We start from the raw sequence: 72,089 nt of genomic DNA, 5'->3' as shown, positions 1-72,089 counted from the left end.
CTTTCCTGGTTGCGGCGATGAACCTGGTTTTCTCTGCTCATCTTTTCAGAACAACGCTGCTGCTTGTTGCTGGCACTCTCAGTTCATGATCACTGACAAAACTATCCCATAATGACTAGGCCTGTGTTGAAAAAATCAATTTTTCTGATTCTAAATCGATTCTCATATTAATTCCTAAAAATCGATGCATATGTCCAAGGATCGATTTTTCTTCATCATTACATTACAACTATTTTTTTATTTATGCCCAAAAAAGGAATGATTTGTTGGACACAAGAATAACTGGCGCCATGTTTTTGCCTTTAAATATTTTTAAAAGTATGAAAACATTAAAGTTTTCAGTTATAATTGCATAAATTGTCTATATTTCATTACTTTATATACTGTCTTGGGGTTACATTTGCATAAAATGCTAAAAACCAAATTCTCAAAAATTAAAAACCGAAAGCAGTTATAGCAGCATTCTGGGAGGTTATTGGTCCTTACAGCATCATTAGCTGCCCATACTTGCTGTTGAATCTCAACATAATACTAGTATTAATATGTTGCATAACTACAGTCATATAATTAATGCAACAGCTCAAAAAAATTTTTTTAATAACACTAACCCAAATCAATATCGCAATCAAATCGAATCGAATCAAATCTTGATAATCGATTCTGAATCTTAAGAATCGGAATCAAATCGATTCTTGACATTTGAATCGATCCCCAGCCCTAATAATGACAGCTCGTGGCAAAGGGAAGGAAAAAAAAAACTTTCTCTGCTTTATTAGTTTATACTCTTTCTCCATACCGCACATTAATTCAGTCTAAGCCTTAAGATTTAGTATTATAGCCTTAGAGCCGAGTCGTTGCAAAGACCCGTCTTATTAAAGCAGTGTAGATCAAACAGAAGTGGAGGAGCGCTTCCACACACAGCAGTCATCTGGGTGACAGCAGTGTCGTTAGGAAGAGGGGCATGTTGCACCATATTGGCTCACAGTTGCTCATCTCCCCTCTATTTCCACATCTGTCATTACCGTCTTAAGTGGAAAAGAGGTGTAAGAAGTGTACAAAACGCTGCTTAACTCTCGCTTTTTTTTGTTTGTTTGTTTGTCTCTGCGCTGCTGAAAAGTCAGCTGGGAGCCGCGAGCTAGTCGTTCCTTATCGCCCGTCTAGATCCCTTTTTACCGTATTGGCCCGAATATAAGACAGGGTTTTTTGCATTGAAATAAGACTTTATAAGTGGGGGTCGTCTTACATTCGGGGTCTAGACGTTATACCCATTCACACCGCTAGATGGCGCCAGATATCTTTAAAGCGAATGCTGAATTTAACTCCCCAGGCCAAAGCCAGCCCCTGTCACGAAGAAGAAAAATAAAAATAGCAGTAGCATGAAGAAGAAAAATGAAAAATAGCGGTAAGAAAGAAAAGAGAAGAAAATAAAAGAAGAGATAACAGAAAATGGAGAAACTTAGCGACAATCTGGAGTAAAGTGGGTCGAAGAAGTTATGATGCAAACTTCAAGATCATGATTTGAATGAGGCAAAATAACATGCTTTTTCTCTCAAATATATTTTTATAATAATTTCTTTCAGATGTACTGTAATTATTTTCTGTATAAAAATTTAATTTGGTGTTAAAAAAAAAAGTCTTTTTTCAAATTTGAGTCTTGAAAAAGAGGGGGTCGTCTTACAATCAGGGTCGTCTTATATTCGGGTCAATACGGTAATTCTCTCCTCAGCCACCAGGTTTATGAACATCTGCACCTCAGAGTTGGATCACCAAACAGACTTCTGTGTTGCCATTGCAGGTCGAATAAAATGAACAAGCAGCCGCCGTCAGAGTCGCTCTTTTGCTAATGTCCTGACTCAGACGTCTGACTCCAACCCCCCGACCAATCGGTGGCCTGTAGTGTGATGACATCACAGCCCGACTCAGCCGCTTAGAAGCTCGGCAGAGTAGTTACAGAAAAAGTATCTACTCTGCACGTTAGACCCCTAGTGGAAAAGCACCAAACCGAGGCGAGTCGAGTCGGGCTGAGTAGGTACTAGTGGAAAAGCGTCATTTGACACATGAGGAGACTAAGGAGTGACAATTAAATGGCACTTTCTATGAGCCTTTATTTTGTACTTTAAGTCCTAAATAAAGTCATTCCCATTAATGTTTGATGTTTCTCTCTGTTGCAGGAAGAGTGCATATTATCTGACCCTCAGGGAGAGAGCGACGCAGACGCAGATATAGAGGACACAGACTGCAGGTTTGATGAACACAATGTCAGGAGGCAGGTTTTCATTAGCGCTCTCGGGGTGATTCTATAGGGCCTGGAGTGTCTCCATCACCAGGAAAACCCCACAATAAGATGATTTTTCCCCCAGAACTTCAATGGGTTTGAAAAAACATACATTCAAGTTTGTTTTTTTAACTTCTTTGCTAAACTTGGCAACAATATAAGGGGTGCACTACTGCCTCCAAGTGGTATGGAGTAGTAGTTTGCTAAATCAGTGGATCCTACCTGGTCCGACACTGGAAGGAAGCACATCCAGTCTAGCCTTTCACCCCGGCTAAGCTGCAAACCTGCCTACGCACATACAGTATTCACATGCCCTGCGTTGCTTGTAGTCCGTTTCTTACTGTGTTCTGTTCTTCTATTTGATCGGTTCAGACTCCAAGAGCCTGGTTCTCTCCAGAGAATCAGCTCGCGGAGACGCAAACGTCCTCAGGTGGCGCGCCAAGACACAACAGAGAGTGAAGACGACGGCGGACGAAGCCACAGATCCCATCGCTGGAACCTCCGGATCAGTCCTGACCGGGCGCACAGCAGGACCATCCTGGAGGTAGAAGGGAAAACATTTGTCAGGCATCATTTTTCATTTACTTTTCATTTACTTTTCATTGATACTCTGATGTTAACAGATGAGATTATTGGGAGTAGGTCTGATTTGCAACATTAATTGTGAAGAAGTCAGTGTATTACAAAACCGTCCATGCATGCAAAAAGTCCCTCCCAGTGCACGGCGAGATTGATTGCAAACAAAAAAGAGCGTCATTTTCAGTAAGTTGTTCCTGACTTCTTGTCATTGGTTGCTAATTTAATTTTGCATCTAGAAAGACACATAGCAACAAATCCAGTGACATTTTGAACACATCATTGCAGTTTTTCTGTGGAAGAGAGAGATGCCAGAACAGTGAAATTACTTTCACTCCCACAGCTTCTCCGCTGGTTTGCTCAGTCAGTGGGAGCTGCACATTCAGCTGACCACACAGCAGCTGTGACCTTAGTTCTGACTGAATGTAACGATTTACACGTTTTATAAACTAAAAAAAGGCACAATTTTAATAATGAGGTCATTTTGAATGTCAGGAGAATATTATCGCACTCTTGTTTGATACAGGATATGAGATGCTCAAAAGTCCTCAATCGTCTTTGTCATAGTTTTCATTTCATGATGCGTCAAAGGTTTTCTGCTGGTGAAAGGACTGCATGAGACCAGTTCAGCACCCACACTCTAGTACTTTGAAGCCATGCTCTTATACCAGATATAGTATGCTGTTTGTCTTGCTGATGGATGCAAGGCTTTCACTGAGGAAGATGTTGGACGGGGCCATATGTTGCCCTAAATCCTGTTTGTCCTCTTCAGCTTTTGTATTTCCTTCCCAGATGTGCGTCTCTGCTTGGATGCATATCTGGAAAGGAAGTCTGCAGAGCGATGCAGACTTGAACCGAGTGCTGATAACAAGCCGGGCAGCCCCTCTTCTCTTTGTGTGGAGGATTTGACATCAGGGGTTTCCAAAAAAAGAAAATGTAATTTTGATTCATCTAAGCACGGGGCAGTTGTTTCCACTTTGCCTCTGTCTGTTTCAAATTAGCTCTGCAGTTCCGTCTGAGGGCCGGAGGATCGGGGACATCCAGTATCGATCTTTGGCCTTGTCGCCCGTGCAAAGAAATTTCTCTGGATTTTCATAATCTTTTGATGACATGATGTAGCTACCGAAGATGATTTAACCTGAGACATTATTCTAAAAGTGATGTTCAACTTGTAGATGCACTTTTTCCGAGACTCTGGCAGATGCTGTTTTTATAGCCGATCACGTAATTGATCTGCTGCCGTTTCACCCAATTAGTTGCGAGATCTTCCACCAGCTGGTTCTTTTTAGTGCCACCCCCTTTTCCAGCCTTTCGTTGCTTTTGTCCAAACATTTTTAGACATTCTGCTGCCTTCCAAATTCAATTTTTAAATTTTGAATGCATTTATAAATGTGCCTCTTTCAAAATTGTAAATGTTTTCCATGATCTCTGGTGCTAAAAGGATGGCTTTACAAGATTTACAAATCATTGAATTCTGTTCTTAATTCACATTTGACACAGCATCCCAAATTCTTTGGAAATGAGGTTGTACTAAAATCAGGGGAAGATGTTTAACACCTGGAAGGAGAGTATCAAACCATCATCTGCGGGAAGTAATACAGTCAACAAAAAAGTCTGAACTGATTGTGATCAGTGAAAGCCTAAACTGTTGGTAAAAGGAAATCAGAGGAGAACTCAGAGGAACTTTGAATTATTTAAAGTAAGAGCATTTCCACATGAACAATGTGAAGAAAGCTAATACAGTTTGGACCAAAGAGCTGTACAACCTTAAGAAAAACCCCTCATGAGTGACGATAGGCTTGAGTATTAACCTTATGTGGTGTGAGGACTCCAGATTTACACCGTTCTAGACTGATAGGGGCATCGCTGTAAGTAAAGCAGTACACGAAGTGATGCACCCATCATTTCTAGTGCCAACTGTGCAACTCTGCAAGTTTACGGGGGCAGTTTTATCCGCAGTAACTGCAGCGGATGCAGCTCAGCAACTATTGGTGCCCAGAACTGTTGCCAGCTCAATACCTGAATGTACTCATGGCCAAGTTTCCCCCATTAATACGTTCTTTTTCTTCCCTTAGACCGTAGAACATTTCTGGAACAATAATGGCAGGTTTCATCGGGCTTAAAGAGCAGTTCAGGGAGCATGAGACATCATTTATCATGGAAAATATTCAGGGTGTGCTGGAGAGACTTTACAGTCGTCCGACTCTCCCATTCTCAGGACAAGATCTTGGAAAAATCATATGCTTTGGAGATAAATAAAAGAAGGACCTTGCTGTAACCCAGGGGTCCGCAACCTTTATTATCAAAAGAGCCATTTTGTCCCCACTTCTACAAAAAATATTGTCAGGAGCCGCAAAAAATAACGGAGATTTTAAAAGTTTTCATATTTTATTTATTTTAGCTGTTACTTACAACCCCTAAATATAACAGAAGTGCAGTGTGCATTTGTAGGCGTACTTTGAAATAAATTACACTGTGAACTGTTGGCCTATTTCAGTCTATATTTGTGTAAAAGTACAATAAATAAATATAAATATAATATAAATAAAAAAAATTGCTGCAGCTTAGCAGCTTTTTAAAATAAATATAGAAATATAGAAATTAAAAATAGTTCTATTAAAATTAGAAGGCATCAACTCAAACTCCAAGATAACTGCCCAATAAAATAAACTAATAATATGACTAAAAATGAATTCAGAAATATCATTTATTTATTTTCGGGGTTTTTTTCAAGGCCAAAGGGAGCTGCTACAATGAGGATGAATGGAATAAATGAAATGAAATGAAAAAGGATGAAGAGCCGCAGGTTGCAGACCCCTGCTGTAACCAAAGCTTAAAGTGTTTACACTTTACACCATTTTGCCCCCACTTCTACAAAAAATATTGTCAGGAGCCGCAAAAAATAACAGAGATTTTAAAAGTTTTCATATTTTATTTATTTTAGCTGTTTCTTTTAGCCCCTAAATATAACAGAAGTGCAGTGTGCATTTGTAGGCGTACTTTGAAATAAATTACACTGTGAACTGTAGGCCTATTTCAGTCTATATTTGTGTAAAAGTACAATAAATAAATATAAATATAACATAAATAAAAAAAAATTGCTGCAGCTTAGCAGCTTTAAAAATAAATATAGAAATATAGAAATTAAAAATAGTTCTATTAAAATTAGATGGCATCAACTCAAACTCCAAGATAACTGCCCAATAAAATAAACAAATAATATGAATAAAAATGAATTCAGAAATGTAATTTATTTATTTTCGGGTTTTTTTTCAAGGCCAAATGAAGTTGGAAATTGGAAAAGTGTTCCAACTAAATATTAACATCAGGTATAATGGTATATCATGAATAAGAAACCTCATTCACAACTGTAAGATGACATTAGATGAATGGATTCTCAGTGTAAAGGAAGTTCCAGCTCCATTTTGCTATAGTAGTATAAATCTAAAGAAGGAGCTTTAGATGTCCTAAACTGCCTCATGCTGTTTGTCTTTCAGGAGAGCGTGTCACAGGTCAGGCCACTGGTCATCTCTCAGTCGAACGTCAAGAAGCAGAAGAGTCCAGCCGAACTGCCCGGAGGTTCCAGCCTGACGTCACTGTGGCCGTCCCTCTCTCGCCCCGTCGTCCTTTTACTCTTGCTGCCCGTCTCTCTCTCCCTCATCATTGTCATCGTGTCTTTCCTCCTGCCGTGGACCAGCGCATGACAGAATATTTCTGTCTCCCACAGATGAGAAAAGCATCACCTCAAAGAGCGTAGTGGATGGCGTAGTTATGGATTTTTATATTTGTAGGTCGGCTCAGTCTTCTATCATGAATGCGGGCAGTTATCTTCAGGAATGACATCACACTGCTTCCATACCTCGCTGTTCTTTCACATCTCCATCCAGGATCTGCTCGCCGTGACAACGCAAGTGATTGCTCATGTCTTATGAAATCTCACCTCATGTGTCACTTTTCTCACCCCCTCATTTGTAAAAATAGGCCTCTCATCTCGCTCCCGGTTCTAATGAGCCACAGCGACCGCGTGTTTGTGTGTGTGTGTGTGTGTGTGTGTGTGTGTGTGTGTGTGTGTGTGTGTGTGTGTGAGGGGGAGATTTCAGCGCTGCACAGGTATTTCCAAGTAAGGGAAAATTACAGGCTGAATAAGAAAACTATATTGGTCTTATAAAGAAACAGACGAGGACAGATGATGCTGCACTATGCAATCCCTCTGTTTCCACCGTGGCATCACGACTCCTCTCCAAGTCCGTCTCTCGTGTCCTTCTTGGCTCCTTCCCTTTATCCTCAGAGGAATATACGTTGTTAATGCAGGGACTTGTGGCTCTGAAACGGGGTGGGACCTATGGAGCCAAATCAAGGCCAAAGGTTTTGCTAATTTGAAAATAAAATTTGAACCTGAAAATTCTTTTTTACAGTTTCAATTTTATTTTTTTCAGTATCAGATCTTTTTTTCAGTTTCAAATCTTTTTTTTTCAGTTTCAAATCTTTTTATTTCAGTTTCAAATCTTTTTTTCAGTTTCAAATCTTTTTTTTTCAGTTTCACTTCTTTTTTTCAAGTTTCACTTCTTTTTTTTTCAGTTTCAAATTTTTTTTTCAGGTTCAGACTTTTGGCCCCGATCTGGCGTGGGGGGCGTGGCATCATGAGTGACAGCAGAATAGAGAAGGCGGGGGACGTTCCTCAGTCATGTTGCCTTCAGGAAACGTAGGTTGCAGAAGCTATCAGTAGAAGTATGATTCAACACTGTATATACACCATATTCACGTGATTGGCAGTGGAAAAAACTGATATTAGTGACACATTTCTGTTTAAAAAGCTGTTTTAGACCGTACTTGGTAGTATGTGGAAGTGGGAAATGTCAAACTTTAAAGTGTGGCTGTTGAACTGTACAGTCTGGCATAGTTTATTGCTTTTATACTGCGATTGGTGCCAAGTTCGGTCTAAAACAGCTTTTTAAACAGAAATGTGTCACTAATATCAGTTTTTTCCACTGCCAATCACGTGAATATGGTGTATATACAGTGTTGAATCATACTTCTACTGATAACTTCTGCAACCTACGTTTCCTGAAGGCAACATCACTGAGGAACGTCCCCCGCCTTCTCTGTTCTGCTGTCACTCATGATGCCACGCCCCTCACAGTTGATGCCACGCCCCCCACGCCAGATCCGGGCCAAAAGTCTGAAACTGAAAAAAAAATTTGAAACTGAAAAAAAAAGAAGTGAAACTTGAAAAAAAAGACGTGAAACTGAAAAAAAAAAGATTTGAAACTGAAAAAAAGATCTGATACTGAAAAAAATAACATTGAAACTGTAAAAAAGAATTTTCAGGTTCAAATTTTATTTTCAAATTAGCAAAACTTTTGGCCTTGATTTGGCTCCATAGGGACCCGATTTAAAATAAGCAATAGCAGCAGTCACCTGGTACGGCTCCAGTCAGGTTTAATCTACAAACATCTATGGTGTGATGATTAAAAACCGGCGCGCCCTCCTTCTTCTCCCCGGCTGCACTCGTGTTTGTTTATCTTAAAATGACCTGACCTCAACATATATTGAGCTTTAGCAGGATTTACTGTAACAATGTAAAAGTAATTTAAGGATGAATACAGTTTTACAGTTGAAACAGGAGGAATGTTTATCTTATTTATGTCTGTGATTGGAAGTTATTATTGTTTAAGAAACTAAGCTTGACAATCAGTCATGTTACCTATTTCAAGCTGAAATAACTAGTAAAAGCCATTTCGGGCCTCTATGTACCATATATTTGTGTTATGGTCTTTTTTCATTCATGTTTTTATGTTTTTGAACTTTGATTTTACTGCTTGCAGGGGAGCGTTCATTAGACATCCTGATATTGTTGTATTATATGAGCTAATTTGAGTTTCAGACATCTTTTATCCTCCAGCTGGCTGTGTTCCTTTTCTTAAATCTTGCATTATTTTTCCACAGTATGTATGTTATCACCTCTGTGTGTCATGAGGCAATAGAAGTTCAATAAAACTAGATTGTATTTTGGCAAGAAAAAAAAAACCCTGGTGACTGATTACATTTATGTAGAACTTTTCTTTCTTTTAACAACTCTGGCTCAGGTGAAATACTCTAGCAAGGGGTTTTCAAGTTTTTTTTGTTGGGGCACTGAAGTTTCTCCTGAAGGTGGGGTCATGTTTTCTTTTTTAGCTTGATGTAATCTGCATCTTTGACATTAGATGTCAGTAAAAGGTTGTAATGTTCATGAGTTTTTAGCACCGTTTCCCAACCTGACCCACAGTAGCTTGGATTCCATCTTTGTTATTCCTGCTTTTTTTCACTCTAGAAAAAAAAGAAGAAAAAAAGAAAACATAAATACTGCAAACATTCTCTTGAGATCTCACCTTTTGTGAGAAAACAAACCGAATTCACCAGTTTTAGTAGATTATCCACCTCTATACATTTTTCCAGCCATATTTGGGTTCTTTCTAAAGTTCTTATTGCACATTGCACATACAAGCATATACTAAAGCAGCCATCATTAATAATATGCTACTGTAAAGATGATTATGCTTCTAGTTGTCCCAAAGCACAACTTAATGTCGCAAGAGCCCAATAGCAGGATGGGTGGTGGATCAGAGGCCAATTTTATCCTTCCCCAAAAGCTGGAAACCTTAACTGAAAAGGCCCATTTTCAGGGTAAACAAAGACTCATCTGAAAAGTGGGGCTTGGATGTTTCCTCGGAGCTTCATGGAGGACGTTTGACTGGCTGGCGAGCAGCGGAGAGCAGACCTCAGATATAAACTGGCAGAGTAAAATAAAAACAACAACAACATTTTTGCAAAACCGGTACACGTTGGAAGTTCAGTGTGCGGTTTTAAAACTGCACATTCTTGATGGGAACAGGTCTGATGCTTAATTTTGTATGAAGTGACTTTTCAAAATGTGCTTCGGGCCACCAACAGAAACACATACGATTCTGTTGGTGGCCTGGAAACCGAGCACGACCAGAATGCACATGATTTAGCTACTTCAGGTACTTCAATGAAAAACACAAAAATACATAATTTATTGACCAGGAAACTTTGTGCCGGAGCCGGACGGTGGGTTGGTGGTGAGTAGCGCCGTGCCTGCGTGGCTTTTCTCTCACAGTTCAAAGTGGAGATTCCTGGCCCTAAGAGTGACTAGTGTTTTTGTCTGTGATACACCTGTCCAGGGTGTCCGGGTGAGGCTCCAGCAGACCCCCCCCTCCCCCCCCGGGACTCTGAACAGGAAGAAGTGGGTGTAGATCAGGGGTGTTAAACTCATTTTGCTTGGCAGACCGGATTTGACCAATTTTTTTCTCGCGGACCGCACGCTCAAAATAATAAAAACGGTGTGAAATTTTTTTTTCTAATTCTTTTTTTTTTACTATTGTTATCTAATCCAATATCAGTTTAGTTAATTTTAAAGGAAATATGCACTTTGTTTACACTCTAATTATGTAAAATATATTTCTACAGGATCTTTTCTTGAAATTTCTCGTTTTTTTTCAAATTATGTAAGATACTTTTAATATCATTTTACAAAGATAAACAGAAACAATTTTTTTTTTTTTATATTTCGCTTTTTATAGGAAATTTAATTAAAAGCAAAGTCTTTCTTATTACATCTGAGAGTGTTTCTTTGTGATTAAGAGATTTTTCCAGGACAATTAAGTGTATTTATTGTTAAAAATTGTCGCGGATATTTACGCCAGTGTGCCGAAAAAGTCAGCACTTCTCTTTTAACTGTTTTACTTTGTCACTATCCTCGTATTCAAAACTGAAATTCTCCGAATAAATATCTTCTATCATCTTTTTTAGCAGTGATATTTTTCCTGTGAAAATATATAATAGTAGTCAGTTAATAAAAATAAACGACCGTCTACAAAGAAATAAAATCGGCAAATGCATTCTAGAAAACAAAAAAAAAAATGTCGAAAACTGCTCTCTTTGTGGAATAACGATGGATTTGTAGAATAAATATATTATCTAATATGCTGCGATTCATGGCAATTATTTATGCCTTCCTTTTTAGTAAATTAACATTTTGTTTTTTTGCGTTGGAAACTTCTCGCGGGCCGCATGAAAATCTCTCTCGGGCCACACATTTGACACCCCTGGTGTAGATGAAGGAGGATGGGTGGATTTTGTGATGAAGGTATTAGCCCCAATCTGACAAGCTAACCTAATCGGATGCTGGCTTTAACTTCACATTGTGTTTAATCTTTTTCGTTCAGAAGATGTTTTGAGCAGTTTCGGACTTGTTCTATGAAGACAAAAGAGGAATGCAAGTCTCTAGTCCCAGCGCTGTTAGCACTCTTGAGGAAAAGGCCACAGAATGGTGGTGGAGGAGGAGGTGGGGTCCCATAATGAGGTTAGCGGCCTCCACTCTTCCTCTCTCTGCATCTGTTGTCATGGTAACAATCAGGGCTGAGGAAACAGTTTTGTTATCAGTACATTGTGAGTTGCTAACCCAGAACTTAGCGCCCAGTGTGGGCGATAACACACATCTGCACATCTTAAAACTCTGGACGCAAATATCTGGAAGCAAACCCTACTTCAATCCGACTTTTACACATAAGGATAAAAAATACAATCTCATCCTTAGCAGGTCTGAAAATTTGTTAAAGGAGCATGAGGCTCCTTTTAAGAAATGAGACTCTCTAGCGCCACCCTTCACCACGATGGCCGTTGGGGGTACTGCAGCCAACAGTGAAGCCGGCACGGGAGAACGGGGAGAACGTGCATGCAGCGTCATGTGACGTCAGATCCGCAGCCCAGCGCGGGAAATTCGGGACCGAATTGCAGCACATTTTGCAGCACACAGCCTGTTCAAGGCAACGGAGAGATACACTAGAGGGCTCATTCTTTTGGGTTTGGAACGCTTCATCTGACATTATTACTAGAAAACTTAAAATGTATACGGATTTTTTTCATAAATCTTGCCACAATCCGGCCTCAAGCTCCTTTAAAGTAATAATACTAAAAATAAACACACACGCACACGCACACACACACTTAGCAGCTAGGATTTAAGTAATTGTTTTTTGTATGACATTCTCAGTCTTATTGTGGTGGAGGAATTTTGGTCCGGTCTTATTAAAGTTGCTTCACTTCATTAAGGGATACAGGCATGAGTTCATACACATCTTACTTAAGATCCTGCATTTCTCATCAACAGGTCTGATGTTGGGGTCAACTTTTTCACTCTCTGACAGTGAAAGGTGTCTAAAGAAAAAAAACTTCCCAGATTGATCTTTGCTGATGTCTTTCTGTTGGAGAAATTTGTTTCTGCACTCCAACTATGCAGCGGCAAGAATGAGACACAAGACAGAGCGAGGTTCGATTCAACAATCTCATTACTTGTACAAGGAGTAGTCAGGCAGCTTAACATAAGTGTCAGCTTCCTCCTGGCTACTGAAGTTAATACAGACTTATGCCATATATATATATATATATATATATATATATATATATATATATATATATATATATATATATACAGTATATATATATATATATATACAGTATATATATGTATATATATATATATATATATATATATATATATATATATATATATATATATATATATATATATATATATATATATATATATACATATATACAGTATATATATACATATATATATATATATATATATATATACATATATACAGTATATATATATATATATATATATATATATATATATATATATATATATATATATATTTACACAGTATATATATATATATATATATATATATATATATATATATATATATATATATATATATATATATATATATATATATATATATATACACATGCTCCATAGTTGCAAATAAAATCAATCGCAGTCTTGTAGTTACATTCAATAGGGCAAAAGTGCCTTGCACTCATCTTGTCTCAGTATTTTCACAACACTTTCCTTCTTGGCACGGTGTTAATGCACACCGTAATGCTCCAGACTATTAGAACAACACGTCTGCATTCATAGTGATGATCACACCACTTGGTCACTTCTCTGTTTAGCAGCGTTTGGCGGCTACTTGACCTCTGAACTCTTTTAGCAACAGAGAAGTGACACCTTAGTTTTACACACTGCTTCTGCATCTTGACTCGGTTTTAGTTCGCTCTGCAGTGGTACAGTGTAATTTAATTTGTTGTTGTTCATTTGAGTATCTATTTATCTACTACCATGATTTTTATTAACTTTTGAAATATATTTATTTCTCAAATGGCTGCCATATTGGTAGGCTTGATGTTCCAGTGATCCCAAAGTGACTTGATGCTATGAATTATCTATAAATAAAGAAGCAACATTTCTGAACTTGCAAACAGCCAAGACATTTCTAAACTTTAACTGATGCATTTTATTTATTTGGTAAGACGAACCATGCGGTGACACAAAGAGACAGGGATTTTCTGGCGGTCAGTGAACAGCGGTGCCCGGCCTGTGATGGTAGTCTACAAATCAAGGATAGAGTCTGAGCCAGCTGTTTGCTCTCCGTCAACGCTGAGCCGGCGAGCCGATGAGGCGACAAACGGACAGGTGTTTTTGTCTTATCCTCTCAGCCTCCTTCTGTCCCTTGTGTCAGTTGATCCCTGACCCAAATTCCACTGTGTTTGGATGTGGAGGGGCAATGTGATCCAGCTGATGACTCTCTAGGAATTTATTACTGATCCCCAAGTCATAAGGCCTAGAATTAAAATACCTTCCAAGGCTCCTTGATATTTTGCGGCTCATAGACTTGACTGGGCGGCGACCCAGCTGCCTCCAGGTCTAGATCATTCCCTTATTTATTCCATGCACTTTTACACTATAAATGTAAGAACTGTAGTACATGATCACTGCAGTTACATGAAGTAATGTCCCAACAAGAGGGTATACAATCAAAGGGAGATAAGAGATGGAATAGGATTATTTTACAATATAGTCAAAGAAGAAATCTGACCACCCATTTGGCGCATCAACCCCTCACAAACCTTTAAGTTTTAATAAGTTTCAGCCTGACACTTCTATAATTTCAGCTACTGAGTGATACAGTTTCAAGTTGTTTGGTTTGGTTTCAACTTGTTTGATTCTCATTGGCACTTATGCAACTTGACGCGTTGCAGAGACAGAGACAGAGACAGGCAGGAGAAGAGGAAACACAGAGAAAACACAGCTGCTCAAAGTCTCAAAAGGATAAGAGGTTGACCTGCTCACAACAATACCAGCAAGACCCTAGAGTGGAGTACAACTGCATGATCTGCAACTGTCCAGGCACTTCTCCTCATAAACTGCGCAAAACGTAAGTGATCTGCAATCTTTTAGACTACAAAGTTGTAAAAGCTTTTAAGGATTTAAAATTAAGTGTAAATTTGAGGGACACCATGGCAGTAGCTACTCCATACCTTCAAGAAGAAGAGTGGATTGAATGTGGTCCTCTTGATTCTGAAACAAAATCGAAGAATGAAGCTGAACTCCAATATGTTGGGAATGAGTATGTAGATTCAGATGAACAAGAAAATGGGAACGAAAAGTCAAGGAGAAATGAAAATGGTGTCTCTGAAGCCTTGCCCACCCAGGACAGGTGTGAAGAAGATGGAAGTGAGAAGTTGGCTGATGGTGAAGAGACAGACACAGAACGTGGAGCACATCAGGTGGAGCTTCAAGAGTATCTTCAAGACGAAGACCTCACTGATAATGAGGCAGCTCAATGCTCAATGGATGAAGATGAGGATAATGATGATGAGGAGAAGATTTACTGCAAAGACGATTACCCCACCAACATATTCCTGACCTTAAATGCATTCAGGAGTTCCTCCCTTCTCACTGACGTTGTTCTGAACACAGAAGATGGGAAGAGCTTTGGCGTGCACTCTGTAGTCCTGGCTGTTGTCAGCTCGTACATCTGGAAAAATCTGGGCAGAAGCAGAGTAGAGAACAGTCAAACCCATGATGGATGTCCTGGGTGGTCAGTGTCGCTTAGTCCAGAGGTGAATCATGTTGGGTTGGAGGCGATTATAGAGTTTGCCTACACCGGTAACATCTTAGGCTTGAACAATAATAACGTGGAGCAAATAAGGGTTGCAGCTGAAACATTAGGTGCACCACGGGTTTTGGGACTTTGTGCCAAGTTAGAAGAGTCGCCCACAAAAACTGCTGGACTCAAGAACAAGGAAAGCATCTCCGCTGCACAACAAATGATGATCAGTCTTCAGTCCATCAAACAACTCTGGGTGGAGAGAGTGGGCTGTGATGTGATTCTGGAGGCTTTTGGTGGATCTCTTCATGGTATGTACTCCCCCAAAATGTCAATGAACTGATTTTGTATCATTCTACTGTAATTTTTCTACTACAGTCATTTAGCAGACGTTTTTATCCAAAGCGACTTACATCTGAGACACACACCATGGAGCAATTATGGTTAAGGCCTTGCTCAGGGGCCCAAGGTGGGTCATATTGGTTGCCATTCAGGGGCTTGAACCGATTTCCTCCTCATTAATAGGGAAAACTTCTACAAGTAATTCCCTTTGTTTGATATTGTGAAGAAGCAGCTAAGGGGTCCCCTCTCTAGAGGCCAAGAAAAGAGGTCAGATCATCAGCAATTGTTTTTAAATGCACAGTTTATTTTGTTTATGTGGGCATGATTGAACTCCTCTCTGTTTGAGATCTCTCCGTTTGAGCAGTGGCGGCTGGTGATAGAAAATTTTGGGGGGGCGCACTGGCGAGTGGGGATTACAACACAACTATAAACTCTACTTGAACATATATTTTTTATGTTATTTTTTATTACATATTACTACATATACATATACTACACCGTACATGTAGCATATTATACATAAACATATTTCAAATTTTTCAAGTAACAAAATAACATATTTGAACCATTTTTCAGATTTTTTAAGGTTATTATATAGAGATATTGACAGATATTGTCTGAAAAATGGTTCAAATATGTTGTTTTGTTATTTGTTTTGTTGATGAGAAAATATGTTTCTCTATTTTTCTTATTTTTGTGAGGGGGGATATATAGTTTTTCGGCACTACCTTGTTCTCTATAGCTGAAATAACATGAATTACTCCTATGTGGGATTAATAAAGTTCTTATTTTTGCCATCTAAGAAAATTAAATATATTATATTTGGTGCTTAACTGTTTCTCAAGTATATTAGTGCATGTGTGAATGAATAAATGAGACGTAAAACGTAAATTTCTTTGTAGAAAGGCGCTTTATGAAAATAAGTCCATCCATCCATCCATTATACCCGCTTTATCCTTTGCAGGGTCACGGGGGTCTGCTGGAGCCTATCCCAGCTATTTTCAGGCAAGACGCAGGGGTTACACCCTGGACAGGTCGCCAGTCTATCGCAGGGCCACATATACAAACAAACAACCAGACACACTCACAATCACACCTACGGGCAATTTAGAATCACCAATTAACCTAGCGTGCATGTTTTTGGACTGTGGGAAGAAACCGGAGTACCCGGAGGAAACCCACGCAAGCACGGGGAGAACATGCAAACTCCACACAGAAAGACCCTGCTGGGCCTGGGAGTCGAACCAGGGACCTTCTTGCTGTGAGGCAACAGTGCTAACCACTAAGTCCCCGTGCTGCCTACTTTAGAAAATAAGTCAATTTACTTGTATTAGTTTACAGCGCAGTCTTGCCACATCCAATATGGCGGCAACGTTGACGTATCGCAGCAGCTCGATGGGGCGGATACGGATAGATGTCTATGGTTGTGACTCCGTTTGTATGCGAGTGACAGATGCAGTCGCTACACTGTCAGGGGGGTGACTTTCATTGACAGCTCATGAATCAATCCTGCCAACCTGATTGACCACGGGCGCAGAGAGCTGCGCCCGGAGGAGAATCTTTGAGTAACCAATTAGAGACCAGCATGAAGTCACATGGAAGAAAAGTTTAAGAACGTACAATACACACTCATTTGGCCGGCGCCCCTCGCCATTGAAACCTATGTATTTCGGTCTGCACAAAATACAACTCTTTATAAACCCATTATGGGATGGGAAGGCTTGAAAAATTAAAAGTCAAACACATTTTATGAGTGCACAGATGTGATAATTACTTTTTATTAAGTAATTTATGTGTACTGTGTCTATATTTTATTTTTCATTTTATTTAATTTTTTTCCCCTGTAATTTTAATGGGGGCGGTGCCCTAACGCCCCCTATTGACAAGCCGCCACTGCGTTTGAGATCTCCTTCTGAGGGGGTGGTTCAGGGGTGCCCACATCACTGCAGCCAAGGAGCTCAGTAGGGGACAATTCCCTGATGGTCATCATGCTGGGCTGTAGACTTGTAGTCAAGAACGCCTAAACCGAGACCAAGACACTACTAAGACCAGAGAGTGTCAAGACCAAGACAAGACCAAGACTGGTTCAGCTCAATACCAAGACCGAGACCAAAAAGAAACCTAGTTATTTTGTCATTTTGCGTGAGTTGTAGAACATCAGCTCCATCCTGGTTCAGCTGCTTAGTTTCCATATGAAGTTGTATTACACTGCAGCACAACAACACAAAGACGTGGATTTCTGATGTTTAACATACTATAAATGTTTTTATCAATCAGCTGATAACCTGTATCGTTACTCATCCAGTCAAGCACTGCCAGTTAAAGGGGCATTTCAGTGTGAAATCACAATTGGTAACAAAACTGAACAGGCAGAATTCATTGTGATTAAAGGCAATGGTGAACCACTCATTGGGAAAAAGACAGCCATGAAGTTAGGGGTGTTGAAAATAGATGAAAATATCTCTGCTGTTACAGATATTAAAGCGACACTACGTAACTTTTCCACCTTAATATAATATTTCCAGAGTCATTGTGATGGTACATCAACTTCCAACAGGTTTAATGAACCTCTGTCATGGTCTGAGGGGTCTGTATCGCCTTCACTGGCACTATGTAACTTCGAGGAGCATGGTAGGAACCCTGCCACACTACTGGTAAAGCACTACCGCTTTGGTCCAAAGGAGACGCCAAACTCAACAAAAGCTGAAAGTTACGTTGTGCTGCTTTAAAGACACTCTCCAGCAGCAATACCCAAGTGTATTCAGGGAAGTGGGAAAATTGAACACCAAGCAGATTAGCCAGTACATAGACCCAAAAGTGAAACCTGTGGCTCAGCCACTCCGATGCATACCCTACAACCTCAGAGAACCTGTGGAAAAAAAATATAAAGGAACTGATGAACATGGACATTATAGAATGAGTCAAAGGCCCCACCCCGTGGGTAAACCCAGTGGTCGTGCTCCCAAAACCTGACAAGGACATCAGGATGTGCCTAGATATGAGAAGGGCTAATGAGGCAATTGTAAGGGAACGGTACCCTATTCCTACGGTGGATGAAATACTCCAAAGCATGAACAGCTCCGCTATATTTAGCAAGCTAGAATTAATTCCATCAGTTGGAATTAACACCAGAGTCATGAGAGATAACAACATTTGCGGTGCACAACGGAGTATACAGATATAAGAGACTGATATTCGGTGTATCCTCAGCCAGCGAGCAATACCAGCACGAGATAGCCGCTGCATTGGCTGGCATTGAAGGTGTCGAGAACATCTCAGATGATGTGATTGTGCACGCACCAGACCAAATAACACATGACAAACGCCTGCATGCTGTCATGAGGAGACTCTCAGAATGTGGACTGACACTAAACCCACAAAAGTGCCAGTTTGGCATCGACAGACTAATATTCATGGGGATACTTCTGTCACAGAAAGGCATAGGACCCACGGAAGAGAGAGTGAGATCAGTAGTGGAAGCCAGAGAACCAGAGAACCCCACAGAGGTGAGAAGTTTCCTGGGACTTGTCGCTTACAGCAGCAGATTCATATCACAGTTTGCAACACTATCCGAACCACTGCAAAGTCTGACTCGAAAAGACACTACATTCAACTTTGGACCAGAACAGAAAAGAGCATTTCAAGCTTTAAAGGGTGAACTAGCCAGAGCTGGTACCTTGTCTTATTATGATAAAGAAGCACCAACAAAGGTGATAGCAGATGCAAGTCCTGTAGGCTTAGGAGCAGTGTTAGTGCAGGACCAGCAAGGAGAAATGGTACCTGTGTGCTACGTAAGCCGCAGCCTGACAGACTGTGAGAGAAGGTACTCTCAAACTGAATGTGAAGCATTAGCTCTAGTATGGGCTTGTGAGAGACTACATCCGTATATATACGGCAGGAAGTTTGACCTTGTCACAGATAACAAGCCATTGGAAGTCATATACAGTCAGCGATCTAAACCATGCGCACGCATAGAGTGCTGGGTCCTCCGATTACAGCCATATGACTTTAAAGTGACACACATACCAGGAAAACAGAACATAGCAGACCCACTGTCACGGCTGCTCGGAGAGACAGCTATGAAGGAGATACACAAGCATGAATCAGAGGAGTATGTGCGATACATTACCATGAGTGCTACACCCAAAGCGCTAACCACCAGAGAGGTGGAGGAAGCCTCGGCTACTGATCCAGAACTAGTAGAAGTAAGCAAGGTGATCACAAAGGGACACTATGAGAACTGTAAACAGTATGCACCAATTGCAAATGAGCTATGTGTATGGGATTTCTAGTTCTCAGGGGAAATTGCATAGTGCTGCCACAAAGTCTACAAGCTAGAGCACTGATGCTGGCTCATGAAGGACACTTTGGTATTGTGGGAACCAAACAGCATCTCAGAACCAAGCTATGGTGGCTGGGCATGGATAAAGCAGCGGAGAGATATTGCAATGCATGCCAAGGATGTCAAATTGTAGTCAGACCCGACTCTCCAGAACCACTGAGAAACACACCACTACCAGGCGGTCCCTGGCAGGATGTAGCCATAGATCTGCTAGGACCACTGCCAACAAATCATTCCATACTTGTGGTAGTAGATTACTATAGTCGCTATTATGAGTATGATGTTCTGACCTCTACAATGACAGAAAAAGTAATCGACAGTCTGGAGTCAATCTTCAGCAGACACGGATTCCCTGTCACCTGCAAATCAGATAATGGACCACAGTTCAAACCTGACTTATTCAGAGAATACTGTGAAACTCATGGAGTCAAACACGTGAGGACAACACCAAAATGGGCTCAAGCTAATGGAGAAGTGCCTTTCCAAAACTCATCGCTGATGAAGAGGATTAAGATTTCTCAAGCAGAAGGACTAGATTGGAAACATGAAATGAGAAAATATGTGACTGTGTACCGAAGCATAGAACATGCCACTACAGGAAAAAGCCCTGCTGAACTTCTCTTTAACCGAAAAATAAGGGGAAAGTTACCAGACATCTGTGAATCACGCACAACAGCACTGGAGGTATGTGATAGAGATGCAAAAGGGGAAAGCAAAATTATATGCTGATGAAAGAAGAGGGGCTCAATACTCAAAAGTGGACATTGGAGACACAGTACTCGTACACCAGGACAAAGTGGACAAGTTCACCACACCATTCAATGCAACACCACACAGAGTTGTGAATAAAACAGGAAACCAAACTGTGGTTGAATCTCCAACAGGAGCACGCTATCGGAGACGCACAGAAACGCACAGAACGCAGGAGGAAACACCAGGAGAGGATAATGTACTTGATGCAGACACACCAGCAGAGACTAACATCACTAAAACACCACATCAGGACAGACCTCAAAGGATTAAAAAAGCACCTGACAGATTTTGTGATTTTGTGTTGAAGTGAACAGTATAAAGAGTGTTGATATATTGTGAAGGGTTTGCTAAAATTTTATTGTTGGAAAAGAAAAAAAGTTCTGGTTTAACTTAAGGGAAAGAGCTAACAGATTGAGCTAAATCATATGTTCAAATGACACTGAGGTTTGATACAGTGCAGAGTTGGTTTAAGATAAGTTTATTTCCAAAAAAAGGAGGGATGTCACGTATTGGGTTACGTAGGTCACATGATGGGGGTAAACAGTAAGTGTGTGGATGGAAAAAACCACAGCCCGGTGGCGGGTAGTGTTCACTTGTACTGTGTTGGTCAGATAATAAAGCAAGTAAAAGAAGAACCTTTATGCCATGATTATATTCAGGATGCACTATCTAATTAAGTAGTAAGATAGGCACACAACACAAGTTACTACAATTTGTGTAATCATGTGTTATACTTTTGATGGGTAGATGGGTTTTTGACTTATTGTTCCTAGTTTGTAAATATTGGTGTGTAAGGCCTTGTGTATGTGTTATTTGTGGGGTGGTTTGTCCTACAGGTTTATAAGGGGGCGTAATAAGAGTTGACAGGGGTGAGTATGACTGAGGGGTCAGGTTTGAGCTACCTCTAGTGCTGCTCTACTTTTAGGTGAACCTACAGTTGGTGTGTTAGGAAATTCTTTGTCCGTGTCTGGCTTGATTTGCTCTTCACCTTTGCTGACTCACTCATGCTGATTCAAGGGTTTATTGCATTATCATAACCCTATAGATATTTTTCTTCAAGAAACTGAAACTTGCCCCACAATGAGTTTGTTTTGTCTGAATATTCCAATTTCCTCCCACAGTCTGAATTCATGGATGTTTGATTAGTGATTCTAAATTATCCTTCAGAGTCAATGTAACGTAAGACAGGCTCATGGTAGCATTGTCTCATGTGATAAACTACAGTAGGTGTACCCCACGCCCTCCCAGTGGGGTCTGGGATCTACATCACCTGCAACCCTGAACAGGGTAGAGTTGAAATAGAAAATGAATAATGCTTGGTTGGATGCATGGAAGTTATTCTTTCCACCAATAATCTAAATCCAAATTAATGAATACAAGTGGACTAGTTCCTTCCTGTCATCTATACATTCTAATGCCCCTCTTTTACTTTTATTAGACATAATCAAACACACTGCACAAGAGTATTTATAAAATGTCAAGCCATTAAATGAGGCTGGCAAAACAAGAAGCCATTCAAATTTAGAAAAAAAAAAAAAAGGAAAACAACCCACTGTAGGAGACCCAGGACACACTGGAGGGACCGTCTCTTGGCTGGGCTGGGAACACCTTGGGATGCTCCCATATGTGCTGGACGAAGTAGCTGGGGAGATTCAACTTTATTTTTCATATTATATATATATATATATATATATATATATATATATAGCATCTATTACAACAGAAGTTGTCTGTAGGCACTTTCCAGAGACCCCGAACAATTATATAAACATAACACCTGCGACCCGACCTCGGATAAGTGGAGGAAGATAGATGGAAAAAGTGAAAAAAGGATTAAGGAAAGAAAGGACATATTGCCATGGAATTCAAACCTTGAAATCAAATACTTGTCACAAATGTGGTGGATATGACCCAGATGCAGGCGACCAGGAATTCCAGAAAACAGTGATTTATTAATCAAACAAAACCAAAGTGCTGCTGAGCAAGATTGCAAAAATCCAAAACCATGACATAACACATCGAGGGAGGAAACAGTACGGACCAGCAGGGAGCAAGGGAAGGACAAGATATACACAGAAGGCTTGATGAGACACAGGTGCAGATGATCAGGGCAGATGGGAAACAAGGGAAATCAAGACAGAACTGAAACATAAAGACACGGGTTTCAAAATAAAACAGGAACTCAATAACCAAACTGTGACAATACTGAGAACATGTGTACAGCAGTCAGTAACAGAATCCACCCAAGATACAGAAGGAAAAAAAAGGATATTAAGAGATAAATCTTTATTAAGGCAGAATGGAACAAAGAACTATGATCAATCCAACATGAATTTTGCAGAGGCAATGAACCTAAGAAATCCAAGACTAAACTTCCAGAACCAGAGGAACAGAATATAGTCAGAAGAGACCATAAACCATGACAATAGGCAGGTTTACAAGACTGGGCCATGTACAACTCTGGCATTTGGCTTTTGCAAACAGCAAAAAATGTAAGTTCAGATCACATTACTTAAAATGCATGTTGTTGCCAGGCATCAACGGAACCTGCAGTTCACCCAACTTAGGGCATACAAGCTACAATGTATTGAGGAGTAATCTGTATTGATTTATAATCATAACATTAAATATCTGCTCTGGATATAGCAGTTATTCACTCATTATTATATTTTGTCTAGTCCACAGAGTTATCCTCGCTGTCAGCAGTGACTACTTCCGTGGGATGTTTACCCTGGGCATGAAGGAGTCCCGCCAGCCTCATGTGAACCTTCCCTTCCTGTCTGCTTCAGAACTGGAAGTTCTAGTTGGTAGTTCTTACAGCGGGGCTCTTCCCGTCAGTTGGGCAAGTGTCTTTGAAATCACCAGCACTGCTCTCCAGCTCCAATACCAGCCTGGCCTATCCTTGTGCCTAAACTTCCTCCAACAAGAAATGAATCCTCACACCTGCCTGGATGTGGTATCGTTTGCGAAGGCCTATGAAATACCACATCTCCTTGAAGTTGCAGAGGATTTTGTCGTGCGGCAATTCCAAAAGGTGTCGTGCACCTCTAAGTTCAAGGATCTGCCAGCCAAACAACTCTTCAAGTACCTGAATAGTCACTCACTTTGTGTTTCATCTGAGATTATAGTGTTTAAAGCAGTGGTGGCATGGATCCAAGCAAAGCCCAACACAAGGCTTAGACTTGCTAAAGAGCTAATGAAAATGGTCCACTTTCCCCTGATGACATTCAAGGAATTCAAGGAGGTCCAGTCTGAGAACATGTGGACTAATCACAGGCTGTCAAAGGTGTATGACGCAGTCTTCGAGGAATTCTGCTCCAGTGAGACTGAACTTGAAAACCAGTATCGCATTTATCTGCCAAAAGAGAGTCTGGTCTTGATTGGAGGCGACCGGATCTCTGAAGACCTAGGTACCCGCAGCATCAGCAGGGATCTCTGGTTTGGGAATTCTTGGAGGAACCATACTGGGATAAAAAAGGCCATGGAGTGGAGAAGACTGGCAGAAATGCCAGAGCCAGCAAGATTTTGCCATGAAGTGGCTGTACTTGGTGGGCAACTGTATGTTTTTGGAGGCAAGAAGTATTATGGCATATATGACACCTTGGACTCTGTTTATAGGTAAGAGAGAGTAATAACTGAGAAATTAAAGCTAATAAAGTATTTATTGTATGTTTGAGAGTTTTTACACTTACAGTGGTCTCATTATCCCACTTCTGCAGGTATGATCCACTTCAAAACAGCTGGGAGAGCCTGAGTGATATGCAGGAAAAGAGATGCTATTTCTCTGTGGTTGTTCTGGATGGAAAGATATATGCAATTGGTGGATACTGCGAGAATGACCATATGGATAGTGTTGAATGCTATTGTCCCACCACAAACTCTTGGAGGTACAATTTTTTTTTCTTGCACCACACAATGTGCAACATACCCTCTCTCCCAAAATTAGCACAGTGACAGGTAATCTCAAATCAATTATATTCCCTTTCGGTGTCAAGTGCCAATTCATTAAACAATTGTTTTGTAATTGTTGTTTGTGATCTCAAGGCGTTTTCCTCAAAAATTAAACAAGTCCAGTCCAAATATGTTTGAGTTGGCCACATTCTGTTGTAATTATGTTGAGTTGACATCATTCCAAATGAGTCCAAACCCAAAATCCGTATATCATTAACAGATTAAGAAACAACCGAGCTAAGGAACCAAACAGATTGCATTTAATATTTACTTTTGTGCAACCTCCCATCCTGAGCAAACGCGACACAAAGTTTATTACTTGTTATTACCTTCTAAAGCAGAACAGCGGTGAAAATGCCCTGCTGTTCAGCATCGGGGTGGTTCATATATGAAGGGTCGGTGTGCAAGGGGCTAAATTAATGCATGAATCATACATGAAATACAATTTTGTGACTGATGGTAGAAATACTGAGTAGTTAGGAAAAGCTGTCGCAATGTTTATCATAGTAAGTGTGGGTCAGCAGATGTTTTGGAAGAAAAAAATGAAAAGTAGTGTATTTAGGGTAAAAACAATTGTGTTGCAAGGAAGTTTTGATACTGAGCTTGATTCTTTTTGGTGTTTGGGAGATCAAAATTAGGGTTAATAAAAGTCATTATGATAAAAGTCAAGTGTGAAACAAACCTCTTGAACCTTACCCAAAAAGATTGTCCCTCTAGACTAATTTGATTAAAATTAGAGTGAAATGGCCAACTCTACAAGAGAACGAACAGCAGTTTGATCCAGGTCTTGAACAACTTCCCAAATGAATCCCTTCAAAGACCAAAAACCCCAGTTTCTTGGTAAGATCCATTGATTTTATGCCATCTCTTTTCCCCAAAACCTCAAAATAGCAAAAGGACAAATGGACAAATTCAAGGTTTCAAAATCAAATTTACAATGTATCAAGTAAACTCACAGTAATCACGTTTGCTTTTGGTATTGCCAATATTTCTTTCTCTAATCTTTCAGCTTTACTTGGCCGTTGAAGCTACCTTTGAGTGGGCACGTTGCAAAGGTTTTCCAAGGTCAGATCTTTGTCTCAGGAGGGAGAAACAGTGACTACGTGTGTCTTCCAAGCACATTTGTGTACCATCCAGAGACAGGAAGCACTTATATGGCCAACATGAATGAACCTCGAGCTCAACACTGCATGGAGACCCTGGGTGAAAATCTTTATGTGGCCGGTGGGATCACCACACCCGATGATGCTACTCTCGTTGACCAGCTAGTTTGCGAAGTGTACAGCCCAGCTTCTGACCTCTGGACTGCCTTCACGTCTCTGCGGGTTCCACATGTGGGAGCAGGAAGTGCAGTTTTGGAGGGAAAGTTTTACGTACTAGGTGGATACACCCAGGACGACTACAAAGACACTCCGACGGTCCATCGTTACGACGCCGCCACACAGATGTGGGAGAACATGGGAAAGATGCCAGGGCCAAATAATGACTTGCGGGCATCTGTGCTCTGTTTGCCACAACATTTGCGAATGTAAGATGTCATAGAATGTGTCCATTGTTTGTGAGATCTAATGGTGCTAAATCTTAACATAATGATTGCATGATATGATCTATTGTCATCATGTTTCATGAAGACTAACATGAATACTAAATTTTACAATGTGAACTTTTTAGTCAGTCCCCATAGAAGACGAAAACTGATCTTGTTGGATGTTGCTCCTAAAATGGTCCTTTTTTTGTTCGTCACAAAACAATAGTATGAAATATGTTCATCTAATTGAAACAATCCAGAAGGTTATAAGTTGTCTGCAAATATGCAGGATAAGAGCCATGTGAAGTGTTGTTTTTTTCTTTTTTGTAGTTTGCGTTATTCATTTATCGTATCAGAACATCTTTATAGCATGATGTGAGGGCATTTATCTAATATGACTTACTAGTTGAAGCATTCTAATATAGGTAATTTATGTCAAAGTTTTCTTTGAAGCTGTAAATTTGAACTATATTTATAAATATATTTTTATTGTTTTTGATAGTTGCACTGTATTCACAAAATGTTCTAATTAAGATAGTTCATGTTTTATTTAGCAATGTAAACAGCGTTTAATCTCCTTGCTGCAATGACAAACTATCACCACAAGAGGGAGATGTCTTCCTCTTTGCCGATTTCATGGTTCCTTCTGATTGGTGGGAAGCTTAAAAACACATTCAACAATGAAAATGGTGAAAACAAAAAGATAATGAGTTTATTAGTGTAAGAACGAATGATACATTTATATTTTCATAAAGACTTTCTTGAAACTGAAATATCTTGCATCCTATGTCATTTTTTTCTCATTGCTGCTTATAATAATAGCTAATATTATCGTACAATATATAATAATATTAGCTTCACTCCCTTTACAAGTTGTTCCTATGAAATAAACCAATTCATTACAAACACTTAATATGACATGAGCCTGATTGCTCTCCATTTTACAGCTCCAATTCAAATAAAACGGACTAAACAGGGAAGAGGAGAAACCCACTAAAGGTCATGTGGCCGTTCAGGTTACCAAACACTGCTGTAGGTGAAAACTTGCCAGACTTTGTTCTTCATCAAGATGGCTCCTGCTGTGTGGGTGTTGTAGCCATAAGTACTGAAGGTGAAGTAGTAAAAACCATTGACTGGTGTTGTGAACATCCCTAAAACAGGAGATCCCATAATCAATGTACTGCTTCTGCATGCGTGACAAGTTAAATGCTCCACTCGATCCACCAACTGGAGCTGACTTATGAGATGCATTTAGATTGATTCATTTAAATCAAATAAAATCTTTGTACCAACCAAAAACATTCTCCTCCTTCACATTGTTTGTTACTGCTGTCTGTCTTGACAGTTTGTCCACAGTCGTGTTGAGTCTGCCGTCTATAGCGCGAACCTCATTCTTGCATTGTTCTACATCTCTCAGTTTGTCCTCCAAATCCTTTATCTTCTTCTCCCTTTCCTTCATCCACTGTTTGACATCCATGTCTCCTCTCCTCTGTCCAAACCCAGACTCCACAAATCCTGAACTCCATTTCTTCAGATTTGTGTTGTTTATGTTGCTTGTTACTCTGTCATATACAGTATGTACAGTACCTTCCCTCTCTGTAAAGGGGGTTGCATGGATATCTGTGTGTACGGAGTGTAACAACCCTCAGGGACTGACATTCTTGTCATGTCCCAACAGCCCTGCTCTCAGGATTGTTTAGCATTACCACTAGACAAACATTAATTAAAAAGAATAAAAATCAAATGAAGGCCATATATATTTTCTGCAACTGAATGTCTGATTGTATGAACCAAATAAATGAATGCAAAAGCAGATATGCACACATAAAGGAAATCAAATTGATCAAATAACATGAAATAACATGGGCTCATCTGTTCATTTATCGATCTTTGCTATTGACCTTTGCAATGTTTTGGATGCTGTGTCCACATACAGCAGAGGTGTCGACTTTTAGTTCTTGTGGCACACTACATGCTTTAGACCAGTGTTTTTCAACCCTATTCCTCAGGACCACCTGTCCTGTATGCTAAGTTTAGATCATTCTGAATCAGGTGTGTTGAGGCCTGGAAACATTTAAAACATGGGGCCCTCGAGGACTGGAAACGGAAACCCCTGCTGTACACAGCATCCAACACCTCTCAAAGGTCAATCAATTGAACATAGAATATGTCATATACAATATACAAATACAAATGCACCTCATATTTGCTTCTATTGGGTAATATTCCTAGTTATACATTTCCATTGCTATGCTATGCTATCACGAGGGTCTGCTGGAGCCTATCCCAGCTCATTACAGGCAAGAGACAGGTTGCCAGTTTATCACAGGGCCACATACGTATGTCTTAAAGACATAAAGACCTGAAGGTCTCATCATTTTCTCCAGCTTAATGCAGAGAAAACTGAAATTATTGTATTTTGATCTGAGTGCTTCAGACACTCAGATCGGGGCAGCACGGGGACTTAGTGGTTAGCACTGTTGCCTCACAGCAAGAAGGTCCCCGGTTCGACTCCCAGGCCCGGCAGGGGCCTTTCTGTGTGGAGTTTGCATGTTCTCCCCGTGCTTGCGTGGGTTTTCTCCGGGTACTCCGGCTTGCCCGTAGGTGTGAGCGTGAGTGTGAGCGTGAGTGTGATTGTGAGCATGGTTTGTGTGTTTCTATGTGTGGCCCTGTGATGGACTGGTGACCTGTCCAGGGTGTAACCCCTGCCTCTCACCTAAAATGAGCTGGGATAGGCTCCAGCAGACCCCCGTGACCCCGCAAGGGATAAAGCGGGTAAGATAATGAATGAATGAATGAATGAATGAATGCTTCAGACACCTAGTGATGTAGATACTCTATGGCATTATCTTGGCTTGTAGTACTACAGTGAGTACAGAGTTATTCTTGACCAGAATTTGCCATTTGTTTAGTGTATTAAGCAGGTCTATAGGTTTCCCTCTTTCACAATATTGCTAAAGTTAAGAACTTCCTGTCTCAGAGTTAATTAGAAAAACTAATCAATGCATTTGTTACTTGATGATTAGACTGTTGTAATTCTATGCCATCAGGCTGTCCCAAATGCTCACTAGAAAACCATCAGTTGACCACAAATTGCTGCAGCCATCATTTTGATTTCTCCAGTTTTAGCCTTTGGTCATTGGCTCCACAATCCAGAATTCTCCTCTGATGTTAATGATAAAGTTCCATCAAAAAGCTCATAGTTCTTTATTTGCCAAGCAGAGCACTTCACTCTCAGACGGCAGATTTCCTTGTGGTTCCAAGTTTCTAAAAGTAGAACGGGAGGTAGTACCTTCAGTTATCAGAAACTGCTCCTGTGGAACCAGCTGCCAGTTTGTGTTTGGGAAGCAGACGCCCTCTCTACCTTTGAGATTGGCCAGATTCTGATCGGTAGAACATCATGGCCCTGATGGATACAAACATCAACCATGTGCGTTGACAATTCAGTTCTTTTGGAAGATGTGGAGAGTGTCGACATCTCCTGGACAACCTGGGACACAGCATTTTCATCAGTCCTATGTTCTCTGTTGTTACGAATCCCTGATTTTCCTTATTTGTTTCCTCACAGAGCTCAACTGCACTGCTGCATCACTGGTCATATATTCCTGACATCAGCAGAAAGTTGGTTGGCGTTTGCAAACCTTGGAGGCATATTCAAATGAGTCAACGTAATGTTTTATGAAATCCACATCATTTGATGGGATTGGATCGTTTTTCAGCTGTTTAAGTTATAAAACTTACATGTAAAGAATGTGAGAGGAAGGTTTGAGTTTCACTGCATGTCCATCTGATATGCCAAACTATCTTTATTTAACTATTCCAAGGTAACATTGGTTTTAAGTTTAATAGGACCTTTAAAGATGACATTCTTCCACTATAAAACAAACTAAAAAAACGCCTGGAGCACAGCATGATCCATCCAGATGTAAAGACTACTTGTGGCCTCCTACCTCTTTATTATTGTCTGATCAGTGCCTACTTCTTTCATTGTTTCCAGAGAAAAACCAGGCTGTTTTTATGCTGACGCTTTCTGACTACTCAATCTGTTCTTCCAGCATCAAATATCTTCATCCTTCATCCTTTTTGATCGCAGGTTCCCGAGCCACATACTGTAAGCAAGCAGCTATTCAAAGTTACTGGGTCAGAGTCTTTCAGTTTTAGGAAACTATTAGCATGGGCCTCATTGCAGCATTAAAAGATGGGACTTAAATTCTTATTAAAGGGTCAGTGAGGGTCAGTGTGGACTTGGTCACCCTTAGGGCCGGGACACACCAACCCGATTATCGGCCCGCGGGCGCCGTATTTGTGGCAGGAACGTTGTTTTCCTCATTTGCAATTCCGATATGGACATCTTTTCCATAGCATGTTACTTATTTTCTTAAGAGATATTCAAATCAGACCGGGAGGTGGCATCAACACCTCTGTTAGTTAGAAAGCAGCCTTTATTTGAGGATAACTTTCAACAGAACATCCAGCACAAGGAGAAGGAACAAACAAATGTACGTTTTAATTAGCATTCCTCTAGCTATGATGACTTCACAAATCTAATCTTTTGTTTCTAGTTAGTTTGTACATTATTCCAGAAGAATAAAATCAACAGTATCTTAACAACTTTTAATTGGCTTTTAAAAAAAATGTAATTTAAAAATGCATTTTTTATTTTTGTCATTTTGGAATAACCAATAATAACGAATAATGGAACAATGAAACAAACTCAACTTTAACCTGTCTGCATATTTACTGTTTTGATTGAACTTTATCATTCCACAAGCATCATTTCTTTATACGGTGGAGCTAGTAGAACCGTTTTGCCAGCTTTGACATTAAATAACAATGTTGTCTGACCTAGCAAACATGCAATGGAGTGGTGCTGTTTGTGGTGGGTAAGTGGATCTCTGACATTATAATTTATCTAAATTCTTTGAGACACCTTTAAGTTCTAGTAATACAAAAGCTAAAGTAAGATCTTGTATATCCCATTAAAAAAACAAACAAACAAAATCATCCTGTAATGTAAGTACAAGTAAACATGTTAGTTTTGTTGATATTTTTTACTTTTTACAGGTCAGAGTTCTTTAATCACGCCCCACCTGCATGAGTATCACCATATTGCAGACAGTTGGTCTGACGCCCAGCAATACTGCAGAGAGAAACACACTGATCTGAATGAACACATTTTAAATGACACAGACACCTTGAACAGATTAGAAACCTCTATCTGGTTAATTTTAACATTAACTTAGATGGAAGCCACTCATTTCATTCGCGTATATAAGCAATGCTAAACAGATAGCCCACAAAAATGTCCTGTAAACCCGTGTTCTTGACAAAGTATACCTTTTACGACTAATTTCCTTTCACTTATTTATTTATTTTTTGAAAACTGAAAAAAATGTAACACAGAACAACATATCCATATTTCACATACAGTAAATTTACTTATAGAAAAGTAAATATTTGCAGCTATAATACTCTATAAATTAACTCTTAATAGCAGTTCAACTTTAATAAATCTACTTTGCACCTTCATAGCCACAACTGTTGTCAAACACATTCCCATAAATTAGGTGAACACGAGCTTAATATAGGTCTGAAAACTCCTCATGGTTAGCAATAACGCTAGTAAAGCCAGTATAACAGGCACTAAGCATGCGCTCAAATATCAAACAACTGAACAATAATTGGCTGCACCAGAAATATTCATCTATAAGAACATTGATTTGAACAATATCTCACATTTGTACTTACTGAAAAATCTACTTGCAGTCTTAAACGTGAGGAGAAAACTGTTTGGCATACATGCTATAGACTTTTCCCTTTTCAACTGAAAACAATGTGGAGGATGAAAGCAAAACAATTATGTAAAACTGGACAAATTAAGGCAGCAGATAGAAAAACCTCAGCACTTTAATGTTGTGAGCTAGAAGTCTTGAAGGAATGATAAAATCTTTCACTTATGTGTGTATGCACGTTATTTATGCACACTATTTATGTTGATGCACACAGACCCCTCGACCACAACAGTTACATATCCAGCAGCTAAAATATCAACTGCCAATACAACAGCTAAACAGTAGCCAGGAAATGAACTCTGTGTTCATTGGTCTGTTCAGTGACACCTGGAGGTGGTCAGATGGGAACAGGTTCTCTTTCAGACAAGAAACAAGAAAAAAAGGATCAATGTGCCACAACCAAGACAAGTGATAGAAAGTGGAAGGCGATACCTGTGCAAAAGAAAAACCCTTCATCTGTTATGATGGTGAGAATTCTTTTTTTAAATTTAAGGCTAAATAAACATCTTGACATACAACAGATACAAATTTCACTGAGTACAAGTTCAGTTACTTTTGTTTTCCTTCCTAACCCGCGACCCTATCATCAGCCGTTGCCATTAAAGCGGACATTGGTGAATCAGATAACAGATAAAGTGATCCTGGTCCAAGAAAATCTAACTTGGGAGGATGCCTTGTACTACTGTAGAGAAAACCACCGTGACCTGGTCTCCATCACCGACCTCAATGACCAGAGATGGGTCCAAGAGAGAGTCAAGAACGCCACCACTGAATTTGTCTGGACGGGGCTGCGCTACACCTGCACTCTGGATTTCTGGTTCTGGGTCGGTGGTGAGGTGGTCACGTACCACAACGTGGACTCGGGTGAGAAGGGGGACCGCTGTGACATGTCTGGAGCCATGCAAAGAGCTGGAAAACACAAGTGGTTCAAAAGAAATGACATGCAGGAGTTTAACTTCCTCTGTTCTGAGTAGTAATCCCACTGTGAACACTGTGTACATCATTCAAAGATCTCACTAATTTTCACTGATGAGAAAGGACACTTTGGGTTCTTCAGTCAAAATGATTAAACTAAACTAAATAAATACACTTTTAACTAGTCTCCTTTTTTTCCTCCTGTGTTTCTGAACAAATAGCAATGGTGGCTCAGGGGTCTACTGGCAACTTAGGAAAACTTTGCAAAATGTTCACCTTTCTCTTTAATTTTTCTTTTTTTATTTTAAGTGGCCTATATTTACAGAAATTATGTCATGTTCTGTCTGATGTTTATACCTTTTTCCATCTTTTTCTTTATTCGTGCATGAAATCAATATCCATTGTGTGGTGCATTACAGATTTTTAACGATAAGTGAACTTATATGAAGAGTACTTTGAGAAAACAAGATAAATTAAAGGAAATGTTCAGTTTTAGTTCAGTTTTCTTTAATACCAGGCAAAAATAACTAAAGAATATAATGCTTAATATATTGGAAATACATTACAATTAGATTTTTTCAATTAAACAAACCAAAAAATAATTCATACCCATATTAAACTGAAAATATGGAAGAGTCAAGAACATCTTTTTTAAAACAATGACAATGTCTTTTATTCTTCTAAAACTGCCACTTTAATTTAATACCAGTTTGTACATGTACAGTAACTTATACTTTGAAACATCATCAAAGGTATTTTGTGATAAGTAATTTTGCTGATACATTCACTTTGGATCTAAAATAGAATAACTCAAAGCCAGGAAGACTAAACTTGTTTTAATCATTGCTGTTTACTTTATCCACATTTTGTCATACAGGACTAAATGTGTCTTCACTAAAAATGTATCAATATAAAGTCCTGTATTTAAAGCAATGTGTTTGAACCAGTCAGTGTCTGAAGTGCTGGGGCAGGCGCAACACACAGGCCTGGATGTCAGCAACAGCACCTGGAAGCTTGCCCATGTTTTCCCAGCGCTGTGTGCCGGGATCAAAGCGGTGCACCAATCTAGACTCGCTGTAGTCTTCCTGGGAGTATCCTCCCAGCATGTACATCTTCTCTTCTAGGACTGCTGAAGCAGCTCCAACATGAGGAACAGGCAGTGATGCAAAAGAAGTCCAGGAGTCGACCACAGGGTTGTACACCTCACAGGATACTTGGTCAGTATAAAAGTTCCTAAGGTTACACACCCCGCCGGCAACATAGAGACATCCTCGTAGGGCTTTCATGCAGTGCAGTGCTCGGTCATGGGCCATGTCTGCTAGGTAGATGGTTCCTCTTCCTGGATGGTAAAGGAACATGGAAACCAGACACACATACTTACAGTTGAAACCTCCGGAGATGAAAATTCCTCCGTTCATTGTGGAGACAGCGTAGCCACTTAGAGGGTGGTTCAAGGGCTGGACAAAGCTGTGAAAACAAACAAAAACAACACAGTGATGAAGTGAAAGGTTAACATAACTCTGTCATGTGGACAAATTTGGGCCAAATTGACAAGCTAAACATCTTAGAAACAAACATGTATCATTTGTAATCATGTAATGCGATTGTGCCTTGAGACAAATAGACCTTCTGAGACCCTACTGCAAATACGTTTTTAGCCTTTGAATACATAAAACAATTCAGTAGCAACTGGATTTAAGAATTTTTTTTAAAACAAAGCGTATGTATTTTTTCTTTCAGATATTGAACACTTTTTAAAGAGGAAACAAAGGATTTCAAACCATAGCGTTGTATATTTACAAAACAGGGGGGGGGGTCAAGTTGAGGGGAAGCTTTTCTTCTTTTCATTCATGATACTTTGAACCCTACCAAATATTAAACCTAATTTATGAAATATTGTCATAGATTGAGAAGTTTACCTATAGGTCACAACATCCCTATAGCTGAAACGAAAGAAGATGATCCACACCATTTATGTTCAAACTATTTGGTCCCAACATATGAATGTTATATATGTTAGCCAACCAACAACCACTTTAACATTGTTGAAGTCTCTATGGCAACACCCACAAATGACAATTTATTTTTCTTGTTTAATTCTCAGGAGTGGCTGCAGCAATACGAACTAAGAACCCAATACAGAATGTGAAGACAGCACCCAAACCTTGTCAAAGATCAATTAATCAAGCATGGGACATGTCAAAGAAGCCTGCATACAAATGATCTACTATGCTAACTACTAAGGCGAAAACATGCACACAGTCCTGGGCTACACATGCCCCCTCTGGCCAACCGGGGCGCCAGATGGGGTGGGGAGGATCCGGCCGGAATAACGTGATCCTTCCACGCGCTACGTCCGGTCAGAGAATCCTCACCCTGTCTGGTGAAAAGAAGCGGTCCGTCACTCCTCAGGATAAGAAGGAGACCTGAGCTCAGTGTAGGGCCCTCCCTGGGTTGGCAGAGGGGAGCAATGCCCAGGACTGTTACTTAGGTATGAGCACTGGGTGATGAAATGGGTAAAAAATCTGGGATAAAAAAATATTTACTATGCTAACTACTATGGAAAGGATGACACTACTGTAATTCATTTCTGGAACAGCACTTGCCTGGTTGATGTCCCATCTAAGGGTGCTTTCACACCTGTCCCGTTTGAAGCAGTTGTTCCGAAACAGGGAGAGTTTTCCCCTAAAGATCGGTTCGTTTGGTATATGTGAACACAGCAATCGCGCTCGGATGCGGCACAAAACAAGCGAGCCGAGATCTCGTAGGAGTGGTGGTCTCGGCCCGATTCCATTCCAGACCTGGAGCGGTTCGTTTGGAGTGAGAACATAATCGACACAGCAACCGACACAACTCACTCACAACGGTGGTACGATACTCCATAGTTGTTGTTTTTCCCGGGGTACGGAAGAGGAAACTCGTTCTGCGTTCATTTATGACCAATTGGTTCCTGCATGGCATTTGTTAACAGCTTTGAACTGCTAGAGACGGTTGCCTTGTGAACAAAAAACGCCACAAACGAAAAACGAAACAACTGTATCGATTTAGCCCCTGAATCGGAACAAAACAAATGGGCCACAGGTCTGAAAGCACCCTAAAAGACAGGGACTATTTTGTGCATTTAGATAACTAGAAATCTGTACGAACAAATATAACGTGGATTTCCTCAAGCTTCAGTTCTGGGGCCTCTGTTCTTTAACATCTATATGAGGGGAAGTTGGCTCAGTTGGTAGAGCGTTCGCCCATGAACCTGAAGTTCCTCCTGTGTCCAATAAAATGTCGTTGGGGAAGACACTGAATCCCCCGGTTGCTCCCGGTTGCTCCCGGACAGCGCCGCTGTATGGCAGCTCCGCCGACAACCGGTGTTTGAATGTGTGCGTGTGTGGGTGAATGTCTACAGTGTAAAGCGCTTTGGGGCTGTAGGAGTACAGCTAAAAAGCGCTATATATGTGTAAGCCATTTACCATTTACCATATGCTCCCACTTGCTCAAATTTGGAAAATGAACAAAATGTGTTACCATAACTATGCAGATGACACACCTGCCAGGAGACTATGATCCAATTCAAACATTGATCAAATTGAATTATTAAAGAGTGGAAGTGGCAGAATTTTCTTTAGTTAAATGAAAAAAACCCAGAAATAATAGTGTTCGGAGCCAAGGAAGATTGATTAAAAGTCAGCACTCAGCTTCAAACAGTGAAGCTAAAAACCAATAGTCAAGCCAGAAATCTGGGAGTTGTTCTGGACTCAGACCTGAATTTTAACAGCCGCATTAAGACAGTAGTGAAGTCAGCTAATCACCTAATAAACATATTGGAGATTAAAGGACGGATGTCTCAGCAAGATTTTAAAAAACTTGTCCACACTTCAGTATACTACACTACTGTAACGCTGTTCTCACAGGTCTCCCAAAAATATCTATTAAACAGATGCAGTTAGCTCAGAACGCTGCTGCGCGAGTCCTCACTAAGACCAGGAGAGTTGACCATAAAACTCCAGTTCTTAGATCTTTACACTGGCTTCCTGTGTGGCACAGAATAGATTTTAAAATCCAGCTGTTAGTTTATAAATCTGTGAATGGTCTCGGGCCAAAACACATCACAGATCTCCTGATCCAGTATAAACCAACTAGAACCTTCAGGTCATAAGGGTCACGCCTACTTTCTGTACTCAGAGTTAGAACCAAACACGGTGAGGCAGCTTTTTTGCTACTCACCTGTGGAACAAACTCCTAGAATGCATCAAGGCTGCTGATACTCTCAATTGCTTTAAGTCAAGGTTAAAAACTTTTTATGTACTGCTGCATTTCAATAATCTCCCACAAAGCACTGCAAACAACCTGCAACCTGCCACCAGGTCTTTGCATCAACAGACCAAATAACTTAAAAAGAGCAACGGAAAATATTACACAGAAGTCTGCCATTGTTGTTGTGCTTTGCAGGGTTTAAGAAGTGTCTGAGTGCAAAAGTGAAAGACAACATGAAAGGAGTCATAGTCACCAAGATTCCAGTTCCACTTTACATTGACAGGATTCGCCTTGTCAACACAAGAAGGCCTCTGGAGGCCGTTGTCAAATCTTTGTAGTTTTATCCACCAAAAAGTCAGAACGGACCTAAACTTTTGGGTTTTACTGTCTCAGTGTCACCCCGTGACTCTGCAAAAAATAAAACGGTTATCGAAAATGGATGAATGGATGGATGTCTCAGCATCATTGTTTAAAGGGGTCCTATAATGAAAAACATGTTTTTTCTTGTTTTAACATATATAAAGTGGTCTCCCCTCACCCTGCCAACACAGAAAAGATGAAATGCCACGAAATTCTGCAGGGTCTGTGCACCCCGCCCGGCTGAATCTTCCAGTGTCATGTGATTTCTACGAGCCGTTCAGAATCAGCGCCTATCGTTACGTAACGATAGGCGCTGATTTCCATAGGTCGGCCTCTGCTGCTGAAACCACGCCCACAACTAACTCCGCCGGCTGGAGCTTCAGCCATTGTTCAGAAGCGGTGACTGTTTCCACAGCGAGGGGACAGTAAAAATTAGGTTTTGCATCGACATTAACCCTCATAAAAGGATCAGTGCCCACAGTACGGACCCGGCAACTGCACACGAGTCAGCGGTAAGTGACGTTATTTTTATGTTATTTATATTTGTCTACAAGTATTATCTTTGCATGGGCTAAGTATTTAGTAGCTCCGGAGCACCGGGGCCGCTCACAGAGCTGCCGGAGCTGCTCACGGACCGGACCGGTGAGGAGCCCCGGTGGCTCCAGTGTTCCCTAATGGAGTGTTAGGTAACACCAGAGCTCTATTAGTACCGTAATACATTTTTCTTCTGTTCATGGTTTCAGATCTTCCAAGCACCTGAAGCTGTTCAACGACACCTTCAGAAGACGCACGGTCCTTCCTTGAGCCAGCAATAGTGCATACATGTTATTTATATACAACTTATGTTCTTTTATTTTTTTAACAATAAAGTTGCCATTTGTGAAAATTCAGTGTTGTGATTTCTTTACAGTTAACATGATTCATTTGTCTTGTAACATAAGAAATTAAATGAGGAATCAGAGTAAATAACTGTGGTGTACCTGTTTAGAATTCAATTAAATCTTCCTGTGTGAATTAGTGTGAAGACGAGGTGACCCGGTTCCCTCTTCAGGTATCTAAAGCCTGATTTATGGTTCTGCGTCACACCAACGCTAGAGACTAGACTAGACTGTAAACTAGAGACATGGCCCACAGGCTGAATTTCTGTTTTATGTAGAAAAAACAAGAGAGATTAGATTGTTTTAAGACATTCAAGGCATGTTTAAAATATACATTAAATGCCATAATAGGTCCCCTTTAAACAGGACCTAAGGGATGGAAGCTCTGTTGATTCACAACATTAGATTATGTGAAAGGCAGCGTAACATTTATATGTTTGATATTGTGCAAGATAACACAAGTCTTCATTACAGTTTGCACTGCTAATTCTACATTAAAAGGTTTATATTTTGAAAAATACCGTAGTTGTCTTCGAGTGTTATACAGCAAATACTACCTCCAAGTGTCAGTGACTTGGTTGTACATCTCAACGCTGTCAGTGTTATTGTTGATCTCCTTGTCTCCACCAATGGCATATAGGCATTCCTCATGTACCACTGCTGAGAAGTTACTTCTGGACTCCTGCATGTCTGCCAGCCTCTTCCAGCTGTCTCTCCCAGGGTCATAACTACGACGTGTGCAGAAAAAGTAAAAACAAAAAGTGACTCTATTGTGAACAGACAACAATTTCTGGATTGACTTGTTTCTTTACCTGTATACTGATTTCATTATGCTATCTTTGGCATAATAATAACATCCACCAACTACATACAGCTTCCCAGCTATCACTGCTACCCCGTGCCTGAACTTTGGTTTATCTGGAATGTCTCCCAGTCTTCTCCACTCTATATTCTTTATCAGCCCTATGCCACTTCGTAGGGAGTTGGAAAACCAAATTTCCCTGCTGGGTATTCGTTGACCACCATCTTGGTTAAGCTGGTCTCCTCCGATCAGAGCCATAACATCTTTGGGTTGCCGAACACGCCAGCGATCCTGAGACTCTGGAAGGCTGAAACCAAATTCTTTGAGTGCTGAACCATAGAGTTCCATTTCCTTGTCTGCAAAACACTCCATGCGCAAGTTAATGGCTCTGACCTCCCTGAACTCTCGAAAGGTCATGAGGGGAAAGCGAACTCCAGTCATCAGTAAACCAGCTTGGGCCACTCTCTCCTCAGGATTGGCTTCAATCCATGAAATTACAGCCCGAAACACAGCCAACTCCGAGTGTACACATAGGCCATCACAGCTAAGGAAGTAGAGAAGTTTGTCTGCTGGTAGGTCCTGAAACTTTGTTGTGGCTGACACTTCCCAGAAGTTCCTCAGTACAAAGTCATTGGCTTCCTCAAGGAGTTCGGACATTCCATATGCTTCAGCAAAAGACGCCACATCCAGGCAGGAACTTGCCTGTAGTTGTTCTTGCATGAAGCTGAGGCAAAGCACAAGAGCTAGTTGGAACTGAAGCTGGAGAGCAGTGCAGGTTATCTCAAAAACAGAGTCCCAGCTGAGTGGAAGGGTCCCAGTGTAGGAGAAACAAGTTAGTGCCTCTAATTCAGCAGCTGAAAGTGAGAGAAGGGCAATACAAGACTGGTGGGACTCCCTCATTCCACAGGTAAACATTCCACGGAAGTAGTCACTGCTTATGGCCAGGATAACTCTGTGAACTGGAGACAGAAAAGGAGTTAGAACTTTTAGCACTAGGAAATAATCACCAGGACAACTTACCATTAAAAATTGAAATCACACCCACTAACCATGAAAATATGTGCCATCTACTTCTAAAATTACATCACAGCCAATTTTATCTGCCCATAGCTGCTGCACAGACTGGAGAGTAATCCTCATCTGTTCTTGTACAGAGATGATTTGGTGCCCCGTCTTGGCACCTTTTTCCTGCTTCACTTGATTTTCCATGTTGCAGAGATTCACCAGTCGTGGGACCTCCAGCACTTCAGCTGCAGCCTTGATTTGGGTCATGCTGTTTTTGCTTAATGACACATTTCCACTATAAGCAAACTGAATAATTGCCTGAAGCCCAGCTTGATCAACCTCAGAACCCAGATGTAAAGACCACTTGTGGCCTCCTACCTCTCGATTATTGCTTGATTGGGCCCTGCTTTTTTCTCTCAGTCTCTCCAGAATGAAGGTGCTGACAGCAGCCAGGATAAGGGAGTGCACTTGGATGGTGTTTCCATCCTCAGTGGTGAGAGTCAGGTCTGTGAGAAGAGATGCATCCTGGAAGTCTCTCAGAGCTGCAAAAACTTCTCTCGCAAAGGTTTTACTGCGACACGTATAAACATTTCGCTCTTCATCCCCAGATGTTTCATCACCCATGTGCCCCTCAATGACCCCCTGAGTAGTACCACTCATTCTGACATCTGATCCCCCACTTGCAGTCCTCCCACTGTTCAGGCCCATCCTGGTGTCATTGTAAGCAATGATCCTCCTCAGCTCACGGTTGTCTTGTTCTATGCCTTCCCCGCCTTCTTCAATCACTCTTCTCCTTCTCTCTTTTTCTCTCTTCCATCGCTCTTCCCATTCCGTTGGAAGGTAATGGCTGGTAACCTCCATGCTAGTTGTCATTTTATCTTTGCATAACACATTCACTTGTTTTCATACAGTTTTTAAAATGACTGACAACATCCAGCTAAAGCTCTTGCAATGACGAATCTAAGGCTTCGTTGTGCCGACTCTTTCTGCCTCCACAATCTTTTTACCCACCCTCAATTTCATCTTGTATTTATTCCTCTGGTCTCAGGTTTCCATGCTGCTATTCATAGTTACTGGGTCAGAGTGGTTCAGTTAAAGGTCACCGCCAGGGTTGCCACCTTTCAGAAATAGAAATAAGGGACGCCCTGATTTCAGCAGCGCAGGAGCCAAAAAAAAGCCCCAAAACTTCTAAACTGAATAAAAATGTGTTTATTTTATATGAAAAAACAAAATGCTTTGATTTAAAGTTTAAAGTGCTTTAATAGCATTGAACTTGCATGACTGTAGAGACAGACAACCATACTAGCAACTGAAATAGCCTCCTATGCTACGTATGTCCACATCAGCCAAGATGTTGTGAGAAAGTGAGCAACCCCTCTCCTTCTCACCATCACCGGACATGTTTTTAATGTGTGTGGCAGAGTGGAGGATTGGGCGTGGTCTGCGGGGCAGCAGCACACAGGTGTGCCTGGTTCTGCTAATTGGAGCCCACCTGTGTCCAATCAACCTCTCCACCCTGCCTGGGTATATAAACAGCAGCTGGATACCAGAAAGGATGCTGCTGAATGGAGGAAGCTTGCAGAGAGGCTATGCCCCATTGTGCCTTTTTTCAGGATACTGATTTTGCCCTCTGCCTGTATGTGTTTTTACATGGAATAAAAAGCCTTATTTTTTGGCATTCTACGCTTTGCAAGGTTCTTTTTACACCTCATCACCCAGGTCCAGTTTTGCCTTGTCCCCTTGTACGTGGGGAGGCCGCTCTGGTTCCTCACAGATGTATACTATAGTTACAGGTGAAGAATATGGTGTAAAAGTTAATTTATTTCAAAATTCAACTAGAATATGGTGTAAAAGTTAACTTATTTCAATAATTCAACTAGAATATGGTGTAAAAGTTAATTTATTTCAATAATTCAACTATAATATGGTGTAAAGGTTAATTTATTTCAATAATTCAACTAGAATATGATGTAAAAGTTAACTTATTTCAATAATTCAACTAGAATATGGTGTAAAAGTTAACTTATTTCAATAATTCAACTAGAATATGGTGTAAAAGTTAATTTATTTCAATAATTCAACTAGAATATGGTGTAAAAGTTAATGAAAATACGGTACAAATTGTGTCCCGTATTAGTTCAATACGGGACGCAACATTTTTTTCTCAAATAAAGGACAATTCCGTATTTTACGGGACGGGTGGCAAGCCTAGTCACCGCTAGCATGTGCTTCAATGTAGCAATAAAAGATGGGACTTAAGTGTCAGTGAGAGTAAGGGTGCTACAGGTGAATTGGTTTAAAGTTGTTGTAAAGAGAACAAAAGAGGATTCTGTTTGTTTTTGCTGATAAAATACATTTTGCAATTTTATCATTGCATAAATAATGCTAATAATATATTTGTTTTATTTTATTTTTTTGAATGGTATTACCAGTCCTTCACAATGTTATCTGTTATCAGGGTTGGTGTAACAGGTGTGTGTGTGGACTTGGTCACTCTCACAGTTGTGCCTTTTCTCCAAGGCTTGATATGCGGTGCAGATTTTGCATTTGTAATCAAAGTAAATGGTAGTGATAGAATATCTCAAAGTTCTGATCAGAGTCAAGCAGGTTTCTCCTTTGCTCTTCTTTTATTCAGGTCACCCTCACTTCAGTCCTTTTTAATCCAATCTTAATGAGCCAATCACATTATGTGCTCAACTATGAATTATCTGCATGTAACTAACATTGGAAGTTTAGAAGCTGAATGTCTGGGCTTTGGCTGTTTGCGAAATTGAGTACTACTGTACAAATGGCACATACATTTAAAGCAGGGAGTCTTCCACCCTCATCCACAGGGCCCGCTGTCCTGCATGTTTTAGATGTTTCCCTGCTTCAGCACATCCTGATACAAATAACTGGGTCATTAAAAAAACTTGTGCAGACTTTAATGTCCAGCTGACGAAGACCATAATTAGATTTAGAAGTATAGAGTCAGATGAATGTAAATACATTCAATCATTGAATCTAATTCCATAAAGTCCTCCTTCACTGTTTTCTGTGGAACTCGTGTGTGTGTGTGTGTGTGTGTGTGTGTGTGTGTGTGTGTGTGTGTGTGTGTGTGTGTGTGTGTGTGTGTGTGTGTGTGTGTGTGTGTGTGTTTGTGTGCGTGTAAGGACTGTTTTTTTCAGCCAAACCCAAGCCATTTCCTGTCCCTCTTATATGGTAAATCTCAGTTTTTTTCAGTGTAATGTTGTATGCGTAATGTGTAATGTAATCACGTGGATTTAGATCTCTTTGGACTTCCTATTGGCAACTTCACTCAAACAGCTGCCAAAGGACAACTTAATATCTGATATCATCTCTAGATCATTTTACTTGTCTTAAAGTAAATGAATGAAATCATTCAATCATTCAAATGTGTCAAACTCCAGTCTCCGAGGTCCTGGAGTATGGCATTCCATAGTCGCCTATGGAATGCCCTCCCAGACCACTTGAGGGCCTTGTAGACTGTGGACGCTTTTAAACGTGGCCTAAAAACCCACCTTTTTAAAAAAGCCTTTTCCGGCTGATTTTATTCATGGTTGATTTTAACTTGTAGCACTTTGAGATTTGTTTTTAATGAAAAGTGCACTAGAAATAAAATGTATTATTATTATTATTATTATTATTATTATTATTATTTTACTCTGGGATAGGAGGATCCTAATCTTTGTGATATTACGGAGATGAAAAATTGCTGTTTTATATACCCGACTAATATACGGTTTAAACGACACCAAGGCTTCTCACAGTTGTACTGGAAGCCGCCCAACACCATCTAATCCCTTCTTTGGACCAAAAATAATAACCTCTGTTTTATCGGAATTTAGATGCAAAACATTGTGGACATCCAGTCCTTGATGACTGAAAACACACAAGAGACTGTATGGTACGGGTTCGGTACAATGGGAAAAAAGCAACAAAAAGTGAGCCATTTTACAGTGCAGTCCAGTCATGTTTGTTTTTACAGAGTATTAATCCTTCCTTGGAGCACAAGTTTCTTGTATTTACTTTAACCAAATTAAGTCTTCTCTACAAAGAACATCATATGATCTCCTGCACGTCAGCCGATTTACTTACAATCTTGCCAACACCTTTTTAAAGATGCTCGGACTCCAGTTTACAGTGGAGTCCAGTCATGGTGGCGGCTGTCTTCATGTATCATTCCAAACAGTGAAAGGTTGTTAAAGAAATTATCTTTACTTGAACATGCACATCTCCTTTTTCCATATTCAAATCAGACTGTGAGGTGGCAATAAGAGCTGTTTGTTAGCGAGAAGGTCAAATTATACTGAAGACAATCTTTATCAAGGATGGACATCAAAGTAAAACCGACCTTTGTGCAAGACTTGCAAAATGTAATGTATTACACACATTTTCCAAAGTAGCGTATTGTAAAAATTGCTAGATAGACAATGTTGCAATTAAATAAATGTTTTTGCAAAAAATGAATTTCAGATAAGCTTTCATGATCTCAAAATTATAAAATCAACAAAGCAGCTAGTGTATATTAACTATAACTCTGCACATTATTATCATTACTTTTAGTCTTGACTAAAATGTGGAGTAGAATCGAGATGATATAATTCAATATCGAGGACATTTATCAACAACACCGCCAGAAATAAAAAAAAACACTCGTTACTTTGTAAGCAAGCAAGTAGAAAAAAACACTAAAGTTAAAAAATGAACATTTATTTTCTTTTTTTACAATAAATAGAATAAAAAATAAAAATCTTCCACTTAAAATAGACATGAAAGATATACAATCATGAAAAAAATATTAGTAATCCATCATTCTAGATTAAAGTTAAAGGAAGGAAAAGAAGAACTTTCAAAACAAAAATAGGAGGAACATTGTGTCAAAGTTACACTGCAGTTGTGGGAAAACATCAGATATATTAGATCCCTAAACATTTAGGGAATGTTAAGCATCAGCATAGCCTTGTGGGAAACAAATGAGAAGAAGAAATAAGAATAAACTGGAAATATATAAAAAAAAAGAAGAAATCCAATTGTTTTCTGGTTCCAACATGTTTCAACTTTCTTGTCAAATTGTCTAGAGAGCTGCATTTTTCTATGACAAAACGTTCCAAGATGGTTCGGAGAATACCTCCCTGGGTCATTGTTAATGTAGAGAATATGGATTTCTCCACCTTCCTCCTGGAATGATGGAAAATGAAGCACTTGTTCACCTCTGTACTTACTGGGAGTAGTGGCGACTCGAGTCTAGACAGTTACAGGGACAGCTGTAACTGAAGAAGTCAAAACATTGATAATCATTTCTTTAAAAGATTAAAACACTTTGGCAAAACATTCATATTAGTCACCGTGTTATGCTGCAGGACATACTGTAGGAGTTGTTCTATGTAAACGCCTGTCCAAAAAAAGAGATGTTTTTCATGTCTTCATGTAAATGTCTTATTTTCTAAGAGATATAACCGTCCACCTGCTGGAACATTCAAATCAGACTGTGAGGTGAAAGTCACGGTACTTCCACAGCGAGAAGACTTAACAAATCATCAGAGACGAACATCCGATTTAAGCACGAAGAGAGGAAACACGCAAATGTAAGTTTTATTTCAATCGTCAGTACTTAGAAATTCACATTTATTCAGTTATCATTTGTGGTGTATGATGTCACATATTTAATCTTCTGTTCCTACTGAGCTTTTTTATTTCTATATGTTCTTGTATATTGGATGGAGGGATGGTGCAGTTACAGAAACAAGAGACGATTGTGGAGCCATCTTACAAATTAACTTATTAAAAATTGGATGTTGATTTTAAAATACAAAAATAACAAATAAATGAAATATTCACCTGCAGCTTCACTTAGCTGCACTTTTCTAAGAAGTGCTGCTCAATGTTTTCTGTCTGGTTTGCAAGTTTACTGTTTGGATTTTCTTGTTCAACAGATATAATTTCTGATAAGTGAGTAGTGTGTTTTACCAACATTGACATGAAGTGTTCAAATGTTCATCCAGCAGAGAGAAACTTGAGGTAAAATATCAACGATGTCTGACGGAGCAAAGATGCCGTGTAGCCTGCTCCTGCTCCTGGTGGTGGGTAAGTGGATCTCTGTCTTTACAACTCATCTTCATGTTGAGCTTAAAGCCAAACAAAAACTGAAATAGCATCAGTTATTACTCACTGCATGACAAAAAAAGAAAACTGATATTGCACGGTATGCAGAGGTGAAACCTTTTGTTATGGTGGTGTTTTTCTGTTTTTACAGGTCAGAGTTGGTTCATCACAGGTCAGCTTTATGAGTATCACTATATTGAACAGAGTAAGAGCTGGTCTGCAGCTCAGAAATACTGCAGAGACAAGTACACTGATCTGGCCACCATCTCCAACATGACAGACTTGGACAGACTCAAGGAATCAGCAAAGAACCGTCAAGAATCTGCCTGGATTGGTCTGCACAGCCTAAATAATGCTAACCCCACCTGGCACTGGTCTCTGCCTGGTCTGGAGTTCAATGAAAGTGAGACAAACTGGAACAAAAATGAACCAAACAACGTAGGAGGGAACGAGAATTGTGGGGGGATAAGGAAAGACCTGGAGTGGTTAGATTTATCCTGTAATGAGAAGAGGTATTTCGTCTGCTACGATGGTGAGAACAGAATCCTGATTACCGTATTTTCGCGACCATAAGGCGCACATTTTTTTTTTTTTTTTTTTTTAAATGTGCCGGGCGCCTTTTGAAACGGTGCGCCGTGTCTATTACCTGAATTACGGTAATGTAAGGCCGGCCACCATGAGAACTGTAAAAAGAGAAGGGGGCGGGTGAAGCCCCTGTGAGTTGCGACGTGAATGAGACTCCACTGAGCTGTTTAATGCGGAAACAGATGATGAAAACTTTTAAGGATTTGCTTGATGTGTAAAGTGAAATAAAATACAATCAAACTAAGTTTTGCTCCGCTCTATTTAAATAAGCACACTTGTGTGTGTGTGTTCTGCAGCGCGTGTGTTTTGCATGTCGGGAACCGAGGGAGCACCTGCCGTGGGTTTGCGGGGTCCGATCGCCGCATCCCCGCTGCAGATCCAGTGCTCTTTCCCCGGGAGCCCCTGCTACAAGTCCATGTGGGCTCCTGCGGTCCTGGTCGGTCGGAACCGGTGACTTTCCCCGGTTAAAGCAGCGGCTGGAGCAGCGCGGTGATGCGCGCTGCTGCAGCCGACTTCCTGGTTCCCCAAGCGGTCCGATCACCTGGTTCCTGGCCGCTTTACGAGAAGGGATTTCTGGGGTCTGTCTCAGGTCAGATCAGCTTCACCCTCCGAAATTTGCAGCCAAATCTGTCGGTTACAAACCCGGTACCGGATCCCGACATGCGCGTGTGTGTTCGCGACGCGACACACACTTACTGGTTTATGTGGCGCTGGCCTGGCGCAGCTGATGGACAGAAACTGTGGTGATTTTTAAAAGAAAAACTTTGCATAAGACATTTCCAGCCGGAGTCATTATAAGGGTGAATGAAAAGAGGGGGCTGGATGAAGGGATGATGATCAAGAAGCTGAGAGAGGTCTGGAAATTCGGACTGGCGCAGCTGAATTAACGGAGCTCCTGTCAGATACAACCCGGTACCGGATCCCCGACAGCGCGTGTGTGAGCGGGTCCAGCGCGGGGGACCCGGGACGCGGGACCCGGGACCGCCGCGGGACCAGCGCGGGGGGGGGCGGAGCGGGACCCGGGTCCCGGGACCCGGTCCAGCGCGAGGGAGCAGACGGGGAGCGGACCCGGTCCAGCGCGAGGGAGCAGACGGGGAGCGGGACCCGGAACCGCCGCGGTCGGGATTTTTAAAAGAAAAGCGTTCCCTAAAGAGACTTTTCCAGCCAGAGTGAAATGAAAAGGGCTGGATGGATGAGGAGATGATCAGTGGCTGAGACAGGTTTATGTGCAGCAACCCGGTGGTTTTTTAAAATTCTTTAATGCAGAAACAGAATATGAACCTTTTGAAGGGTTTGATTGATGTGAAAAGTGAAACAAAATATCAAACTAAGTTTTGCTTCCGCTGTATTTTTAGCGCGTGTGTGTTTTGCAGCGCGCGTGTCTGCAGCTCCGTCTCCTTAGACGGCGCCTTTTGGGTCGGTGCGCCATATGTGTGTTTTAAAACCAAAAATGACACACAAAACTGAGGGTGCGCCTTTCCACACAGTGCGCCATATGGTCGCGAAAATACGGTACTGTGTTTTTAACTCATACAACTTAAATCTGTTGGACTGCATAATGCCATTCAATGAGAAGACCATTCATTTTAACATAAAGTGACAAACTAAATAATCGGTGTGGTGTTTAACTAAAATATATGGTTATAAATTAAAGGTAAAACACTTTTCTAAAACAGACTGTTGTAAAGTGGTTTAGAATAAAGTGTGTGGGGGGTGGGACTGGTTTAATAAGTCAGCGGACCAATCCCCAACCTGAACAGCTGCTCTACAGCCCAGAGGTGAATGAACCGCCCGTAGGGGAGGGAGCTGACTTCCATCGGCCTCCTCCCATGGGTCTGATGGAGGCCCAAAGTAAGGGACAGCTACAAGGAAGGGGAGGGGAAAGAAGTTTAAAATTGAGAACTTATAATGAAAAGGAAAAGAGGTAAATGTGAACTGCTGGTCGGGAATTTGGACACGCTTTCTCATTCATTGGGGGGGGGATGTCTGGACTCTTGACCGGCAGGAAACATACCAAGTTAAAAAGTAAGAAGGAAACAAAAAAAAAAAAACCACAAACAAATTAATGTATTTAACTCCACTCTGGCTCTGCGGTCCCAACCCTGACACCCCCCCGTTAACAAACTAGAAAAAAAAAACATTCTTAAAGAGACTCCCAGTAAAAAATCTTAAATGAAAAAATAAAAAATAAATATCTTTAAAGAAGACATGATTATTGCATCTCCAAATTTGAAATTTTGTGATGGTATCAAAAAAAACAAACCATTGTCTTTGACTCCACAGAAGGAAAAACAGAGAGATTCATTTTCTTTCATCAACAAAGGACCTGGTCAGAGGCTCAGAGCTACTGCAGAAAGAAACACACAGACCTGGCCAGTGGACCGGAACAGTTAAATGACACAAAGCTGCAAGATCAGCTACGGGATAAAAACGATGTGTTCATTGGTCTGTTCAGAGACACCTGGAGCTGGTCGGATGGGAGCAGTTTCTCTTTCAGACGCTGGAATAATCTGGCCGACATTACGATGAGAGAGGACAGATGTGCCGTGATGAAGGAGGACGGGGAGTGGGAAACTGACAATTGCAATGAAAACAAACCCTTTTTCTGTTACGATGGTGAGATTTTTATTATCTTATGTGTCTGGAAGCAGAATAAAACTGAAGAAGCATTAACCATGAAAAACAGGTAAACCTTCTGTAGGTAATCGTGTTGTTTAAACCACACAAGTTCACCCCTGACGAATGCTGGAAAGAGGACACGTCTATATGTCTGGAGGGGCCTTTACTTTATGAATATTATGCTAATCAAAAATGATGACTTTTTAACATCTTTTGATTTGTCCAATTCTACTTTAATATTCCAAGCTTTTCTTTTCCCCTCACTCCCTTTTTACCAGATATTTATTATGACTAAAGATACAAGTAAACAAATGTTTACAATTTTCAGAATCATTTTAGCGTCCACGAGTTGTCAGTCGTGACTTGAGCAGAGCTGATGTGATTGTTGGGTCATGTCCATCTGTTCCCCAACAGATAAGGTGATCCTGGTGCAAGAAAATCTGACCTGGGAGGATGCCTTGTACTACTGTAGAGAAAACCACCGTGACCTGGTCTCCATCACCGACCTCAATGACCAGAGATGGGTCCAAGAGAGAGTCAAGAACGCCACCACTGAATTTGTTTGGACGGGGCTGCGCTACACCTGCACTCTGGATTTCTGGTTCTGGGTCGGTGGTGAGGTGGTCACGTACCACAACGTGGACTCGGGTGAGAAGGGGGACCACTGTGACATGTCTGGAGCCATGCAAAGAGCTGGAAAACACAAGTGGTTCAAAATAAATGACATGCAGGAGTTTAACTTCCTCTGTTCTGAGTGGTAAACCCACTGTGAACACTGCTGACATTCATTTATTAGTTCTGATCTTAGGATTTATTTAAGATAAAATAAGATATTCCCTTATTAGTCCCACAGCAGGGAAATTTGCATTTATGTGTTCCTGAAATGATTTTAGACATGTATAATAATTGTAACCTAAAGTAGAAGGAGATAAAGTTTATTAAATAATAGATGACGGCTATAATATTTTTTGTAGAGAGGTTGAAGTCACATTTTCTGTGTTTTCAACTTGTGTCATCTTAAACTAGGACATGTATGTTGAAATAGGTTAATCTATTCTGATCACTGCTGGCATTCATTGATTAGTTCTGTCTTTGGGTTTCTTTTTTGATCTCTAGAAATGAGAAAGTTTGGAAAGAGAAACATGTACTTAGATAACAGCTGATGCAGGATATGAATTTCTAGAGATGTTGAGGTTGCATGTTCTGTGTAGTTTTGTTTTACAGGTGTCCTATTAAACCACAGAATTGCTATGTCTCAAGTTTTCTTTGTTATTGATCTGGTGATGGTTATGCTTGTATAAAATCATCCATTTTGGGATTGCTGTTTTTGATTTTTGGTGACAACAATAACCTGCTCTCTCTTAAATAAATACTCACAATCACTGAAAGATCTCCTCAATTTCACTGACGGAAACAGACAATATTTAACAGATTCAAAGCAGAAATGTTTAAATCAACGAAGCACAATAGTTCACCTAATGGTTCAGACCTCTTACTGATAATATTATCATCATTATATCATTATATGATTTATGAATGGACAATAATACACAAGTTTGTGCTATAGTCTTAACAGTTGTAGGTGCAGTTGAAGTAAAAGAGAACAAAAAATGCTCAAGTACACAAGTCCTTACCTGCATGATCTTTTTTTTTTATATATTCACTGAAATTAGACCTCGTGAGCTCAGCTGCTTTGATGTGATCGCAAAATACACCACACTGCCAAACATTCAAGTAGGAGTTTATGGTCAGAGTACGACAGTAGGCTATTTTATTTCAAAGTGTGATTTTGCCTTGCATCAACTCTAGAAACATTTATTTGAAAACTAAAATTTCTGAAAAAATACGTTACACAATCTAAGACTGTAATGTAATGCGTGTGGTAGTCTAGTGGCTACAGAGGTGGGCTTGAGTCAGGAACCCAGGTTCAAGCCCTGGAATGGAAACCAAGACAAACCACCTTGGGTACCTGAGCAAGGCCTTAACCCTAATTGCTCCACAAATGGTGTGTGTGTCTCAGATGTAAGTCGCTTTGGATAAAAGCATCTGCTAAAGGACAGTAGTAGTAGTAATGCATAACACACAAAGCCATGCTCAGCGTGGGTAAGTGTGGTGGTGATGAGTCATCCAGTTGGTGTTGTTTATGGGAGTAAAGTAATCAATAAAATCCTTCGGGATCAGGTGGCTTAGAATCTTTTTAATGCAGTTTAAAATTCTGATCAGAGCATAAACAGGCAGATTGAATTCTCTTTCATAATATTTCGCCCGATGTCTCACTATGGGATATGGTTGCTCCCGTATTGCCAGACAAGCTTATCCAGCGTCCACAACTCCACAGGGAAAAAATATTCTGTTCCAATCAGGACAGCAAGACGTCCAGCATATAGAAACGGACAAAAGCCGCTGCACTGATGTCCTGAGCAGAAACTCCCCTGAATAAGGCCCAGGATGCAGCCAGGCCCCGAGTTGATTGCGCACGCAAGCCCAAAGATGGCTGCAAACCCTGACTCGTATAAGCCAAAGCAATCGCCTCCAGCAGCCAGTGGGAAAGGCGCTGCTTTGTGACAGGTTTGCCCCGTATGAGGATTAGCCCAGGACACAAACAGCTAATCGCTCCACCTGAAACTCCTCGTCCTAGCCATGTAAGTGCGCACCGCACCGCACAGACTGGACATAACGCATGTGCCCCAAGCTCACTTGGTGGGGCAGCAAAAGTCACAAGGTCAATAGGAGAACATGAACCCACCACCTTAGGCACAAATGCCAAGTTGGGCTTCAAAATCATCCTCACATCCGCCGGAAAAAGCTGAGTGCGTGATGGTTGCACCGAAAGCGTGTGGATGTCATTAACCCGCTTTGCCGAAGCCAGCGCCAGCAACAAAACAGCCACAAGAAACACGTGTTTCAAGTCTGCCCTTCAGTGGCTCAAAAGGGGTGGGCTTAATCCCCTCCAGAACCGCAGCCAGATCCTATGGTGGTACCAGTGGTCTGGACACAGGGAGAAGCCTGCGTTAATGGTGGAGGAGGATCGAGCACTTTGTATAGTGCTAATCACCCGCTGTGAAAGGCCCACAGCTGACAGATTTAGCCACTCAGGGGCCAAGCCCACAGCGACAGGCGCTTTGTGTGCGGGTGAAAGACCGTCCCTGTCCTCTGCTACAGCAGGTCCCTGCGCAGCGGGAGCTGCCAGGGCTGAGCGCACAGCAACTGATATATCTCCACCAGCCAATGCATCGCTGGCCAGTGCGGAGCTATCAATCATCGCGCGGCCGTGCTGCCACACTCTGGACAGAGTGGGGGGTATCAAGGCCAGAGGAGAGAAAGCGTACAGACGCTCGCGCGGCCAGGCATGCGCTGGTGCGTCTACCCAGAGGGGAGCGTCTATGCTGAGCGTAAAACAACGCACACTGCACGTTGTTTCTCGATGCAAACAGATCCAGCGTGGCTGGATCGAAATGGGCCGTTATCTGTTCCACAATCTCCGGATCTCCCATACTGGCACACCCCTGGACAACAGGTCCGCACCCGTATTCAGGGCCAGGTGCGTCGCATGAGAGATGGAATGAAAATGTATGTGTGACCGCTGCAGGTCCACACTCCAGTGGCCGCTCACAGATCAGCCCTCGTAAATTCCGCCCCAACATGTCAGGCTGGCGTCCGTAGTGACCAGCTTCCTGGACAGGACGGACCCCATGGGCCCCCCGTGGGTCAGAAAAGATGGGACTCGCCAGTGATGCAGCAACCTGGAGTGTGACCAGCACTCTCAATGCGCCATGACGCACGGGATCCAGCTGGCATGAGGCCAGCCAAAACTGGAAATTTACTCATGTGGAGGTGGCCGAGTTACATATAATGCCCAAAACGGCTTAGCTCTGAAATATTTGCAAGACCTAATAGTACTTCTCAGAGGGCAGGTTTACGCGTAGTTCCTAGAGTATCCAAATGTAGATCTGGAGGATGGGCCTTCTGCTATCAGGCACTCCCACACTGCTTGAGTAAATATGTTTACATTTAAAATTACCAAAAACATAACATTCACTTTTTAGTGTACTTTCAGGGCAAGAGATGGAAATGTGGGAGAGCAGAGGTCTCAGGCCACACAGTAAACACTTTTTCACATCCTTTGACAGTCAGTTATTTTTGACAATCTTCCATCATTACTTTGACAGCTCAACTTTCTCAGAGTTTAATTTGTTTTCTGTCAGCAAAATTGCCCCTGCTGAGTACACAGTTGAGTTTGCATCAACACACCTGTTCTCTGCATGCAGCTTCATGCAAAACTGCACACACTTCCTCCTTACTCCTTTTCATCTGTCAAACCATATTTACCTGCCAAATCAAGAGCTACAGGATAATTTGGTTCAGGTGTAAAATACTCTCATTTATCTCAGTGACATGAGGCATGGCTCTAATTTTGTCATGCAATCATGTTATGTAAAGACAAATCTTTAAACACGAAGGTTATGAAAAAAAAACGTCCTTGAGCCGCTTGCACAGTACGGTAAGGGTCATGATTAATTTGCGCTATGGGGCTAATATCTTATTAGTTGTGTAGCTGAATGTGAACAGAGAGTATAGTGTTAAACACTTCAGAATTCATTTATTATGGCTTACAGTTTAAGATTAAGATTTCCAGAATATTCTAATTTTTTGATATAGGATATTTGAGTTTTCTTAAGTTGTAAGCCATGATCAGCAATATTAAAATAATAAAAGGCTTGCAATATTTCAGTTGATTTGTAATGAATCCAGAATGTATGACATTTTTAGGGCCCGAGCACCTTCAGTGCGAAGGCCCTATTGTATCTGTAGGAATTTTTTTTTCTTTCTTTCTTTCTTTCTTCTGACGAAAGGAGGGCCTTTTTGCCCCCCTAAACGTGCCCAAAAAGTCACCAAATTTTGCATGCAAGTCAGGCCTGGCGAAAAAAGTGATATTTAATGGTGTACATTAATGGGCGTGGCAAAATGGCTCAACAGCGCCCCCCGGAAAACTTTGTGCCTCAAGCCCCACAATACGGTTTGACGCACATGCACGAAAATCGCTACACACCTGTATCAGTACACAACTTAAAGAAAAGTCTCTTGGCGACATGGCCGAAACCGAACAGGAAGTCAGCCATTTTGAATTAATCGTGTCACTTTGGCACAATTTATGCCATTCCTTCGGCAGTTAATACGGCCCGAACCGTAACGTGCACCCAGGTGTTATACATCAAAATGTGCGTCTCCATCCTGCGACAACACGCATTACTTTTCTCTTTCAAAAGCGTTACCGTGGCGACGCTAGACGCCAAAAAGCGCGCCCACCCTTCATCTGGTTGGTTCAGACAGAAAAAACTTTGCGCCTCAAGCCCCATAATACGGTTTGACGTACATGAACAAAAATTGGTACACACCTGTATCATGTCGCAACTTAAAGAAAAGTCTCTTGGCGCCATGGCCGAAACCGAACAGGAAGTCGGCCATTTTGAACATTCTGAATTAATCGCGTAATTTTGGAGCAATATGAGCCATTCCTTCGAGAATTAATACGGCCCGAACCGTAACGTGCACCCAGGTGTGTTATACATCAAAATGTGCGTCTCTATCCTGCGACTACACGCATTACTTTTCTCTTTCAAAAGTGTTACCGTGGCGACACTAGACGCCAAAAAGCGCGCCCCCCTTCATCTGATTGGTCCATATTTGATAGTTCCCCAAAAGTCACCATATTTTGCATGCAAGGCAGGCCTGGCGATAAATTTGATATTTCATGGTTTGCATTAATGGGCGTGGCCTAACGGCTCAACAGCGCCCCCTAGAATACTTTTCTCTGCCATAACTTTTGAAAGGTTTGACATAGAGAGTCGTGGGTGGTGTCATGGGACTCGGTATTGAGTCCTTGACCATAATTGGTGAAAATTAGCCCCGCCCCTTCTTTTGATTGGTTGTCCATTTTTTCTGCTATATCTTTTGAATGGTTTGACATAGGAAGTCGTGGGTGGTGTCATTTCTGATATGCTTATGGGGGCGGTGGCCATGAGTGCAAGGGCCCGTTCATCGCTGCTTGCAGCTTTAATTGTTTTTGTAATTGCATTACAGAAAATCAAAATATTCAAATTTTCTGAGATAGTCCTGTATATAAAAAAAATATCTGTGTCCCTTTGGGCTCCGTACCTCTTGGCCTCCACCTTCAAATCACACTGCTTCTTTTTTTTTCTGCAACAGATCTGTCCGCGGCAATCGCGGCGTTTAGTGCAGCAGCGACATATGAGAGGCAGTTTAGGAAATAATTCATATTTGCTCCCACATGACACATTATACTCTCTTACAAACACTAGTATAGTCACGCACACATACTATCATACTCTCACACATATATTAGTATAGTCACACACACTTACTACTATAGTCACACACACACATACTTACTATCATACTCTCTCACAAACATTAGTATACTCACACACACTTACTACTATAGTCACACACACTTACTATCATACTCTCTCACATATACTAGTATAGTCGCACACATACTATCATACTCTCACACATATACTAGTATAGTCACACACACTTAATACTATAGTCACACACACTTACTATCATACTCTCACACATATACTAGTATAGTCACACACACTTACTATCATACTCTCACACATATACTAGTATAGTCACACACACTTACTATCATACTCTCACACATATACTAGTATAGTCACACACACTTACTATCATACTCTCACACATATACTAGTATAGTCACACACACTTACTATCATACTCTCACACATATACTAGTATAGTCACACACATTTACTATCATACTCTCACACATATACTAATATAGTCACACACACTATCATACTCTCACACATATACTAGTATAGTCACACACATACTATCATACTCTCACACATATACTAGTATAGTCACACACATACTATCATACTCTCACACATATACTAGTAGGCTATAGTCACACACACTTACTACTATAGTCACACACACTATCATACTCTCTCACATATACTAGTATAGTCACGCACATATACCATCATACTCTCACACATATGCTAGTATAGTCACACACACTTACTATCATACGCTCTCACATACACTATTATACTCAAAATGACTAAAACTGGAAGTTAGTTTGTTTAAACAGGAAATAAGCTACTATAAGCTCATTCCTTGATTGGTGTGCAGCTCTGGGAGCTTACTGCTAGCTAAATAAGCTGTGTGGGAGAACCTAAATCAAGAAGGCAACTTTATCATTTTGTAAGTAACTGCAGTTGCAAATACGATTTTTCCACTAATTTACCTACTTTTTCAAAGCAACTTTTTGTTAGCAGTACATGGTAATGAGGACAGTATTAGGACATTTTTCACTAATGCAATGAGGTGCCTTTAGCACATTGCAAGGGAAACTGACAGAGGTGGATATGACAGCATGATTTTGGATCCGTTATTCTTTGAGCTTAATGGATATGCACGGACAAATTTGTTTTTTAGCCAGCAGTTTGACAGAGGTGCCGATCAAGAAAGCTTTGTAACACTGGAGGCCCTACATTCATGTTTTTGTTCCATCATACATTCATTTCAAAACTCAAGATCACGGCAAATGAGCCAAAGGGAAATGTTGACTTCAAGAGGCCCACCAACAATAATAACTGGCCGCCCTGGTCGCCGACAGTACAATATTCTACCTGGACAGATTACGTATTGTTTATCCCTGGGAATGAGCCGGCAAAGAATAGCTTTATGCTTTGGTATCAGTAGGGGGACATTGTACAGCCACAAACAAAATCTTCAAATTAGATCACTGGCCTACACAACAATGTATGCTGATGTCTTGGGTGATATAGTCTGTGACATTCTTCAAACAACCCCAAACGCTGGAGAAAGATATATACAGTCAGTCCGGAAAGTATTCAGAACGCTTCACTTTTCCCACATTTTTTTATGTTACAGCCCTATTGATAATTGGAATACATTAATTTTTTTTTCTCAGAATTCTACACAAAATACCCCATAATGACAACATGAAAGAAGTTTTGTTACGATTTTTGTAAATTTATAAAAAATAAAAAACTATAAATATCACCTGTGCATAAGTATTCAGAACGTTTGCCATGAAGCTCAAAATTGAGCTCTGGTTCATTCTGTTTCCACTGATCTCTCTCAAGTTGTTTCTACAGCTTAATCGGAGTCCACCTGTGGTGAATTCAGTTGATTGGACTTGATTTGGAAAGACACACACCTGTCTATATAAGCTGTCACAGTTGGCAGTGCATGTTGCAACACAAACCCAACATGAAGTCAAAAGAATTGTCTTCAGACCTCCGAAACAGGATTGTTTCGAGGCACAAATCTGGGGAAGGGTACAGAAAAAATTCTGCTGCTTTGAAGTTCCCAGTGAGCACTGTGGCCTGCATCATCCTTAAATGGAAGAAGCTTGGAACCACCAGGAATCTCCCTAGAGCTGGCCGCCCGCCTAAGCTGAGCAATCGGGGGAGAAGGGCGTTAGTCAGAGAGGTGACCAAGGACCCGACGGTCACTGTCAGAACTCCAGCGTTCCTCTGTGGAGAGAGGAGAAACTTTAAGAAGGACAACCATCTCTGCAGCAATCCACCAATCAGGCTTGTATGGTAGAGTGGCCAGGCGCAAGCCCCTCCTTACTAAAAAGCACATGGCAGCCCGACTGGAGTTTGCCAAAAGGCACCTGGAGGACTCTCAGACCATGAGAAAAAAAATCCTCTGGTCTGATGAGACAAAGATTGAACTATTTGGCATGAATTCCACGCGTCGTGTTTGGAGGAGACCAGGCACCGCTCATCACCTGGAGAACACCATCCCTACAGTGAAGCATGGTGGTGGCAGCATCATGCTGTGGGGGTGTTTTTCATCAGCAGGACCTGGGCGACTAGTCAGGATTGAGGGAAAGATGAATGCAGCCATGTACAGAGACATCTTGGATGAAAACCTGATCCAGAGTGCTGTTGACCTCAGACTAGGACGACGCTTCATCTTTCAGCAGGACAACGACCCAAAGCACACAGCCAAAATATCAAAGGAGTGGCTTCAGAACAACCATGTCAATGTCCTTGAGTGGCCCAGCCAGAGCCCAGACCTGAATCCCATCGAACATCTCTGGAGAGATCTGAAAATGGCTGTACACCGACGCTCCCCATCCAACCTGATGGAGCTTGAGAGGGTCTGTAAGGAAGGATGGGCAAAACTGCCCAAGAATAGGTGTGCCAAACTTGTAGCAACCTATTCAAAAAGATTTGAGGCTGTAATTGCTGCCAGAGGAGCTTCTACAAAGTATTAAGCAAACGTTATGAATACTTATGCTCATATGATTTCTTGTTATTTTTATTTTTAATACATTTACAAAAGTCGCATCAAAACTTCTTTCATGGTGTCATTATGGGGTGTTTTGTGTAGAATTAGCCTTTTTCATGAGCAAAACCTGTTTATTTATTCATACATTTATATGTGTATTTATTTTTATATTTATATGTCTATTTATTTATGTGTATTTATTTATTCTTATATTTATTTGTTGTTTTCTCATTTTTTGTCCCTCATACAATGCGGGTTACATGTGTCGCTGTAACTATTCATCAGTGAAGCAGCACATTTCCTCAATGAAAACTGGTGAAAGTCCGTCTGGCCGATGACAACCCATCATAACAGTTTGCTGGCGACAGAATATTCACCAAAACTCCATCAATACGTCTTCTCCGTTGTTTCATCGAGTCTGTAAAGAAAGTATAGTTTGACCAGTTCACTGAGTTTTCCTGGAACTGGTTGAACTTTGGCTTTTAGTAGTCAACAAGCGACTAGATCTCGGGTATGTCCTGCTGCGGATTGACTCGGCACAGATTTGACATTTGTTTCAGAATTGCAACTGAAATAAGATGCAGTGCAACTGAGAAAGACGGTTCAAAAATGGGGATGGTTGCTGTTCTCTTATGTATCCAGTGGGATGGATTACTTGGTGAAACAGCACTTGCCACAGTGTTTCTACATTAATCTGACTATAGGTCAGTGCAGTGCCACTGAATGAATATTATATTAGCTAAATTATTAGGAATTATATATGAATGCTTATTATTCATTGTTTAATGACTCTGGGCCTTGCAGGACCGTCTAGCGGTGGATTTGTGGATGCAGGATTCATGTACAGAGGCGCAGCACTGGCTGCTTGCTGAGAAGGGTACAAGCTTTCACGTTAGCATCTCCAAACGTTGTCAGTACCTGAAAAAAGCTGCAATTTGTTGCCTTTTGGTCTGAAAACTTAAATATTGACACCACTGACAACTTTCATCTGAAGTACAGGTGGCAAATATGATGAAGGAGAAGAAGCTTTTGCAATTCAAACAAGAGTAAAATGTGAAACCTTTCACTGCTGCACTGAGCTTGTGCCTTATCAACATAAAGGATTGTTTTTTTTTTAACAAGATGAGTTATATTTTCTGGTCTTTTTGTAATTGAATGTTTTTTAAATCAGTCACCATGTTATGCTGTAGGACAATGAGCCAAGTCATGCAAGGTTGTTTTCCTCACATACCATTACAAAAACAGAAATGTGTCTCACGACACCATGTAAATTTTAGATTTTCCGGGAGATATGTATGTCTTCTTGTGCAGATATTCAAATAAACTGTGAGGTGAGCTTTTTAAGTTTGAAACTTTTTATACTGGGGACAGCGTTCAACAGAGCATCAGACAGAGGAGGACGAGGAGAAACAAGAAACTGTAAGTTTTTACTCCGCTGCTGGTATTTTTATTTTTCTTTAGTTATTATTGCTAGTATATACTAACACAAATGTAATCTAATGTTTATATCCAGCGTTTTCATTCACCACTGTGTTAGGATTTTATGAAATTGTTAAAAGTATGAGGGGTTTTTTCTTGATTAGATTGATTAGCTGAGTTCTTCTTTAGGTGAGGACGGTGAAGAGGAACGGATGTTTAAGATTGATGGGTCCACTCCTGTTTTTCTCTGGGTTTTGGCTGTCGTAGATCTTTGCTGGGTTGGCATGTTGGATTAGAGATAGACAACAGAAAATATATGGCTGAAAGTGTGACATGCAGTACTCGTGTTGAGGGGGGATGAGGGGGGATGGCATCCCCCCTTGAAATAAAAACGGTCAAAATCATCCCCCCTGTAAAACTGCCATCCCCCCTTTTCATCCCTTATGTCATTTCATCAATGAATGTGGTTTTACTGTTATTTCAACATTTGGAGTCATCACCAGAAAAATAACTTATTTGACAATTTTCACCTGTTTCAAGAACATTTTCACTTGAAATAAGTAGGAAAATCTGCCAGTGGGACAAGATTTATCTTCTTATTACAAGCAAAAAAATCTTGTTCCACTGGCAGATTTTTCTACTTATTTCAAGTGAAAATCTACTTGAAACAGGTGAAAATTGTTGTTTTTTCCAGTGATGATTCTTCTTTTAAGTGTAATGACATTTTTTACTAAAATTAGACATTTTAACTAGAAATAAGACAAATATTCTTGTTAAGATTTTGAGTTTTAGCAGTGATCCATTTTACTTATCCTGTGAAGGACAGAGTCATATTGATAAGTTCAGAAAACTGTTTTCTTATTTTTGTGTTTTGATGTATTTGATGTAAGCCCAGTGGATATTTAAAGCTTACAGAAGGCTGCATTTAACTGCTGCTATGTCATTCCTGCAGTGTTTCTGCAGGTGTTTTGGTCAGTGCTATTATTTGTAATATATTATATTATTTGTAATCAGCACAAATTATCTGTCCCCATACGATAAAATCCACCATCCCCCTGATTTCTTTTTACAACTCGATTCCTGGTGACATGTTTAAGTTTCTTTCACTGCAGTTGGCCTCCCAGATAAGGTTCAATAGATAAGGTTAAACATTGGCTCCTATAACGTATAAAACACCTCCCTTTTTAGTATAAATATGACTGGTTTGATGACCAGTGTGCATTTCTCTCCTACCTCTGTGGTTTGAGAAAAGTGTACCTCCGGCTGGAAAACTTGAATGATATAATAAAAGCTTTTATTAACTTTGATTCTGTTCCCTGGTTTTCTTATGGTGCACCAGACAAACAAACATGAGGATCTTTCAACTGGTCATTTGCATATTGTGCTGTCAGAGTAGGCGTAGGAGTAGAGATGATATATTTACAGAAGCAACTGTGCAACTGCAAGTCTTCTTGCATGTTCAAACATTAACCGTTGTTGGCAGGATTTTAACCTTGCAGAAGCAAGTATCACGCAGGCATACAAACTGTCTGCAACCTCGAAAAAATGGTTTAATCAATAGCAAAATAAATAAATCATATATATATATATATATATATATATATATATATATATATAAATGTGACTTCTGTTTTTTCGTCAGTTTGTTTTTAATAAGTGAACGTTTAAATTTATATATATATATATATATATATATATATATATATATATATATATATATATATATATACATATGATTTATTTATTTTGCTATTGATTAAACCATTTTTTATATATATATTTTATATATATATATATATATATATATATATATATATATATATATATATGCTCTTTGTTTTCTACGTGGTCTGGAAATGTTTCTGCTGTTTTTATCATATTTCACCGTTCCACAGGAATAATTTCTCTTCATTGAGTAGTGCTGTTTAACAAACTGTCACACAAAATGTGTTCAAATGTTCCTCCAGCAGAAACAAACTGCAGAGTTGAAATAAAAATGTCGTCTGACGGAGCAAAGATGCAGTGGCTCCTGTGTCTGGTCTTTGTGGTGGGTGAGTGGACCTCTATCATCACAACTTCATCTAATTTCTTGAAACGTCTGCCTAATTGGAAAAACGTCAAATAAAAACTTGTGAACACTTGCATACTTCTAAAATAAGAGAAGGACAGTATTCACAGCTGAAACTATGGTGGTGTTTTTTGTGTTTACAGATCAGAGTTGGTTCATCACAGGTCAGCTTTATGAGTATCACTATATTGAACAGAATAAGAGCTGGTCTGCAGCTCAGAAATACTGCAGAGACAAGTACACTGATCTGGCCACCATCTCCAACATGACAGACTTGGAGAGACTCAAGGAATCAGCAAACAAGCGTAAAGTATCTGCCTGGATTGGTCTGCACAGCCTAAATAATACTAAGGGCAGCTGGAACTGGACTCTGCCTGGTCTGGAGTTCAATGAAAATGAGACAAACTGGAAGAAGGGTGAACCAAATAACGCAAAAGGGAACGAGAATTGTGGGGGGATAAATGAAGACCTGGAGTGGTTAGATTTGTCCTGTGATGAGATTAAGTATTTCGTCTGCTACGATGGTGAGAACAGAATCCTGATTAATGCGTTTTTAATTCACATAACTTAAATCTGTTAGATATTTTATCACCTGTATACCACTATATAAATGAAATTAAAAAAAAGAAAATTCCTGAAATGATTCCCAGTAAAAATATCTTATCTCTCTATCTAAAAAAAATATCTTTAAAGGAGAAATGATTATTCCATCTCGAAATTTGAATTCTGGTGATCATATCAAAATCAAACTCATACTGTTGGAAAAAAAAAAAAGAATTCTTTGACATGTGTTGCTGATGACAGTTTCGATATTGAAACATTTCTGTTGAGTAAACTGTGTTGAAAGATTGTCTTTGACTCCACAGAACGAGAGATTCCAGAAAAGAGATTCCGTTTCGAGCAAAAAAGGACCTGGTCAGAGGGTCAGAGACACTGCAGAGAGAACCACACAGAACTGGCCAGTGGACTGGAACAGTTAAATGACCCAAAGCTGAAACGTCAGCTATGGGATAAAGAGGATGTGTTCATTGGTCTGGTCAGAGACAGACTTATAATAAAAGGAAAAGAAGAAACCTGGAGCTGGTCGGATGGGAGCAGTTTCTCTTTCAGACGCTGGAATAATCTGGCCGACATTACGACGAAAGAGGACAGATGTGCCGTGATGAAGGAGGACGGGGAGTGGGAAACTGACAATTGCAATGAAAACAAACACTTTTTCTGTTACGATGGTGAGATTTTTATTATCTACTTTATGTGTCTAGAAGCAGAATAAAACTGAAGAAGCATTAACCATGAAAAACAGGTAAACCTTCTGTAGGTAATCGTGTTGTTTAAATTAAATTCGGCTTTAATATTCCAAGCTTTTCTTTTCCCCTCACTCCCTATTTACCAGATATTGATTATTACTAAAGATACAAGTGAACAGATTTTTCTAATTTTCACAATCATTTTAGCACCACGAGTTGTCAGTCGTGACTTGAGCAGAGCTGATGTGATTGTTGGTTCTTGTCCATCTGTTCCCCAACAGATAAGGTGATCTTGGTCAAACAAAATCTGACCTGGGAGGATGCCTTGTACTACTGTAGAGAAAACCACCGTGACCTGGTCTCCATCACCGACCTCAATGACCAGAGATGGGTCCAAGAGAGAGTCAAGAACGCCACCACTGAATTTGTCTGGACGGGGCTGCGCTACACCTGCACTCTGGATTTCTGGTTCTGGGTCGGTGGTGAGGTGGTCACGTACCACAATGTGGACTCGGGTGAGAAGGGGGACCGCTGTGACATGTCTGGAGCCATGCAAAGAGCTGGAAAACACAAGTGGGTCAAAAGAAATGACATGCAGGAGTTTAACTTCCTCTGTTCTGAGTGGTAAACCCACTGTGACCACTGCTGACATTCATTTATTAGTTCTGATCTTCAGTTGCCTTTTGGGTTTTTCTTGTGTTACTAAAACATTTAAGACATTTTTATGGAAGAAGATTTAATTAGTTACAACTTTTCCAGGGTGTTGGGATCACATGTTATGTAAAGTTTTGCTTTCAACTCATGTCTCCTCTTAAACCAGTGAAGTTCCTGAAAAACATAGTGGAGATTCATAAATGTTTGAAGTTTGCTTTCTTATTGATCTGGTGATGGTTATACTTCTATAAAGTTATATGTATGTTTTTACTACAGTTTTTGGAGTTTTCTGTTGAATAAATATTCAAATCCTTCAAACGTCTCAACAGATTTTTGGATTTTTAAACAAAATAACTAAACAGGTCTGAAGAGTCGGTCAGTTGTCAAATTTCAGTTATTGGTCAAACCTAGATTATAATAATAATACATTTAAATATCAATATGTAAACTTCATGTTACAGTTGTTGCAAATGAGACCCCAAGAGATATTTATATGAGGAGTCACTATTCCATGTTGAAAAAATATATTTTCTGGAATGTTTCCACACTTTCAAGATGTCTTAAGAGAACCTTGGGATAAGAGTACATCAATATTTTGTATTTCAAAGACTGTTTGAATGAATGAATGAATGCATGAATTAATATCTTTATCAATGTTGCACTGAAAATATTTAAAACAGCTCTCCAAAATTCCTCGTCACTAACTCAGTCTCTTCCTCCCACACACATGCGCACGTATACAGATCATGACTGTGAAAAGTAGAATTAAAAAGTGCATAAAAATTAAAGTGCACCATGAAGATTGCACAGTAAAACAAGTTCAAACCTGTCGAGATGCTGGGAGTGGAAGTGGGGGGCAGCAGGATGGGAGGTTAGGCCCTTCAGCAGCTTCCAGAGGGCAACAATGTAAAAAAACATTGTTATCTGTTGTCAGATTTTGTCTGCATCTTATTTAGAAGCCTACATTTTGAAAAGACAAGTGAACTGGATATTTCTTTCACATTCATACAACGGCTTATGTGCACTTAAAGTATGTGTGAAGTGGAGTGTGTGAAGCAGCACATTTCTTCAATTTAAACTGTCTCAACTGTCTTCTCAAATCAAATCAAATCCAACTTTATATATATAGAACTTATAATAGAAATGCAAAGTGCTTTACATAATAAAATCAACATTTAACATAAAAAAACTCACACACTCATGGTTAAAAACACACATCTGGTCATTTTGACATACGTCCTCACTTTAATACCCACACAGCACACCTATATGTGACTTTTTCTATGTTAAATGTTGATTTTATTATGTAAAGCACTTTGCATTACTATTGTATGAAAAGTGCTACATAAATAAAGTTTGATTTGATTTGATTAAGGTTTTTCTCCCAGCAGGGGAGAAATCCTCCTCACGACTGTGCAATGATCTGTTTAAATCGGATTCATGTCCCAATAGACCCCCCTCGTGGCAGAGCTGAGTTATTGACGTACCGGCAAGAGTAACTTGTATTTGAGAAACATTTTTGGCAATGGTGATGAAAGCTTTCACCACGTTGTTCAGCAAAAATTATACAAGTGAGCAGTTACCAAGATCCTTTTCAGAAGATTTAAGTTCAATAAAGTGATTACAAACTACCGTCGTACAATCTAGGAAAATCCAGGACAATGACAAAACCACCACACATCTGGCTTCCAGACACCAGCCACATTTGGGCCTCGTCTGGGCCGATGTTCACTTCTGTCTCAGCAGTGTTACCAAGCCTGGTCCCCAGAGTTCAATATCTTTTATATTTTAGATGTCTGATGCATCAATACACTTGACTCAAATTAACGGATCGTCGTCAGCATGTCATCCATATCTGCACAGCTCTGTACATGACACATTTGTATCAGGTGTAGGGTTGCCAGCCGTCCCTTGAAATACGGATTTGTTCCGTAATTGGGAATTAAAAGTTGCGTTCGTATTGAACCAATACAGACACATATTATGCTCTTATTTATTTATGTCATAAGTCATAAGATACAGGTGAAGGTCGGAAAATTTGAATATATTGCAAAACTTCATTCGTAGTAAATTCAACTTACGGTAAGGTGAAACAAATATATTATTTCCCACTACATACAAAGTGAGATATTTCAAGCCTTTATTTGTTATAATTTTGGTGATTATGGCTCACAGTTTATGAAAACCCCAAATAAAAAATCTAAAAAAAATTGAATATATTATGAAATCAATAAAGATTTCAATCATCAAAATGATAACAAATAAAGGCTTAACATATCTTGCTTTGCCTGTAATGAGACTATGTAATACATGTATTAGTTTCACCTTTTAAGTTGAATTATTGAAATAAATTAACTTTTACACCACATTCTTCACCCGTAGCTATATTCTACATCTTGGCTGATGTGGACATACATAGCATAGGAGGCTATTTCAGTTGCTAGTATGGTTGGCTGTCTGTACAGTCATGCAAGTTCAATGCTATTAAAGCACTTTAAACTTTAAATCAAAGCGTTTTGTTTTTTCATATAAAATAAATACATTTCTATGCATTTTAGAAGTTTTGGGGATGTCCCTTTTTTTGGCGCCTGCACTGCTGAAATCGGGGTGTCCCTCATTTCTATTTCTGAAAGGTGGCAACCCTAATCAGGTGTGTTGGGAAAGACTGGGTTCAGTTTTGGCACAATAGTTAACTGGGCCATATCTGGTGATTCTGGTCCAGATGCAGCAATCTGGCTCCGACACGAGTTCTGGCGTGTCCTGTGAGACAGATTTGGGCCCAGGAAACAAACTGGGTTTAGATTTGGTAAGCTTTTTCTTTTCTCTTTCTTTTTTTCTGCATTTAAATACGTCACGAAACGTGTCGTGGAGGTGACAAAGTGTATCACGATATTGGGTTATTAATACTTATCTATTCTATGTTGACTAGAAACGCGCATCCGACCGCGACCGCGGGGACCAAAATCTTACTCCGCTCAGAAGAAACTAGTCCCGTTTCGCGGTCCTGTTTTGAGCTCTGAACTTTTACTTATGTAAGGGTGGTGTAGAGTTAAGCCTTACCTTATTAAATTAAACCTTTTTGGGGTCGTGAGTAGGATAAACACGGGACAACTTCTGCGTGAGTTCCAGTGTACTTTAAGGTCCCTCAACAGTGTAGGATTTTAGAACATCAACACAGCACCTAGTGCTGTATCACTCCGCCCAATCTAAAACATACTAACAACTACAGATAAACTGACTAGTGTAATTATAGTCCATGATTTACAGAATATAAAGAATATATTTATAAAATAATGAACCCTGAATTACCAAAATAACCTTCTTAACAAAAATAAATCTCTTACACTTATAAGGTGAGCATGAATCAGTCTTTTTTATGATGTAAAATTGTATGTATTTATTTACTTTTATTTATTTATTTAATTTTATTTGTTACATTTCTGGAAAAGAAAAAAGTCAAATCATACATGAGAGAAATTATTCAGTTTGTGGCAAAATATTTTTACTTGTATGAAACTGAAGATGCATAATGCAAACCTGACATTTACTTTTAGTTCAGTTTGTGGAAAATGGTTGGCCTGGCTTTCTCTTTAAAACTTAAACAGTTATAAAGCATTACAAACTGTAATAGGGCAAACGCACAGCATTTTTTTGTATTTTGTGTCTTTCAAATAAAAGACCATTTTTTCCAGTCATATGTTCCTCATTCAAGGTTGTTAAAAAAATACTGCTATAATATTGTATCGTTATCGGGACCTCAATATCGTGTATCGTACCGTATCGTGAGATTAGTGTATCGTTACACCCCTAATATATATATATATATATATATATATATATATATATATATATATATATATATATGGCCCGGCCGGCAGGGTCTTTCTGTGTGGAGTTTGCATGTTCTCCCCGTGCTTGCGTGGGTTCGCTCCGGGTACTCCGGCTTCCTCCCACAGTCCAAAAACATGCAGGTTAACTGATGATTCTAAATTGCCCGTAGGCGTGAGTGTGAGTATGTCTGGTTGTGTGTGTATATGTGGCCCTGCGATGGAGTGGCGACCTGTCCAGGTGAACCCCTGCCTCTCACCTGTATAAGGATAAGCTCCGGCAGACCCCCGTGACCCTGAAAAGGTTAAATCAGGTATAGAAAATGGATGGATGATCAGATTTTCTTTTTTTTTTTTTTTTTTTTAGCTTCTGTTACTTGGTTTGAGCATACAGAAAAACCTTGAACGTTGTAGTGGACTTCATATTCAATACTGCAGCCAAACCCTAGTGGACAGGCTGAAAGCCACTATATTGACATTAAACTACTGTAGTTGTTAGTATTAAAACAAGCATTATTAAGTATCTCAACATTACTTCCTCTTTTATTTTATACATGCTATGTTTGTATTTTTCTGGGTTGCATCATGCTAGTTTCAGAATATTATGGTGTTCTTCTGTATGCAATAATACAGAGGAATTGAGACAATCTTCTGTTGAAAAAACAGGGAAGCTATTTGGAAGGCAACTAGAAATGTGTGGCTATAAGGAAAGACCTCATGTGGTTAGATGTGTCCTGTGATAAAGAGAAACATTTTGTCTGCTAAGGTGATGAGCTACTGAGATCATCAGGCCGTGGTTCAAGCAAGCCTCTATTAAAGATTAACTTGCTTATAACATTTACAATATACTACAGATAAAACTCTCTGCAGCAACTCTGTATGAGGGACAGTTTTCAGTGAATGGGGTTGTTTTTTTGTCCTTTTCTCAAAAGAAATGCAGGAGGGGGAGGGCTTTGCTCCAACAACTTGATAATTGAATCAATCACAGTTGAACATTTAAGTGTGCAGATGAATATTTTAGTAGAAGTAGAAGATAAATGTCTTTAAATGAGACAGGATTGCTGCTCTCTTACTGTGAACATCAAAACATTAACCTTTTTTTCATTTCATTTCTTGATTCATTCCAGACATTTCAAAACCATTGTCTAACAACGTTAACTTCAGTATAAATCTATTTATCTCCATGTAAATAGATACACATATACACACATGCATACACACATTTAGACCATACAGAATCCCCAGTAAATAAATTTATATAAATAAATTAATCTATACCCAATGTGCACACGTCTATCTATAGGCTATATACATACCTATGTACATGCACACGCATAACAATACACACAAATCTTGATTTTGAACATCTCTGAAAAGGGGTAGGAAGAAGTCAAACTTATTTAATCCTATCCCAGCCTAATGTTTAAACATTAAATGTATTTGCGAGATGCTGCTGGTGATAGTGTTGATATTGGAACATTTCTGTAGTTAAAATACAGGTAGAGTAAACTGTGTTGATCCTGGTCCTGAAGGATTTACTTTGTGAAACAGAAAATGACCTGAGATCCAATCTGAACTTGATTTGTTCTTAAAAACTGCTGCCTTTGTGTAGCCAATAATAACATTGTTCACATTCAGCTGTGTTGTCAAGACTGTTCTCATCAATGTTATTGCCCTGCCTTTATCATTTGACCTCTAATGAAGTTGAAACACCAGACTTTATGAACATTTTGCAGCGGCTGTGTGTTCACAAAATGTATTTATTTGCCTCTGACGTTACCTTTTGGTTAATGTGATAATGTGGTCTGTTACAACTGTGATAATGTGGTCTGTTATCCATCAAAGTCTGATCATTCTTGTGCAATGATCTATATTTATCTCGGATTTATGTCCTCATAACACCCTCTTGTGGCAGAGATGGAATGACGCACCTGCATGAGACGCATGCTTAAGAGAAGAATGAAAGCTGTCAGGACGTAATTCATTAACAATTAACAACGTCAGCAATTCAAAAGATAATTTTCAGGAAGTGAAACCTGATTAAGTGGTTAAAAACTGCTGGAAGATGATCTGGGGAAATGCAGGAATGTGATGATACAGCTGGGCCAGTACTTATACTTATATGTATGCACTAATAATGCTTGTAATATTAGTATAGGAACCATGTAACATTACAGTAAACACTATAATGATTATACAGTATAAGTTGTATCGATGAGAACTTTATGAAGATCACATGAAATAGATGTATACAAAAAAATATATTGATCCTCAATGAGGTTAGTGTACAGGACAGCGGCCCTTGAGGACCGGCATGGCTTTTAGTTGTTATGTTCTCCTGCTTCAACACAACCAGATAGGGACTTTGTCATTGAAGTTGCATTTGGTAAGTTTATTTTTGTCAATTTCTGAAATTACACCTATTTTCAGACAATATTACATAAGCCAGCTCATTTTGGAAACAAATTTGCTCTTCTGGAATCACCTCCAGCTCGTAATGCAGTTTACAAGTCCCCACTGTTCCCACTGCAGCTCCTCCAATCACAGCTGGGGGCGTGGTTGGCAAATGTCAATCACAGAGTGAAGCAAACAATCCAGACAAACCCCTTCTCCTCCGTCTCCGTGCCTCGTGTGAACATCTGCATGCCACCGCTTGAGAGAAACTAGATGTCAAGAGTTTGTGAGGCTTTAAAACAAACAAACCTCAAAGACAAAGATGCCGATTTCTTCTTCAGCAGTTCCTGAAGACTGCATTCTCTGTTACAGACATTGCATGATTTTGTTTTTCACATGCAATGTTCAATATAGAGATACTCATAGAGGTGACGTGATGAACAAACTCTGACCTTTAAAAAAGCCATAGCAACCAGGTTCAGCTGTGCACACAGTCCTTCTTCTTCTGTACTACAATTATACAGCTGATATTATTTTACTTTTTGTCTGATTAACACAACAACAAAGAAAAGGTGCATTTCTTAAGAGTTTAGATAAACTTGAAAAAGACAGAGATCCACTTGCCCACCACCAGGAGCAGGAGCAGGAGCAGGCTCCACTGCAGCTTTGCTCCGTCCGACATCGTTGGTTTTAATTTGAATCAGGTGTATTGAGACAAGGAGACAATCCTGAGGACTGGAGTTTGACACCTATGCTACAGATTTTTTGGTATTAGTCTGGTATTAACTCTGCTCACGCTTCTGGGTAAAGTTTGACAACCTTATTTTTTTGTTAGAAGGAACCCCTAGGAGGAATAATAGGGGTGTTGTCATCTTGGATTTTTTTTGCTGATGACCATTCATGCATATGGTCACAATAATGGTCAAAATGTACAGTTTATATGCAAAATCTTCAATGTTCAAGATTTTATATTTAGGGAAATGGATAAAACATCAATTGAAAAACTTTTTTTTTAAATTGTATTGCTATATTTTGTCCAATATTGGTTAAAAAATATGACTTTTTTATAGGTGTTTTTAACACACACATAATAAGCACATTTTTTTTAACAGGGAAACACATTTTCTATGAAATCCTGTGTCAAAAACGTTTATAAAAAAGTGATATTTTGTATCCAATATTGGCTAAAATATTACAATATGATTCATAAAGGCTGTTTTACTATTGTTTTATCTATTTCCTTAGATATACAATGTTTTAATCTTGACAGTTATGCATACAAATTGTACAGGTTGACCAAAACTGACCATATGCCTGAATTGAGAACTTGAATATTCTAGCGCCTCTAGTGGTCACCAGCTAAAACATTCAAGATGACAACAGCCCTAATATTCCTTCTATAGATTTGTTCTAACAAAAAAAAATAGGTTGTCAAACTTTACCCAGACATGTGAGCAAAAATCTTAACGGAGGCTCTTTTATAAAGTTGCCCCTTGACTATATTTTTTATCCTAAACACTCACCAGCTATTTTATTAGGTACACAATGCTGGCAGCGGCTTGAACATCCTTTTCCCCTCTTATGGCAAACATTGTACTGAAGTGCTGCCAACATAAAGGGACAGATGTGGTCACAACTATCCTCCCAAAGCTGTGACATTTGATGAACATTTATTACGTATCAAAGTGCCTAAAGTAAGCTAAGAAAATATCCCCGACACCATAATACCACCACCAGCAGTCTGAACTGTTCATTCAAGGTAGGATGGATTCATTATTTATGCAAAATTCTGATCTCGTCATCTAAATTTTGCTGCAGAAGTTGAGACTCATCAGACAAGGCAATGCTTTTTTCCAAACTCCTATCACTGAATTTTGGCGAGGCTGTGCTAACAGCTGATTCATGCTGCTGATCTCAGCTGACAGGAGTGTCTGCAGTACGATCTCCTGCTGCTGAAGCCCGTATGCTTCAAGGTTTTTCATCCTGAGAGGTCAGAGAACAGGCGGTTATTTGAGTTGCTGTCGCCTTCGTATCATCTTGAAACAGTTTGACCATTCTCCTTAGACCTGTGCTGTAGATTCTGAACACGGAGATACTTTTTATGAAAA

The 72,089-nt window shown here is 40.0% G+C and overlaps 4 protein-coding genes across 5 annotated transcripts in view; 3 read left to right on the top strand and 1 right to left on the bottom strand.

Moving 5' to 3' along the window:
• Positions 1–7,277, top strand: part of si:ch211-63p21.1 (uncharacterized) — a 16,018-nt gene extending 8,741 nt beyond the window's left edge. Inside the window, exons 5-7 of the mRNA XM_061710294.1 lie at positions 2,172–2,242; positions 2,648–2,819; positions 6,349–7,277. Coding sequence (XP_061566278.1) covers positions 2,172–2,242; positions 2,648–2,819; positions 6,349–6,555 — 450 coding nt within the window. The 3' untranslated portion in view covers positions 6,556–7,277. The remainder of the gene's footprint in view (positions 1–2,171; positions 2,243–2,647; positions 2,820–6,348) is intronic.
• A 6,511-nt stretch (positions 7,278–13,788) lies between these two features.
• On the top strand, positions 13,789–27,115 carry LOC133420264 (kelch-like protein 33). The gene is made up of 4 exons (XM_061709918.1): positions 13,789–15,125; positions 22,930–23,869; positions 23,971–24,138; positions 25,212–27,115. Exons 1-4 carry the CDS (start codon positions 14,222–14,224, stop codon positions 25,732–25,734), a joined length of 2,535 nt encoding a protein of 844 aa, XP_061565902.1. The 5' UTR covers positions 13,789–14,221; the 3' UTR covers positions 25,735–27,115.
• A 3,872-nt stretch (positions 27,116–30,987) lies between these two features.
• On the bottom strand, positions 30,988–40,715 carry si:ch211-63p21.8 (kelch-like protein 33). The gene is made up of 4 exons (XM_061710360.1): positions 39,775–40,715; positions 38,736–39,684; positions 38,481–38,651; positions 30,988–33,904 (listed from the first exon to the last, which is right to left on the bottom strand). The coding sequence occupies exons 1-4, from the start codon at positions 40,601–40,603 to the stop codon at positions 33,385–33,387; spliced, it is 2,469 nt and encodes an 822-aa protein (XP_061566344.1). The 5' UTR covers positions 40,604–40,715; the 3' UTR covers positions 30,988–33,384.
• A 4,510-nt stretch (positions 40,716–45,225) lies between these two features.
• LOC133420576 (macrophage mannose receptor 1-like) lies at positions 45,226–50,427 on the top strand. Of its 2 annotated transcripts, none has more exons than XM_061710277.1 (5): positions 45,226–45,318; positions 45,736–45,817; positions 45,987–46,367; positions 48,704–49,036; positions 49,454–50,427. In XM_061710277.1, the coding sequence occupies exons 2-5, from the start codon at positions 45,766–45,768 to the stop codon at positions 49,798–49,800; spliced, it is 1,113 nt and encodes a 370-aa protein (XP_061566261.1). In that variant the 5' UTR covers positions 45,226–45,318; positions 45,736–45,765; the 3' UTR covers positions 49,801–50,427. The 2 variants fall into 2 exon arrangements, with proteins under 2 accessions (XP_061566261.1, XP_061566262.1); XM_061710278.1 differs by having other exon boundaries at positions 45,231–45,318; positions 45,739–45,817.
• The last annotated feature ends 21,662 nt before the right edge of the window (positions 50,428–72,089 follow it).

This window comes from Cololabis saira, chromosome 20, assembly GCF_033807715.1.
Source record: "Cololabis saira isolate AMF1-May2022 chromosome 20, fColSai1.1, whole genome shotgun sequence".
Lineage (NCBI taxonomy): Eukaryota > Metazoa > Chordata > Actinopteri > Beloniformes > Belonidae > Cololabis > Cololabis saira.
This window is presented reverse-complemented; position numbering and strand designations above follow the sequence as displayed.

Coding starts and splice junctions, on each gene's coding strand:
- LOC133420264 (XM_061709918.1), top strand. CDS start 14,222: ATGGCAGTAGCTACTCCATACCTTCAAGAAGAAGAGTGGATTGAATGT. Junction 15,126..22,929: donor TTTTGGTGGATCTCTTCATG/GTATGTACTCCC, acceptor TATTTTGTCTAG/TCCACAGAGTTATCCTCGCT. Junction 23,870..23,970: donor ACCTTGGACTCTGTTTATAG/GTAAGAGAGAGT, acceptor CCACTTCTGCAG/GTATGATCCACTTCAAAACA.
- si:ch211-63p21.8 (XM_061710360.1), bottom strand. CDS start 40,603: ATGACAACTAGCATGGAGGTTACCAGCCATTACCTTCCAACGGAATGG. Junction 39,685..39,774: donor AGATGGCACATATTTTCATG/GTTAGTGGGTGT, acceptor TTCTGTCTCCAG/TTCACAGAGTTATCCTGGCC. Junction 33,905..38,480: donor CAAGTCACTGACACTTGGAG/GTAGTATTTGCT, acceptor TTGTTTTCACAG/CTTTGTCCAGCCCTTGAACC.
- LOC133420576 (XM_061710277.1), top strand. CDS start 45,766: ATGTCTGACGGAGCAAAGATGCCGTGTAGCCTGCTCCTGCTCCTGGTG. Junction 46,368..48,703: donor GTATTTCGTCTGCTACGATG/GTGAGAACAGAA, acceptor TTGACTCCACAG/AAGGAAAAACAGAGAGATTC. Junction 49,037..49,453: donor ACCCTTTTTCTGTTACGATG/GTGAGATTTTTA, acceptor GTTCCCCAACAG/ATAAGGTGATCCTGGTGCAA.